Source organism: Oryx dammah, unplaced genomic scaffold, assembly GCF_014754425.2.
Source record: "Oryx dammah isolate SB20612 unplaced genomic scaffold, SCBI_Odam_1.1 HiC_scaffold_13, whole genome shotgun sequence".
Classification (NCBI taxonomy): domain Eukaryota; kingdom Metazoa; phylum Chordata; class Mammalia; order Artiodactyla; family Bovidae; genus Oryx; species Oryx dammah.
Window position 1 is genome coordinate 41,534,680 of NW_024070197.1, and position 72,089 is coordinate 41,606,768.

Below are 72,089 nucleotides of genomic sequence, written 5' to 3' on the forward strand. Positions count from 1 at the left end.
TTTGTTTGACTGGTAAGATGGAAGGTAAGGGACTATTTAAAGACATCTTTGAGAATAGTATAAGTACACAAGGGGACCAGGAATAATAGGTTAACATCACAGAAAATGTAGGTTGGGTATAAACTTCCCGGCAGTTTGCATGATTCAATTATGAAGTAGTATCCCATAGGAAGGGCTTTGATCATCTGTACGGGAGATGTTTGCAATTTCGCTGGATTTTTAAAAAATCTCTCAGAGTCATTTTTGCAAAAGCAAGAGGCAAGGCACTGAATTTGGACTCTTTCTCTGCATTAATTTTTCCTCTTTTCTCCCCCCTCCGCTCGCTAATTTCTGTGAATAATCATTACAGTGAAGTGTCACAAAGGATCCATGTAGAAGTTCAGAATAGCAGTGTTATATGTGTACTTGGTAGGGGACGATATATAAGCCTAATCTGATATTGGCTTCTATGTAAAGTGAAAATATTTTAACTTATTACTCAGGACTGGTAAGTGTATGTAATTTGCTTATCACTACTTGAGCTTTCTTGAAGACCAGAATACTCCATTTTTCTTTCTTCTTCCTTTATTTTTGGTTAACTGTTTTAAAGTAAAACAAGACACACAGAAGAAAAAGAAAACACCAAAAATGAGCAATTTAAGGAGTTCTTATAAGAGAAACATCCTTGCAGTTGCTACCCAGGTCAAGAAAGAGGACTTTGCAGACACCCTGGAAGACTTTTTATGTGCTGCATTGCAATCACGACATCTTTCCTCCCCACAGCCCTGACTTTTGTGTCACTTCCTTGCATTTCTTTATAGTTTTATTAGTTAATGGACCTCCCTTGACACTCGTTTTAAAAGACAAAACATATTTTATATTTGAAAAGTTTCTCTCAGTCTATAGGTTTTCTCTCCATCTTTTTCTAGTCTTTAACTGTTTGTGTTGAAAGAACTCAGGACATTTGACCTGAGAGTTTCACCCACCCTGGATTTTGCTGATTGCAATTCAGGGTGCCATTTAGCATGCTGCTCTATCTGTCTTTCTTGTAAGAGGACCCAGAGGCTGGTCTGGACTCAGATTTGATCTGTTCTGAAAGAATGTAGTTGGTAATGTGTTCTTTCACATGAGTGTGAAAAAAAATGCTTTTTTTTTTTTGATGTTAGAAGACATCGACATGCAATGCTTAGATCCTTTCATTCATTAAGTTTGTAAAGTGATAATACTTTGTCTGCCATTTTTCCCATGTAATAGAGGTATGAATGTTAAGAGATGATTACTCTCATCTGTATTTGATTGCCTGGTATTGTTCAGTCACTAAGTCATGTCCGACTCTCTGTGACTCCATGGACAGCAGCACGCCAGGCTTCCCTGTCCTTCACTATCTCCTGGAGTTTGTTCAAACTCATGTCCATTGAGTCAGTGATGCCACCCAACCATTTCATCTTCTGTCATCCCCTTCTCCTCCTGCCTTAAATATTTCCCAGCATCAGGGTCTGATTACCCGGTAGCACAGTTTATATATGAAAGATTGGTTAAAGGCTTAATTTTCCCCTTATATTTATGAATTTTCAAGATAATGAATTGGCTCCCTACATTCCAAAGATGACCAACCAGTGTCTTTAAAAACATCATTGTGAATTGTCATCAAAAAAGAGAGGAACAAATTAAGCACCAGAAGGAAATACAGAAGGGAGGGAGGGAGGAAGGGAAAATGGAAAGAAAGAAAGAAGGGAAGAAGGAAAAGGAAGGGGAGGGGAAATCAAATGAAAGAAAAAAGAAATACTTAGGTATAAATCTAACAAAACGTGAAGGATCCATATGCAGAATACTGTAAAACACTAATGAAGGCAATCAGACAAGGTCTAAATAAATGGAGAGAGAGTTCATGTTAGTGGCCTTTAGTTTGAAATAACATGTTTGTATCAGTTTATTCATTGTAACAAATGTGTTATACTAACAAATGTATTATACTAATGTAAGCTGTTAGTTAGGAGAAAGTGGGTGTGAGGAATATGGAAACTCTCCAGAATACCTCTACAATTTTTTGTGAACAAAAACTATCCTAAAATAATTATTTGTAAAATGTCATTATGATCTTAAGAGTTTAAATTTATTGGAAGAGATTCAGACAGTTGCATTTGTTTCTTTCTGAAGCTTAAGTTGTTCTGTTGTTGGCCTCTTCAAATGTGGCTCTTGAGTGCTTTTCACATAACCCAAGTCCTTGAAAGTTTTTGGGTAGCTCGTATGACAAGGTATTCCTGGCTTACCTTTTATACTCCTGCTCCAGCCACATAATCAGCCATTTCTCCAAGAAGCTATGGTTTCTTCTATTTGTATGTTTCAAGATCACAACCTTCATGCTTGGGATAGGCATCTTTAGAACTCATCAATAGCGTTCACGAGTTTATACTAATGATTCCACTCCAAATTCAAGACCCCAGTTATTGTTTCTTTTTTTTTTTTTTAAATAACTTACCCTCTTCTAGAATATATCAGTAGCTCCTTTTTCTCCACACTGAGAACCTTGGTTCTCAGGGACACATGGAGTGATAAGAACCAGAGCATCTCATGTTATTTACTTACCCCAAATTACACAACAGTTTCAGGACAATACTGTACCACCAATATAATTATTGAGAAAAGTCTAAAGTTTTTTCCATATGGTCTTCTCATTAATCCTATTTTATAGTTGAGCTATAGATAGCCACAATGCCCGGGCATAATAGCCCTTCTAAATTATACTCTTTTCCTTGGAACCCTCATTTAGTGTTAATTCCACAAGTAACTATATGTTAAAGCTTATAAACAGTCCTTGTGTTGATGCCTCTCAAGATGGTTGTCTAAAGCTTGTGTTCCAGAAGTTTCCGTGGGAAGGGTACTTTGAAGCACTATTATTTGGGTTGGTAACATTTGTCTGTGTCCTTTGAACTTTAAAGGTACTATTATTAAATATAAAATTTTGACTCATATTTTCATTCCTTGAATTTCTTAAATATTTCACTCTATTTTCTTCTGTCATAAAGTTGTTGACATAAAGTATTGAACTCACGTCTAATTTTCTTTGCCCTATAAATCACTTGTTCTTTTTCCTAATTGTCTAATGGATTTTTTCCCTTCCTTCCTTCCTTTTTTCTTTCTACGATTAATTATTTTACTAGAGTATGTCTTAATGTTGATAGCTTTGGGTCAAGAGTCTCAGATATATGTACAGTTCAATATATAGTTTTAAATCTTTATTTTCTAAAGTTTTCCTGAATTATAATGTTTAGCATTTGTTCTCTTTCCTTGTTTTGCTTTTCATTTTTGAAGGCATTCCTCTTATTCCTGTGTTGGATGTCTTTGCCTGTTTTAAATATTTTTTACTTTATTTAAAACTCTTTTAGTTCTTACTTAATTTCTTTTATATTTTTAATGTTTTGTTTATCTTAAGGCATAATCTGTCCTGTTTATTCATACTGCGTTCCTTCTAGTTTAATTTTCGTTTCTGAAAATTATTTAAAATTTCTTCTCTTCTTATATCTGTGGTGTCATCTCCAAGTTTTTCAAAGTCTAATCAATACTATTCTTTCGTGTCCTGCTGATTTTCTTACTGTGTCTTAGCTCTTTTAAAAATAGAAATGTATAGTTTTGATCAGTTTTGTGAGCATATTTTTCTGGCATGATTTCATTGTCTGCAAGATTGTTGTTCTGCTCCTTTATTCTTTGTAAAATAATTTTGTATGGGATTTATCTTTGGTACATGTCTGTTGCTCACTTTTATATCAGATTGTTTTTCTGAACTTTTGGAAAGAAGTATAGTTTAAGATAGCTTTTGTAACTTAAGAGAATTGCCTTTCCTGATGTTTTTGTATAGTATTAAGAACTTTTCTTGACTCTGTTTCCCTTCTTGACATGTATCTGGACTTTCTCCTCCCATTGTGTGTGTTGACTCCTACTTAATTCTGAATCTGTTGCTGTTTCTACTAGTTGTTCCTTGATGTGGAGTCCTCTCCTGAAAGGGAGTCCTGGCGTACTGGTTTCGGATGCTGAAGGAAACTAGATTGTTACAGAGTCTTCATTTCTTACTGTGGACTCTTCCTACACACCCACAATTAGATTGGGCAGATCTTGACAGGATTCCCTGGTGGCACAGATGGTAAAGAGTCTGTCTGCCATGCAGGTGACCTGGGTTCAATCCGTGGGTTGGGAAGATCCCCTGGAAGAGGAAATAGCAACCCACTTCAGTATTCTTGCCTGGAAAATCCCATGGATGGGGGATCCTGGCAGGCTACATACCTGTTGGACACAACTGAGCAACTTCAATTTCATTTGTGAGGTGTCTTGATATTCATAAATAGTCCCTCTCAGCCACCCCTAACTTTCTACTGATATAGAAAGCACTACAGCTGATTGCCAAGGGAACGAACCATGTAATTGGAGGGTTGGAACTTTTAGTCCAACCCATCTGACCTCCAGGGAGGTGAGGAGGTCAACGATTTTATTAATGGTGCCTATAGAATAAAGCCTCCATAACAGCCCAAAGGGATGGTGTTCAGAGAGCTTTGGGTTGGTGAATGTACGGAGATCTTGGAAGAGTGCCATGCTTAGAGGGAGCATGGACGCTCTGCCGCCCTTCCCACGTGCCTGTACTGTGCATCTTTTCCGTCTGGTTGTTCCCAAGTTATATCCTTTTATAATAAACTGGAAATATAGCAAGCAAAATATTTCACTGAGTTCTGTGAGCCACTCCAGCAAATTAATCAAACCCACGAAGGGAATGGTAAAGAAGATGTAGTATATATATACAAGGGGATATTACTCAACCATAAAAAGGAATGAAATTGGGTCATTTGTAGTGATATGGCTGGACCTAGCTTCTGGCGCAGGGAGTGAAGTAAGTCAGAAAGAGAAAAACAAGTGTTGCAAATTCACACACACACACATATATAGAATGTAGAAAAATAGTACAAATGAACTTATTTGCAGGACAGGAATAGAGACACAGACGTGAACAGACACGTGAAGACATCCGTGGAAGGGCAGGGTGGGGCACACTGAGGGATCAGCATCAACGTGGGTGCACTACCGTGCACAAACTAGATAGCTAGTGGGGCGCTGCCGTGCAGCACAGGGAGCAAGCTCAGCGCTCGGAGATGACCTAGAGGAGAGGATGGGGCTGCGGCAGGAGGGAGGCTCACGAGGGAGGGGGTTTAAGTATACATATAGCTGCTTCACAGTGTTGTACAGCAGAGACTAACACAATATGGCAGAGCAGTTATACTCAAAAAAATAAACAAGAAGGGGCCACTGAAACCTCCAGTCTGTAGCTGGTTGGTCCAAAGCACAGGTGACAGTCTGGACTTCCGACTGACTTCTGAAGTTGGGGGTGGTGGAAGTATCAGTCTTGTACAGCTGAGCCCTACATATCTACCTGTGGGATCTAACAGGTATCTCCAGGTAGGCAGTGTCAGAACTGAGCTGAACTGAGGACACCCAGCACGTGTTGCAGAATTGCTTGCTGGTGTGGGAAAAGCACGCACATTAGAGCTGGTGTCAGAATGTTAGTGTTTTATCCCCACCTGTTAGTTTTGGGGGCTTCTTGGGAATACTAGATGCATAGTGCAATTACAAATATAGTTTATAGGTCTTTGATTTTTTCATCTAGTTGCTCTAGTTTTGTATTGGGAATTGGGGAGATTTAAAAACTATGCCACAGCTGCTCTCTCTTTTTCAGAATTTCCCCATTTTTTTCTGACCCATTACTACACTGATTTCCTCTTTTGATACCAAAGCAGTAAGTTTTAATACATGCAGAATATGAAACAGAGGACATTTTTCTAGTTATATTTTATTCAGAAATATTCACATATAAGAATTCTTAACTTGCTTTGTTGTTCATTCACTAAGTCATGTCCAACTCTTTGTGACCCCATGGACTGCAGCATGCCAGGCTCCTCTGTCTTCCACTTTCCCCCAAAGCTTGCTCAAATTCATGTCCATTAAGTTGGTGATGTTATCTGACCATTTCATCCTCTGCCACCCACCTTCTCCTTTTGCCCGAACTTGCATAATCTGGCATTTTGGGGAAATTTTTTTCGGAAAAAATAAGTCAACAAAAGGAAAATAGACTCACAAGATTTTTACTAACCATACATTTGAAAAGCAGTTCATCTTAAATAATTTGAAGAGACTTTAAGAAAATTGGAAAAGCTGGTAAAATAAGAATGCTGGCAGGACTTCCCTAGCAGTCCAGTGTTTAACACTTCACCTTCCAATGCAGAGGATGTGGATTTGATCCCTCATCAGGGAGCTAAGCTCCTACAGCCTTGTGGTCAAAAAAACAAAGCATAGAACAGAAGCAGTATTGTAACAAATTCAATAAAGACTTTAAAAATGATCCACATTTAAAAAAAAATGACTTCCTTAACTCACAAATGTGGTAATTGAATAGTCTCTGAAGATCTAATTCCAGATACTTCTTCACTGAGAGCTGTGGTGGTCACGGATAGTCCGCCCAGGTTGCAGTCTGAAGCCTTGTTTCTTCATTTTTTTCTCTCCATATGCTCCCTTAGCCTGATTATTGCCACTAGCACCATCATGGATATGCGTGCTCAGTTGTGTCCAACTCTTTGCGACCCCGTGGACTGTAGCCCTTCAGGCTCCTCCGTCCTTGGGATTTTTCAGGCTCCTCTGTCCTTGGGATTTTTCAGGCTCCTCTGTCCTTGGGATTTTTCAGGCAAGAATACTGGAAGGGGTTGCTTCCGTCTCCTCTAGGGGATCTTCCCAACCCAGGGATCAAACCGTCGTCTCCTGCCTTGGCAGGTGGATTTTTTACCACTGAGCCACCAGCGAGGCCCAGCATCATAACTGTAATGAATATTCATTTAGACTGCACCTGTTTCCAAAGTGCTTCTCATTCATCCAATTCTCCTGAAGCCTTATGACTGTAAAGATGTGTATCAGTTAGGAATACGCTCAGTTGCAAGTGACGGGAAGCCCAACTAAGACTGACTTCAACACGTAGGAATTTATTTTCCTATAAACCAAAACCCAAAGATAGGTGATCCCGGGTTGAAAAAGCTGCTTTGCCTGACCATCATGGACCCCATTCTTTCTACTTCTACCCTTTCCCATTCTTAATGTGTAGCTTTTGTCCTCATGGCTACAAAACAGTTGCTACCTTTCTAAGTATTATATGAACCATTGTCAGGATTGGGCCTTTGATGCTAAATGATGATAAAAGGCAGTACACATAACAATACACATAATTCAAGTAAATATGGAAATCACGTAGTCACTAGTCTTTAAATACTTGAATCCTAAGTAGAATGTTCTCGTTTGTCAAGATACTCTCATGGTGTTCTTCTGATAGTTTCATAGAAATATTCTGGGAATTTGCACACTGAGTTCTGGGAACATCTTATTCTACCGTTTATCTTCTTGCTTTTGTCCTGGGAATTGGCCAGGGGCTGCATATACTCCTGGGGCTGTTACAGTGGAACCCAAATTTCACTTTTCTGTTCTCCCCATGCATAAAAACCACGTAGGCTGGTGACATGCCTGAGTCCTATTGCTATGCAGAATTTTTCTCCTCTTCGCTTGGTGACCAGTTGGGTGCTTAATCTTTGCTCCATGGACAAATAATTGTTGGAGTTTCATCCTCTGCTTCATTTATTCAATAGGCATGGATATTTGTTGGCATAACATTTTGCCAGTGGTAGCTGTTCTATACATAAGGCCTGGTGCCTATCATCAATACCATTGCTGCTAAGTCGTTTCAGTCGTGTCCGACTCTGTGCGACCCCATAGACGGCAGCCAACCAGGCTCCCCCGTCCCTGGGATTCTCCAGGCAAGAACACTGGAGTGGGTTGCCATTTCCTTCTCCAATCAATACCATTAGAAATAGTAAAAGTACCCACATCCTATAGATGGGAGTTTATATGAAGAGAACCACCAATTCTCTTGTTCAGTTGCCATGTCATGTCTGACTGTTTGTGACTAACCCCATGGACTTCAGCACGCCAGGCTTTCCTGTCCTTCACTATCTCAACTCATGTCCATTGAGTCAGTGATGCCATCTCTAAATAAGACCAAATTCTGCCCCATAGAGCTGGTTAGTGGCACAAAAAGGTGATTAGTGTGGGTCATCCATTCTGATCTTTAGAATCGCCTCTCTTTGGGGCCATCAGCTGATCATGTCACTACCACCACCACACTGGCACCCCAGGGCTACCCCTCCCCCTCCCTAAGGCCTGGACTATGTATGAACAGCTCTCTCTGACCCTGATTCTTCATCTGTAAATGGAAATGACATTCTTTAGCTCAAAAGGTTCTACGACTTAAAAGAGAAAACCTCTATAAACCCAGCTGTTCTCCTGTATCCACAGGTTCTGCATCTTCAGGGTCCTCATTCATGGATTCAACAAACTCTGGATCAAAACTATTTTTTAAAAATTTCCAGACGTTCAAGAAAGCAAAATTTGAGTTTGTCATGCATCAGCATTTATTTACATAGCATTTATATTGTATTAGGTATCATAAGTCATCGAGAGATAGCAAAGTAGATGGGAGGATGTGCATAAAGTGAAGTCGCTCAATCGTGTCCGACTCTTTGTGGCCCCATGGACTGTAGCCTACCAGGCTCCTCTGTCCATGGGATTTTTCCAGGCAATAGTACTGGAGTAGATTGCCATTTCCTTCTCCAGTGCATAGGTTGTATGCAAATACTATGCCATCTTATGGGCTTCCCAGGTGGCTCAGTGGTAAAGAATCTGCCTGCCGATGCAGGAGACACCAGAGATGTTGGTTCAGTTCCTGAGTCAGGAAGATCCCCTAGAGAAGGGAATGGCTACCCACTCCAGTATTCTTGCTGAGAAAATCCCATGGACAGAGGAGCCTGGTGAGCTACAGTCCGTGGTGTCGCAGAGTCAGACATGACTGAGCACACGTGCCATTTTATATAAGGAACTTGAGCATCCCTGAACTTGGGTATTCACGTAGGGTCCTGGAACCGGTCCCCTGTGGATGCTGAGGGACAACAGCAGTGACACCTCTATAAATAATGCAGAAACTGTTTAAGGCTCCAAACATGATATCTAGCTCAAAAGAAGTACGTACTCAAAGTTAAGTTTTATTTTGCTCTTCTGTATTATACATGAGTATTTGACCCAGGTAGTTTAAAAAGACTGGTCCAAGGACATTTGGTCATAATTAGCAGGGCAGGAATTTGAACTGAAGGTTTACTTGGCTCTCATCTTTAGTGTGAACAGGGATGCTGAGGAAGAAGGACAAACTTCTGAAAGGACAGGGGACTATACCCCACCCACTTCATCACCAGCATCTCAGGGCTCAGGTATGAGAGTACAGGTTATTTGCAAAATATTTTGTGGGCTGTGCTTGTAAGATACTCAAACACCTGGTCAGTTTAGACACCTGTGGAGGGGGGTGATGGTGGAGAATGTTTAAATTAACTTTATGACTGCTCTGGTATAGACAGCATAATCCGATAATTGGCAGATCCGCTGGGAGGGATTGGGGGTAGGTGTAGAAGGGGACGACTGAGGATGAGATGGCTGGATGGCATCACTGACTCAATGGACGTGAGACTGAGTGAACTCCGGGAGATGGTGATGGACAGGGAGGCCTGGCCTGCTGCGATTCATGGGGTCGCAAAGAGTCGGACCCGACTGAGCGACTGAACTGAACTGAACCCCTATCTTGCTCCAATTTTTTTCTCTGTTTATCCTACTTGTTTTTTCCTAATGATGAACTCCAGCAGTTTTAAAAAAAATGACCCTCCTTCCTGAGCGTTTTCTTCGTAAATGGTAAATCAATGAGTATAGATTAAGATATGAATATTATGGATATGAATGGAAAGTAGAAAATCAAATGCAGCATTTTGACGTTCTGTTGAGCAAAACCTTGGACTATTTTACTTCCCTGGTACTCCTTCAGTTGGGTGTTACATGAGCTCAGAGGTCTTCCTTTTTTCTAGTCACTTCAGTTCTTTCCCTTTGACTAATGATGTTGATGTACAATGCAGGAGAGACTCAGAGACAGAGAGACAGATAGCAGGAAAGAGAGACGGTGAGAGAGAGAGAGAGAGAGAGAACACCCCTGTGTGTCCATGGCTTGTACATATAGAACACTTAAAGTGTATATTTTTCCCTGTGACTTTTGTGACTTCAGGGTTGGGAGTGGGGAGAGGTTGGATAGGGTGATAGGGAAGTGTTCATCCAGTCCCATTTTTGCCTGTCTCGTCCTCTCTGATTGCTCTGATTCTAAAAGTGGTTCCCTGATGCATGGAACTTTGCCTTATCCATTCCCTGCCCATGCTTCACTTAGAAATTCTCTGAGGAACTCTGCTGGTCATGGATGACAGTCCCCCTCGGTGTCTCATTGTTCCAGTCGCTACAGGAACTTGGCAGTCACAATGAAGGATGACTCCGGTGCCTGGTGGCCACACCAAGCAAGTCTCCTATCAGTTTCCTTGCTCTTGGCTCAGTTATGGGCATCTCTGTTGGAAGCAGGAACTGGAACAGTGCTGGTTCTCAGGCCGGGCACAGCTTTTGTGTCTCTCTTTGGCTCTTGATAACCTTTGCTTCGGCTCTGTCTGTTTATCTTCCTCCGGAGGAGTTCTTTGATTCCCCATGTGCCTGATAACAATACCAACAACAGTGATGACTCCTGCTGCCGTGTCCTGGGCACCCAACCATGTGGCACGTACTCCCCTGGTCCTTTTCTGTACCCTGTGCCCAAGCTTAGGGCAACCTTTTAAAACCAGATTGTGTTATCTTCATTTTGCTGATGAGACAACCGGTGCTGATGAGACAACCGTGACTTTCCTAAGATTACTTATCCATTCTGTGACCATTTGGGGTTTCAGTCTGGTCTCATGTACTCTGTAGCAAGGTCCTTTCCAGCATATATCCCTCCTCCAGATGTTGGACATGAAGAGCAGGGAACAGACTCAACTTTCAGGCCTCTGAGTGCACTAGGTAACCTTGAATCCATGGTGACTAAGCTACTTCCTTTCATATTCTCCTTCAATACCACTGGTTACATGAAGCAGGAACTCTGTCTGCTGATGGTGAGGCTCTGACACCTGTCTGACATTTGTTAATCTCCCCTTTTAATAAAGAGACAGCGGCCTCCAGCACTGAGCTTTGGGCAAGCAATTATGTCCAACTAGAATTTAATAGTACTGTTGTTTTTATGCTTGTATTTGTTTTGTATGGCAACTTTCTTTTAATTCCAAGTGATATTAATTTCCCATTTATAGTAGTGATGAAAAGTTTTCTTTCAAGATACATCAATCTAGGTTTTAACAAGTGAACCCATTTGAAGAAAAATGTGAAACAAATAATGGTATGGATCATAGGAGGATAGAGAAATTATGGAAAATTGATACTCAGATGATTGAAATAGTAGAAGCAGCACTCTCCTCAACATTTCACTTGTTTGTGACCCACAGGAAGCCAAGCCCCCGTGAGCCACAGACGGACACAACACGTTGGTGCTTATACTTCTGATGCACGGGCACTATTCAGTGATATTGTAGCTCTTTGACAGAAGTGAGTCGTATAGCATGTTTGATGAACATATTCCCAAGTCTCCATCTTTTGTGGAAGGGAGAGGAGGTGGGTGCACAGTAGAACCATCAGAGAAGGTGGAGTATGAGAAAGACTGGAAATGGGACACGGACACAGTGTGGTAGAGTCTCCAGGTATGTGGGGTCACTTTGGGAAGTAGGAATTAGGAAGGCTTCCTTGTGGCTCAGCTGGTAAAGAATCCACCCGAACTGCGGGAGACCTGGGTTTGATCCCTGGGTTGGGAAGATCCCCTGGAGAAGGGAGAAGCTACCCACTCCAGTATTCTGGCCTGGAGAATTCCATGGACAGTCCATGGAGTTGCAAAGAGTTGGACACAACTGAGCGACTTTCACTTTCCCTTGAGGAAGAGGCATTTGAGTGAGGAATAAGTAGCCATTGATTATGTGGATATGCTGTGGGAGATGGGAGCAGAGACACAGAGTAGAGAAGTGTAATCTGAGTTGGGGAAACAGCTAGTATCCAGTTTGCTTCGAGCACTGGGAAATGGGACTGGAAATATAGATTGGAGCAAAATCATTTAGAACCTAAAAGATAGGCCAAGGAGATGGGGCTTATTTTACAGTGGAATCCACTGAAGACACCTCAGTGGGGACTGGAAATGAATAGGATCAGTTACTCAGAACACTCCGGTGCCCTAGGAACCTGTGTTTCCCCAACTTTGTAGGTGAGCTGCTTCTGAGACCTCATTTCCGTTGGAGAGTCCTGTCCAAAATGCCCTTCATGCTGCTTAATATTCTGTCAATATAAATTCATCCCTCTAGGACCGACCAGTAGGTTGAAAACTGTAGAAGGGGCAACATTTTCAGTTCTTGAGTGCTGCACTTGCAAGTGGGCAGTAACCCAGGATTGGAGAGTTTGGAGATTTGGGCTTCATAGTCATCTTTCCATCCACAAAAATGTGAGAGTTTCTCCTTTTCTCTGTTTCTAACCTGACTCCTTGTGTGCAGATTGTGCAAGGTCCTCCACCAAAAATCACATTCATGGGGAAAGCAAAACAGTCAGCAGGGTCTGTATAGCCAAGTGGTACAGAGATTGTCTCTTTTGAGGCCGTTGGCCTGTTTCTCCCTTACTGCTAGAGGAGAAACTTAGAGGCCCAACTTCTTGGGTACCCAGGGGGCTGATTTTCTTTTCCCATGTTTCGTAATTTTTCATTGTGACCTCATCATTAGTGGAGGGAGCCTTGTGGGAGTTGGTTTAGGAGTATATATTCTTCTATTGTGCTTGTTTATATCTGCCAGCTGACCCTGGAAAGATTTCCAAGCCAAAACTACTGAAGTTGCAGATTCCAGGGAACCCCAAACCAGAGGTAAGAAATGTCATTGTGAATTCTACTGGGAGGTGGGGCTTCCCAGGTGGCTCAGTGAGAAAGAATCAGCCTGTAATACAAAAGACATGGGTTCGATCCATGGGTTGGGAAGATCCCCCGGGGAAGGAAATGGCAGCCCACTCCGGTATTTTTGCCTGGGGTATCCCATGGACAGAGGAGCCTGGTGGCTACAACTGATGAGGTCACAAAGAGTCAAACACAACTTAGTGGCTGAGCACACACGTACTCATGGGAGATACTGAATGTCTTTTCCCACCCAGGGCCAAGTGTAGACGATCACACTGCTTTATTTCTTTTTGCTGAAGAGATGACCTAGTCCATCCTGTAGCTGAGGATGCAGCTTTTTGAGTGTCCTGGCTTGATGTCTACATAAAGCCTTGACGCCCATCCCTCTATGGTGTAAAAGACCAAGCTCCTATTTTGCCTAGACTGGTGACCATGAAGCCTGCCTGGGGGCAGCTACAGGATCATTTCACGAATAACCCTCAAGACTTCTAGTCCATTTTCATTTTAAGCCTTTTGGAATTCCCCTGGTATTTTTTTTCTTTCTGCAAGTTCAGTTTTGCTGCACTTAAAAGGATGTTCAGTATATGTCAGCCAGTAGTTCTAGAGGCTTTGTAATCATAGACTCTTCAGGTTATCTAGTCCAGAATATTCCTAGAGATAGAGATCTGCCAAGGAAATTGAAAGCCCCCTCTTCATAGCTATACCTACCCTGCATGGGCCATGGCTGAGGTTTCACAGAAAATAAACATTTTAAGGAGATTTTGCAAGAGTTACGAAGAGAGATGAGCAAATATGATAATCTCTTTTTTAAGTGAAGACATAAGTGAGAGATGTTGCAGGCAACTGCACTCTCTGAAGGAACATTGGCATCCTTGGCAGGACATCTCATGATGTGATGTGATGTGATGTGATGTGATGTGATGTGATGTGATGTGATGTGATGGTTTCTTTTTCTTAAATCATGGAAGGATAATGCAATCGAGAGGAGGATATTTCATTTTAATCTTTTACATCTGTTCACCAAGTATAAAAGGATAAAATAAGATAAAGCAATGCTCTCTTGAGAAGTCCATATTTTCAAAGGCTTTTGGCATTAATGTGCTTATTAATTGTCATGGATAGTCACTGTCATCAGAAGAATATTATATAATATATAGTGGCCTTTATAGGACTAAGAGGGAAAGAATTTCAAGTTTCTCTCTTAACCTGAGCCACTTAAAATGAAAAACAAAGACCATTAAATCCTGTTCAGTTGAAGGGGATCCTAAATATAGTTTATTGGGGCTCTTAATTCACCCTGAAAACTGCTGTAATTATTAAAAGTGTCCAAGCTGTTAACTCGAAAACAACATATGCCACATTTACATAATGATTTGCATATAATTTCCATGTAATTCTTTTAATGTCAAAATGTACAATTATGCTTCCAGCCCCTCTACCTTTTGCCCCATGCCCCTTCCTGGCCCCACTGTGTTAAATCAGAATCTCTTCCTTGTTGAAAGCTATTTATGAATGGGTTTAGAAGAGATGGCTAGATGGAGGTCGTCTGTTGTTTTAGTTCAAAAAGATCTTGGCCAAACATACTCCTTCTCTCAGACTGGATTGGTTGTACTCTCTATTGTGAGTACATTATGGGGACCAGTTACTCAGTTCTGCTTGAGACATGGGCTCATTTTACAGATGAAGAAACTGAGGCTCAGAGAGGTTCTCTCTGATGCGCTATGGTGTTCACTTGCTTTCTCTGTCCCAGCAATCCAAAGTCCCTCACCTGCCATACAGGAGGCTTTTTTGTGTATCTTTTACAAGAGACAAATATAATTCATTTTAAAAAAGTCATTTGCCATAGCTCATGTGATTATTTGCTCTTGGGTTTGCCATCAAGGACAGGAAAGAATTCTTCCATCAGATTCCAGAAACATATTTATCCATTGTGGGTGAGCTCTCTTTCTGTCTAAACTAACTGCAGCCCCACAAGCATGTCATGCTTTTTCTGGCTCCTACCTGTGTTTTCAGTGTGGGCCCCTCTCCCTACATCTCTGTTTGCACCCAACATCCGGTCTCTCATTTACACATCACCAGGATGCTTTCTTCCATGTCCTGTGACTAGGTTCGATGCCCTTTAAGTGAGCTCATAAACCACTCTGTTTAACTTGAGCTCCCTGAAAGCAACCCTTGAGACAGACTTGAGTGTAGGGACTTTCCTGGGGGTCCAGTGACTAATACACTCCCCACTCACAGTGCAGGCAGCCTGAGTTCAATCCCTGCTCAGGGAACTAGATTCCACATGCTGCAACTAAGAGTTTGCATGCCGCTACAAAGATCCATGATCCTGTGTGCCACAACTAAGACCCAGTGCAGCCAGATGAATGAACATTTTAGAAAGAGACTTGGGTATAGGTACTGCATTTGGGAAGTGACCCCCGGGTGCAGGGATGAGGGAGCTGGGAGAGTGAAGCCAGGAAGGAAAAAGTTAGGGGGCATCACTGAGGATGCTGCTATCAGCACTGGGAGCTCAATTCCTCTGGGTCCTCCTGGGAAGCGTCTGGAATGATTCCAGTATAACTGCCTGGAGGAGGGGAACTGGGGGCATTTATTCACTGACTTAGTCAGCATTGGCTGAGGGTTGCCCCAAGAGTTGCCAGTTTCCGTGCCCTTCCTAGCTGTGCAACTGCACAGGCTGACCAAGCTCTCCAGGGCTTCTGCCGTGTCTGGGTCATCCAGAGAATGAAGCTGTGTGTTGCTCAGGCTGGTAGCAACATGCCAGGCTCAGTCTTGGCTGAGATCGGAAGTAAGGCAAGCAAGTGTGTCCCCACACGTGTCTAGTACTGCACTCACCGCTCTGTTTTGCATTTGTATTCTCAACTAGACCATAAGCACTCTGAGGACAGGGGTTGGGTGACCACTGGGTCCCCAGCTAGACACTGTTTGATAATAATCTGTCACACGAATACATCAGGTCCCAAATTCAGTTCAGCTTCAGCAAAGCTAGCTATCACTAAGCTTAGCAAAGTCAGAAGAGCTGCTTTCTTTAATTAGTCTTTTTTCCTCCCTAATTCTGTCCATCCTAAAAAGTTGGAAGAAAGTAAATGAATCAAGGGGAATATTTCGCATATACATTATGAAATTGCCAGAAGCAAAAAGAAAATCAGATCCATCACAATTCTTCACTTGAAGATACCAGCAAATTCTGAGGCAAAATCATAGCTGATGTTTGGTTTCATTCAAAGGAATAGCATCAAGTAAACTAAAGTTAAATGGATAACAGCAAAAGCCATGGTTCGAGACACTTAGGGCCTTTTCTCCTGGAAGTAGCTCCATCTTTTCTTTTTATCACTTCGCTTTGTCATTTCTACTCACCTCTTTGCTACGTTGTCTCAGTGGGTTTCCATTCTTCTCCTTTCTTTCTTATCCCTCATGTTCTTCCTCAGGTCTAGGACTCCAGCTGCCACATGGTGCCAAGCATGGTGACAGAAACACAGAGGGCAATGAGGCCCGTTTCATTTTCGACTGCACAGTTTATCAAGACAGAAAGCTGGGTGCCCAGGTGCTGTGCTTAGTCGCTCAGTCGTGTCTGACTCTTTGCAACCACATGGACTGCAGCCCGCTAGGCTCCTCTGCCGATGGGGATTCTCCAGGCAAGATTCCTGGAGTGGCTTGCCATGCCCTCCTCCAGGAGATCTTGCCAACCCAGGGATTGAACCCAGGTCTCCTGCACTGCAGGTGGATTCTTTACCAGCTGAGCCACCAGGGAAGCCCAAGAATACTGGAGTGGGGAGCCCATCCCTTCTCCAGGGGAACTTCCCAACCTAGGGATCAAATCAGGGTCTCCTGCGTTGCAGGCGGATTCTTTACCAGCTGAGCTACCCGGGTGCCTGTGGTTCCTCCTCGGATAAACATGATGATCTGCCAGCCAGGGAGTTGAGAGGAGGCTGTGCGAGAAGCCTCCTTATCTAGTAGGAATCTGTCAGACAATGTCGGGTCAACAGAGACGGACCTCGCAGTTACCACTGGGGACGGGGAAGGGGGAGGGACACGAGAGGAGTAGGGGACTAAGAGGTGCAAACTATTGGATATAAAATAACTAAGCTGTAAGGATATATTGTACAAATAAACAAAATAGTAATGATAGATACATTAAAGCATTTTTAAATAAAATCCCTGGAAAAACTGGAAAAAAAAGAAAATGTCAAGGAGTCGATGGGCCCTCAGAAGTGGTATGGCAACCCCCATGGCCGCCCCCATGTTTCCGGGGACCTCTGGGCCATGAAAACCTTGCCCTCCAGCGATCCCTAGGAACTGCCCACACGCCAAGGGGGTAGGCAGCTGCCAGACTGGACAGGAGAGGATCTGAGAGAGGAGGGGACATCTGGTCAGGAGGCAGAGCGGCAGCCTCTCTTCCCGCCTCCTTCCTCCTTCTGTAGCTTTCAGATGCTCCGAGGGAATCCCTGTTGGTCCAAACACCTGTGCCTGATGCATCCCTTTCTGGAAGCGCCACCTACATATTCTTGTGATTGACACTGAACTCTGTGTGTGTGTGAGAGAGAAAGACACAGACAGGGACACACAGACAAAAGAGATTGAGAGAGATAGAAATATTATATTATAAATAATAGTTGTTCATAATAATGATGGGGCTTCCCTGGTGGCTCAGACGATCAAGAATTTGCCTGCGGTATGGGAGACCCAGGTTCAATCCCTGGGTTGGGACGATCCCCTGGAGAAGAAAATGGCAACCCACTCCAAGACTCTTGCCTGGAGAGTCCCATAGACAGTCTGTCCATGGGGGTCGCAAAGAGTCGGACACCACAGAGCGGTCAAGTAACACTGTAATAAAGATGATAGCTGAATTTATCAAGATGTTTACCAAGTTCAGGCACCATGCTGAGCTCTTCCCAGGTATCCTGTCACGAGTTCCGTGAATATTCCCACTGCACAGTTGGAGGACTGAGTCTCAGAAAGGTTAAGTGACTTTCCCAGGGTCAAGCTGAGTAAGTGGAGTATGCGGGCCTCGCACACAGGCTTGTCAAACTGCAGAAATAGAGTTGGTCATCATCATGGTAGGAGATTAGAGACACTCAGGATGTGTTCTGGGCAGTGCATAAGTGTGTGTGTGGAGTGTATGTCTGTGTATGAGTGTGTCCTCTTGTGTGCACCTGTATAGAGAAAGTGGTGGTTGAGAATACAGAACAGACCCAGATGGCACGGGTTTGCAGCCCAGCCGTTCTCTCTCGTGGGTGTTGTCTCGGGCAGGTCACTTAACGCCTTTCTGCGCCTCAGTTGCATCCTCTGTGCGTTAGGCACAATAGTACCGCACTCACTGGCTTGTGAGTGCTTTGAAAGGTGATGTGTGTGAGTTCTTATGTAAATGCTGAATATTTGTGTTACTAGTAGTAGTCATTACGTATCAGTGTTCAAGTGCATGAAGTGTTAGTCACTTAGTCGTACCTGACTCTTTGTGACCCCATGAATTGTAGCCCTCCAGGTTCCTTTGTCCATGGAATTCTCCAGGCAAGAATACTGCAGTGGATAGCCATTCCCTTCTCCAGGGGGTCTTCCCAACCCAGGGATCAAACTTGAATTTCCTGCATTGGCAGGCAGATTCTTTACCATCAAGCCACCTGGGAAGCCAGTGGTGAGTAACATTAAATGTTTACTGATAAGAATAATAATAAGAATGTTTACTGGGTGCCCACTTTGACATAGTGCTCGGAATACATTCCCTGATCTAGAACTCCCAGCACTACCATGAGGTCAGTATCATTAGTTCCACTTATACAGGAGCAGTCGAGTCTCAGGAATATTAAACAATAGTCCAGAGACATGGAGAAGGCAATGGCACCCCACTCCAGTATTCTTGCCTGGAAAATCCCATGGACGGAGGAGCCTGGTGGGCTGCAGTCCATGGGGTTCCTAAGAGTCTGATACAACTGAGCGACTTCACTTTCCCTTTTTACTTTCATGCATTGGAGAAGGAAATGGCAACCCACCCCAGTGTTCTTGCCTGGAGAATCCCAGGGACGGGGGAGCCTGGTGGGCTGCCATCTATGGGGTCGCACAGAGTTGGACACGACTGAAGCGACTTAGCAGCAGCAGCAGGAGCAGTCCAGAGACAAATATCTAAGAGAGGTCAGAATCGAGATGCAAACCTTGATCCCTGTGCTCTCCTGTCTTAAATACTTTTTGTGGGCTCATGTGTTCATCTGAACAAATACCTTTCATTCAGACTTAGATTTTTTTTTTCCACATTAGGAACTGTGCCCATCTGCCTGCATGAGAAAAGTTTGCACAGAGCTGCTTTTAAATGGTGACCCCTTGCAGCTTTTTAATTGCCACTATCTCTTTGAACATTTGGAATTTGTAATGAAATCACTTTCCACCCCGATTCATCCCAAATTCAATATTCTGTTTCCTTTCAGCTTTTGTGTGTGTGTGTTTCCCGAGCAATGAAAAGATTGGTAACTTTATAAAACATCTAAAAGCGCGGTGGAAGTTTCCTGGGGCTTCAAGTGTTGTGTTATGTTATCTTTGGAATAACTTTGAAGTCCCACCGGTGTAATAGAAGCCGTTATTATGTCATGGAGCTGATTAGCATGCCTGTGGGAAACATTAATTCATGCTGACATCATAGCTGGGTTTGCAATCAATCAGTGTGTTTTGCTTCTCTTCGCTCCCCGCCTACCCCACAAGCCACCCCCCAGTGCTCTTCATGTAAAGGTGATGGCTGACTTTCTGAGGATAATGGGGGCGTGTAAGGATGCCCCCAGATGAGGCCGAACTGAACCACAGAAGCCACCACCACCTCCTGACGGCCCGGGGAGGAAATGGCGAAACAAAGCTTTTGGCAGAAGCAGGGAGAAGGCTGTCGGCCTTTTGATTTGCCTCGAAAGGTTTTGATTTAGTTGGCATTCAGACTCTTGATATATAAAACTTTTTAACTCAGTAGTCAGCATGGCTGCCTGAATCCATTTGGTTCCGGTCAGTTATGATTAAGCTGATTGCTGGTGGCTGTGGTGTGGCGGGCAGTGGGGGGCAGGGCTGGCCTTCACTGGATAAGACCAGCACATTCCAGACTCTCTCTTCCTCCAACACAGAGTACATTTCATTGACAAAGAAAGCCGTAAAGAAGAGACATGTAGATTCCTATTATCTCCAATTGTTAATATTTAACATGCATTAAAGAGCTATCTTACTGTTCGCCACGTGCAATTAATTTAATCACCAATGCGCTGTTAAGTATCTATCAGAAATGTGAATTTTTTCACGATGTATTAATCTGGTAATGATGTCTTTCCTTTTTACCTTTAGATTTAGTATTATTGTTTTACGTTAACGTGGCGTATCCTCTGGGGAACTGGGGAGAAACTATAGGAAGTGTTGGGAAGAGCCTAATGATGGCTGATGTGGGGTGGGGAAAGTTCAGGGCGTTTCTATTTTGAACACAACTCGGGGCTCCCTTCCTCCCTCGAGGGCATGTGTGGCCTGCTCGGCTTCCTCTCTTCTCTGACCCTCTCCACCTACAACCTACGTAGCTTGGAAAGCTGGGATGATCATATCCCTGAGTCAGGTTTTGGCCTGGAAGATGAAAACCCCGTTGTCTATGGTGAATCAAGGAAGGAGGAAATTGGGGAAGGGAGGTGTTATTTTAGAAGTATATGTAAATAGCTGGGGCTATTCATAGCTGGGGCCGATTTTGCCACAGTTATAAGTGCCCCCCTGCCACAAGCTCCCTGTGTTCCCCTTATGAAAAGCTCTTCACATTCACAACTGCCCACTCAGAATCTATTTTCCCTCATTAGATTCAGGCTGTCTGAAGGCAAGAATGTGCCTGCCTTGTTCACCAAAGTGAGAACCTACCACATGTTAGATACTGTTCTAGACCTCAGAATTGTAGAGGTGAGTAAGGTATGGTTCCTGCCCTACAGATGTCTTATCTTATTAACAAAACATTCATTTTGTTGTTGTTCAGCTGCTAAGTCATGTCCGATTCTGTGACCCCATGGACTGCAGCATGCCAGGCTTCTCTGTACTTCACTGTCTCTTGGAGTTTGCTCAAATTCATGTCCAATCTTTCTCAGCATCAGGGTCTTTTCCAGTGACTTGGCTCTTCACATCAGGTGGCCAAAATATTGGAGCTTCAGCTTCAGCATCAGTCCTTCCAATGACTATTCAGTCCTTTGGGATTGACTGGTTGGATCTCCTTGCAGTCCAAGGGACTCTCAAGAGTCTTCTCCAACACCACAGTTCAAAAGCATCAATTCTTCAATGTTCAGCCTTCTTTATGGTCCACCTCTCACAGCCATACATGACTACAGGAAAAACCATAGCTTTGACTAGATGGACCTTTGCTGACAAAGTAATGTCTCTGCTTTTTAATATGCTATCTAGGTTGGTCATAACTTTTCTTCCAAGGAGCAAGTGTCTTTTAATTTCATGGCTGAAGTCACCATCTGCAGTGATTTTGGAGCCCCCGAAATTAAAGTCTGTCACTGTTTCCATTGTTTCCCCATCTATTTGCCATGAAGTGATAGGACAGGATGCCATGATCTTAGTTTTCTGAATGTTGAGTTTTAAGCCAATTTTTTCACTCTCCTCTTTCACTTTCATCAAGAGGCTTTTTAGTGCTTCTTCAGGTTGGCACTAATTCAAAAGGTAACTTGGGACTTCTCTGAGCAAATGAGGGATGGTGAGCACTTCAGTTGGAAATATACATAGAAAATCATGGAAATGTCAGGGGGCGCATTTTTGTTACCTGCAAAAAATCCAGAATGGTTCCATTACAGGGGTTACCTGGGGGAGAGTAACGGTAAGGAACGGATACAGAGTGCTGAAGTTTGAAAGGGCAACATGACTTACCCATGGTCACATATAAAGCCAAGTTCACTCTAAACCCAGTGCTCTTTTGGCTGAATTACAGTTCACACGTGCTGCCCATGGTGAAAAAATACAGCCCTGGTATCAGGAGTCTCCCCAACTGGTCCTGTTTGGCTGCAGTGAACTTTCAGTTAATGTATAACTTTTTTAATTTATTTTTTTTTATTGAAGGATAATTGCTTTACAGAATTTTGTTGTTTTCTGTCAAGCCTCAACATGAATCAACCACAGGTATACATATATCCCCTCCCTTTGAAACTCCCTCTTAAGCCCCAAATTCTAAGTGTCCAACCTATGAGACAGACAGAGGGTTAAACAAAGTTCGTAAGTTATCATGTTGGGGAATGGGACTTTTGCTGAAAAAGAAATGCATGATATAGTTAGAAACTGATATAGAAATCCCCCTTCCCAGTTGAGCTGCTGGTCCACAATGATCTATTGGCCTTATTTTACTTTTTCCCTTCAGTTTATGCCAGGTGTTCCTTTATTTTATTTTATTTTTTATATCCTGTTCTATATTCCCTTCTGCATCCTAGCCTTACTTCAAATCTCTGACTTCCCCTACATGCATCCTTGCTGGTGAGTTTCACTGAGGCTCTTCTACTCTGTGCCTCTGCACATTGATATGTGCATCTTCTAGAAATCATTCTGTATAGTTCTGTGTGCTAACATTAGGTGGTGTTGGACGCCAAATTTCATTTTGCAAGCCCTAGGTACCACTCTTTAATCAAACACATTAATTTGATTTCTGTATCTAAATGTATGAACATTCACACTAAGTGGAATGTGAAGAGGCCTATCCTCCTGCCCGTTCAGGTCAATTTCTGCTTCCAAAGAAGTTTGTGCCAAAGTTATGAAAAAATTCATATTTTCAGAGGTTTTTGTACTTAAGAATTGCAGATAAAGGACTGGGGACCGTTTTACTCCTCCATTCTGCCTCTGATGGACCCCTCTGCATTTCCAGTTCTGCCAGTTCAATCAATGCCTGGCATGTACCCTGAGAAAACTATAATTCAAAAAGCACATGTACCCAATGTTCATTAACAGCAGCTGGGACATGGAAGCAAGCTAAATGTCCATCGAATGAATGAATAAAGAAGATGTAAATATATACAATGGAATATTACTCAGCCATTAAAAAAATAATGAAATTGAGTCATTCGTGGTGATGTGGATGGTCATAGAGTTTGTCATACAGAGTGAAGGAAGTCAGAAAGAGAAAAACAACTATTGTATATTAATGCATATATGTGGAATCTAGAAAGCTAGTACAGATGACCCTCTTTGCAGGGCAGGAATCGAGAGGCAGGTGTAGAGGACGGGCGTGTGGATGCTGGGTGGGAAGGGAAGAGTGGGGCGGGTTGGGAGAGTGACACAGCCAAGTATACACTGCCTCGTGTGTGACAGCTAGTGGGGAGCAGCTGTATCACACAGGGAGCTCAGCTCAGTGCTCCGTGATGACAAAGAGGGGCAGAAGGAGGGCTGGGGTGGGAGGAGGCTCAAGAGAAAAGGGTATCTGTAGACATATAGCTGACTCACTTCACTGTACACCAGAAACTAACACAATATAGTAAAGTGATTACATTAGAATTTTTTTAAAAAGCAGGCCTTATCCGTGTCTTCCTGTGAACCTTTGGGAGAATGTCTCTGGGGTACTCACCCAGAAGAGGGTGTCCTAAGATCTTAGGATCTGTGCGTTTTTACTCCCACTAACTACTGCCAGATTCCTCTGCAAAATACCTGTAGCAGTAAACCCCCCACCAGCAGGACATGAGGGTGAGTTCCTATTTCCTAACACCCTCAGCATCACTTAATATTATTACCTGATTGTCTAATTTTTTTTTTACATTGGAGGATAACTGCTTTACCATGCTGTGTTGGTTTCTGCCATACAACAACTCAAATCAGTCAGAATCATACATATGTCTCCTCCCTCTGGAGCCTCCCCCGCCTCTCGCATCCCACTCCTCTAGGTCGTCACTGAACGCCAGGCTGGGTTATATAGCAACTTCCCACTAGCTATCTGTTTTACACATGATAGTGTATATAAGTCCGATTGTCTATTTTTTTCCCCAATTTGATACGTAAAAAGTGCCATCGCAAGCTTGTTCTAATTTGCCTTTCACTATCAGTGAACATGAGCTTTGTATATATGTTAACTGTCCCTGTTTCCCCTTTTGGGAAACGCCTACTCATATCTTTTTAGTTTTCTGTCTTTTCCCCTTCACTATATAATTTGTTCTTTTGGATTTTGACTACACAGTGATAATCCACTCCAAGGTCACAAATACATTTCTCTTATTTACTTACTATGTTTCTTAAGTTTGACTCCTCATATCTCAGTCTTTAATTCACCCAGTTCGTCTCTTGCTTATGTTCTTGTATATGCTGTGAGGTTCCAATTCAATTTTTTCTCTGCTCTTTGAGGCAGTTTTTACCAAATAATCTGTACTTTCTCTATCCATTGGTGATGCTGCCTCTCTTAGATACAAATGAAATATAAAGTCCTGCAAGGATATTGATTGAAATTACAGTTGAACGTTGAACAACACAGAGATTAGGGGTACCAACCCTCCCCATAATCAAAAATTCACATATAACATTACAATTGGCCCTCCAATACAGATATCATGGTTCTGCCTCCATGGATTCAGCCAACCATGGATCATATGGTACTGTAATATGTATTTAGTGAAAAAAAAAAAAACTGTGTAAGTGAACCTACACAGTTCAAACGCATATTTTTCAAGGGTCAACTGTATCTATTTGGGGAGACTCAACATGTTTTATAGCTCATTTAGTCCTCACAAGAAACACAGTGAGTTAGATCTTATGTCCCCGATTTACAAAAAAGGAAAGAGAAGTTCCAGGAAGCTAAATAAGCCAGTTATTAAGTAATAGAGCAAGGATTCAAACCTAGATCTGTCTGACTTTCCGAGGGTTTTTATTATTATTATTGCACCCTTCCGTCCTTGTGAATGCATATCCTTGCTTATTTATTTATGACCAACTAACCCTCATAACCTGCTTTCCTTTAGCTATAAAAATAACCCAACCCGAGGCTATCAAGCCTATAAATGTTTTTTCTTTCTACCTTAATCCCAGGGGAATCTCTTGGCTGGCTGCCACAGGAACCAAGAGCAATACCTCTGAGATTCTGTCTGACCTCAAGTAGGATCAGGGTCTTGGAGTAGTGACCTGTTTTACAAGTAAAACAAAAATGAATAGACTGTAGGTAATTCCCATTTTCCATTTTTATATCTCTGATGAATGAAAGAATATCTGATGATTGAATGTAAAGAAATTTGAAGTTTGTAAAGAATCTCTTTTAACCAAATTAGGTCAAAAAATCATAAAAGGTTTATGACGTATAGATAAGTATGAAGTGATAAGAACAATAGTAAATCAATAGTCATCGTTCTTTGTAGTTTTCAAAACATACTAATGGTGTTCATTTGTTTTGGTTCTTTCAATGATCTTTTAAAGCAGGTAAACTGAGCTTGAATGTTACAGACAAAGAAATTGAGGCATGGAGTTTTACCCAAGTTCAAGTGATTGCACGAAGTCCCCCAACTTGTCACCTCTAACTGTATTCATTCTGCTAACAGGATGTTAGCAGGCGTGCCTGAAGCAGAGGCTTGAAAGTGCCTGCATGCTTCTGATTGATCTCTCGCTCTTCAGACGTTACCATAAGGACAGTCCAGGCTGGCCAACTGTTCCAAAGAGGAAGGTAAGAGACACCTGGAGCAAAGTTCCCCAGAGCAGATGCCACGGCCAAGCTCAACCCGGAGCAGAGCGTCCTTTGACCTGCAGATTCCTGTGTGCTGTGCTCAGTCACTCGGTTATATCTAACTGCAATCCCATGGACTGCAGCCCACCAGGCTCCTCTGTCCACGGGGCTGCCATTTACTCCTCCATAGGACCTTCCCAACCCAGGGATCAAACCCCTGTCTCCTGCTTTGGCAGGTGGATTCTTTACCAGTGAGACACTCGAAAGCAAATTCATGAGCTTTCATTAAATATAGTTGTTGACTTAAGCCATAGAGTTTGGATGATAGTTTGTTACATAGCAATAGCTAGCTGATACAACAAGATAAACCAGTTAGTAATTGTAAAGCTGGACTTGGAATCTAGATCTTCAAACGTATAGTTCTACACACTTTCGACTCTGCTAAGTTCCTTTTCATGCAGACAGACATTTGTTTAGATTAAAAAACAAAAACAAAAAAACCTCAAGCTGGAGCCTTTTCTGCTTTGTGTCTCAGGGGCCATGTCTTCTCTGACTCCTCACAGCCCAGTCCCATATCTTGCACATTGTAGGTAGTATGTTCATTAAATAAAGAAGCTATAAAAATACGAAGGTCATACCTCTATCCCCGTCATCTTATTTTTACAAATAAAATTTTTAATAAAAACAAAGTTAAACTGGAGGGTATATTGATCAGTGAGAATCAGCTTCTAAAAACTGGTCCCAGCAACTGCACAAAGAGAACACAGTCATCATTTTCTTTCTCAGACATCTGTCCATATGCAGCGTATTTCCTCTCTGAAGAAAGATCAAACCCCATAAAATGTATCATTTATATGCCACTCCCCATTATGAAACAGCATGGAGACCATTAATGAGAAGCAAAGGCTAAAAGAAGAGCCTACGAGTCGGGTTCAGGCAGACTGTGGCGAAAAGGCACCATCCTTTGGGAATTGCACACAGGAAAAAAGAAGAAACATCGTGCCTGATTCCCTGCCCACCGCCCCCCCCTCCCAACCCCCATCCTCACCTTCATCCCCACTTCCCCCGTTGCTTCAACAGCTTGAGGTGGAGAATTTGCAAAACCCACACGGAGAGCTTTTTCCTCTGATTTTTTAATCTCAGAAGTCCGACAGTGGCGATGAAGGTAGCTGTGACATTTGCAATTTTCCATGCACCAGCCCATTCCATTTTCTTTCCTGGTGCTGCTGCCATGGTACAGTAAACCTCCAGCTCTGACAATAATTATAGCCGGAATAAAATGAAGGGAGTAATAGGAACAAAGCGTCGCTGTAATTGCCTTTTCATTATTTGCTAACAGTTAGTTATTCAGTCACAGGGAAAAATTACACAGTAATTGGTTGACAATGGGGAAGCAATCGCTGAATCCCACAACTATGATATTTTTGCTTGTTGGGCTTTAGACCTTTTATTCATATTTTGATTAAACAGCTGGAGCATTAAACTGACATGGAATGTATCCTTGGTCAAATTCCGATGTGATTGTTTCTACCCCATTCAAAATGTTGAATTTAAACTAACACCTACAGTAGAGCTGTAAATAGTCTATTGACTTTCAAATAAATCCCTCCTCTTTACTCCAGTTCATAAAGAAGGCACAGTAAGTGTAATAGCACAATTTTTTAACACATCAGTTTTCAGTTGGGTGTTTTCAAATGTAAAAAAAGTATATGGAATCACATGGTGCCTTCTTCCGGCCTTCAGATTTTTCTTGAATTTAACTTTCTAAACTCAAGATCTTTACGTGTGTGCTGTCGCTCAGTCATGTCTGACTCCTTGCAACCCCATGGACTGTAGCCCACCAGGCTCCTCTGTCCATGGCATTTTCTAGGCAAGCATACTGGAGTTGGTTGCCATTTCCTACTCCAGGGGAATCTTCCCTGACCCATGGATCAAACTGGTGTCTCCTGCATTGGCAAGTGGATTCTTTCCTACTGCGCCACCTGGGAAGCCCCAAGATCTTTATGGAGTCCTGAAAAACATTCACTGTTACTTGCTCCTACAGGTAGAAAAACTGAGGTCTGGAAAGGGGACTGAGCTGTTCAGGTTCATCCAGCTCTCTACTCATTTTAGGACTGGAAACCCAAATGATGACTCTTGGTCCTTCATTTAAACTGTCTTCTGGCTCCACATGTGCATGCAGAAGGAGAACTAGAACAGCACAACAGGTAAGATCTATGCCTGCATACGCATACATCTCCATATGCGTTTGTGTGTGCACGTGCATGCATGCGTACACACACACGCACACACACTACATGGTGTCTTTCTCATATTGACAGTCTTTGTGGGTAAGCTTCACGTGTACCACTGTTCCTTGGCCTCCTAAGCAGCTAGACTAGGGCCATGTGTGCCTTGATGTCTTGGGAAATGTCCATTGGTGATAATAGAATGAGAAGATCTAATTCTTATGGTCCAAGCTTAGGAACCTCTTTACTCTAGGTGATACAAATGTTATGTCGGTTAAACACAAGAGTGTTGAGTTGGCGTCCATGTTGCGATTGCAAAAGGAACTGAGAAAGCTGCCTTGTAAAGAATGCATCCATGTTTGTATGTATGTGTATGCATGTATCTATATCAGAGCTGGTGATGAAAGATGCTGCCACAAAGTCTTCTTTGAAAAATGGAGATTTTCTGTGTAAGGGGTGGAATGCCCGGGATCATATGCATGTGGCCTTGAATCCACTTCAGTAATTTTAAGAGAACCTTAAAACCATGACTCCGAGAAAGTGGTTATGGGAGGAAAGAGGTGAAGAATGGGATATTTGAGGACAGAATGTGTCTAAAGCTGTAACTAACACAGAAAGCCAGGACATAAGCTTGGTGATTCACACACATGATAATGCTCATAGCAGCTCTAAGTGGCAAAGTTTCTCATCTTCATTTCATAGAGACTAAGTCTTAGACAGATGAATGGATTTGCTCAAGATCACCAAGCCAGTGGGAGAGCCAGTGAATAAAACCCAGAAACTGGGCTTTGACCTTGAAGTCATTGGTGACCTTTAGCTACATGCAAGTAATTGCAACTTATCTAATTTTCCAAGTAAATCCACAATCAACCTTATTTGATGTCTACTGCCTAAGTGCCCATGGGCTTCCCTACTGGCTCAGCTGGTAAAGAATTCACCTGCAATGCAGGAGACCCAGGGATTGAACCCGGGAAGATCCCCTGGAGAAGGAAATAGCAACTCCAGTACTCTTGCCTGGAGAATTCCACGGACAGAGGAGCCAAAGAGGCTACAGTCCATGGGATTGCAAAGAGATGGACTGTGTGACTAACTTTCACCTTCTTTTTACTTCCTCTAAGGGCACAATGGGGATTCAAAGGCCAATGAAAAGTTTCTCTCCTTGAGATGTTTAACCTCTCCCAGTGGAAACCATGAGCCAAATCCAGCATGAAGGCCACTCCTATGTCTATGGTGACCCAGTTTGAGTTGCCCCAGAAACAGACCCTGAGACAAAGATTCAAGTGAAACTAGTTGATTTGGAAGGTGATGCCAAGAAACATGGTTACAGGGTAAAGAGTGACACAAAAATGGGCAGGACGCTAACACAGTGCATTAAAGATTACTGCTGGGGACTTCTGGACCCCATTTTCCCAGGGGAATTGTAGGACTCATTGGAGAGCATATGCATTGGAGAACATACTTCATTGTTATCCTGATCTGAGGGTGCAGGAATTGGGATATTTATCCTCAGTGTCCTGTCCATCACTGGTTAAGGGCTACTTCTGAGGGTATTTAACTCTTTGCATTTCCAGGTGACTTTGTGCACCAGCCCAGGGTACACCAGCAACCAGAAAGAGCCTTTGGTAAAGATTTGCAGGTGTTCTCACTGAGCATCCTTCTATATTTACAAATGAGTGCCAAGGTGATGTGGGGGGGCAGCTGACAGTGTCTGTCACCATGGTGACAGGCAAAGTGTGTCCCAGAGTGGGTAGTTATTAATGATCAAACTTTGAAGGTGAAGGACAAGGCATTCTAGAGCATGGTCCCCATCAAGGGGCATAACTTAACATCACCCATCTCTAAAAGACCTGCCAGGCTTTGTACCAGAGGCAGAAATTGGCTGAGATGCCAGATTCAACTCCAGTGAAATCATCTCCTTCTCATAACAGAAAGCCTGTATTCTTGTCCTGGCATCCAAGGCTATTCACAGTCCAGCTTCAGTTCACCTCTTGACAAGTTCCGAGCCATCTACCCGGGCTTTGATTCCTGCCTGTTTTTATTAGTAAGTACCAGTGTTGCCGCCTGAGTCCTGCCTTTGAGACCTGCCAGTCCTTGAGAGTCTCCACTCCAAATCTGCCACTTACACTGTCTTTCCCAACCAACCTAGGTGGAAGAGACCTTCCTCTGCCCCCCTACTTCCTGGCCCAACACACTTATGCAGTCTCCATCACTTCCAGTGATAAAAGCCACAATCTCTTTTTTGCATTGCTCAAATCCTCAAAGCCCTAGAAACTCAAAGTTTTATTTTTGTTATCATTTGTTTGCTTTGCTCTTTAAAAAATCTTATAAGGTAGCAGAATCTGACCTGAACTGACATGAAGCTATTTCTAGTTCTTATTTGATCTAAATATTCACATATTTCACCACATAAATATTCATATATTTGGTTAGAGAATAAAACCTCAGATCCTACTGTGCTTTTCTATGTACACCATGTTTCTTCTCTAAAATCTTTATATCTGCACCATATTTCTTTTGTACAATTTGTATATGTGCATTCATATTTCTTTTCTAAAATCTGAAAATTCTGAATTATAAAATATATCTCCAGCTCATGTGATTCAGATAAGGGCTTGAGGCCTGTAATATCAATAAGAAGAGTAAGGACTTTCCCTGGTAGTCCAGTGGCTAAGATTCCAAGCTCCCATTGATAGGGGCCCAGGTTTGTTCCCTTGTCAGGTAACTAGATCCTGCATGCCACAGCTAAGACCTGGTGCAGCCAAATAAATAATAAAAATAATGTTAATAGGTAGTACTGAAGTCCATTCGAAGTGCTTTACATATTTAACGATTTTAATTCTCATAAGCACCTGAGAAGGTAAGTTCTAATAATAACCCTATTTTCCTAACTTCCCTTAGGAAACTGAGGTTCAGAGCTGTTATAATAACTTGCTGAAGGTCACACAACTTGCAAATGCCAGAAGCCAGGGTTTGAACTTAAGGCAGTCTAGCAGAGTCAAAGCTTTTACTTGTTACACCGTGCTTCTTCTAAGTCTAAATGCCCAGCCTTGAATTGTACATAACTCCTAGCTCAGACTTACCATCTGTCTTGTTCATGAATGTTCTCTGAGGGACCCTCTCTCCTTCTGAGTCTGAATTTTCAGTGTCCAAGCTTTAAACCACCAGCACTGAGTTGCTGTGGATAGTATTTATCTCCCTGGTATGAGTCTCCAGAACTTGCAGACTTCAGTGGTCCTCATGTCCATGCTCAGTCCCTAAGGCATGTCCAGCTCTTTGAAACCCTGTGGACTGTAGCCCGCCAGGCTCTTCTGTCCATGAGATCTCCCAGGCAAGAACATAAGAGTGGGTTGCCATAACCTCCTCCAGGGGATCTTCCTGATCGAGGGATCCAGCCCACATCTCCTGCGTTGGCAGGTGGATTCTTTACCACTGAGCTAGCTACCTGGGAAGCCCTCCTCTCAAACTGCAGCCTCAGGAGGAGCAACATGCCTGTTGCAGCCCAGCCCCAGAAAGGGCTCTGTGTATACCCTGGATCCGTAGCCCCTCCTCGCGCATCTCCTCTCTGCCCCCAGGGCCTCACCCCCACCTCTCCTGTGTCTTGGAACCCTTCTAAGATTAGAGACCATGGAAATCTGTGTCCCGAGAATTATCCCAGGACCTTGCCTAGCACAGGGCCTTAGTGATGTATGGAGGCAAGAATATATAGCTGAGCCAGGAGATCCAGATTTACGTTTCTTTGCTAGCATAGACATGTCTTGGTTTTGAAATTGCTCTCACACTTGACTCTCCCCACCAGCCTGATCTGTAGCAGATTCATAGTGCCAGCAGTTGAAACTGCCCACCACCAAACTGGATCCAGAGTTCATTCTTCTAACTGTGATGACAAACTATGCTTAAGTGCTTCTGCGTCATTCACCCCTATGAGCTACTTAAATGCCTTGTCTCTGTTGGTCCTCACAACAGCCCTATGAAGAGGTGCCTTTGTTGCATCCTTTTACTATATGAAGAAGGGCTTCCCAGGTGGCACTGGTGGTAAAGAACCCACCTGCCAGTGCAGGAGACATGAAGGATGCAGGTTCGATCCCGTGGACAGAAGAGCCTGGCAGGCTACAGTCCATGGGGTCGTGAAGAGTTGGACGTGACTGAAGTGACTTAGCATCCATGTACTCACTATATAAAGAAACTAAGGTGGAGAAGAAGGAACTTCCCTGAGGCCTCATACCTACAATACCCATCAAGTGTTGTCACAATAACTTTGTAACAAACCCCTCCTAAACTCAGTGGCTTAAGATAGTCCTCATCTACTCTTCGTGCTTACCTATCTGTTAGCTTTCTTGGTCTCATCTGGGCTCCTGCAGGCTTAACTCCAAGCGGCTGTTGAGTTCAGGTCTGCTCTTGTGCCTTTTATCCTCGCTGGACCAGAGGCTAGTTTGGGCATGTTTTTCTTGTAGTGATGGGAGACACAGTGGGCAAACCCGATCTCTCAAACACAGTTTAAACCTCCAGCTGTGTCAAAACCACTAATGTTTCATTAACCAGTGCAGGTCACATGGTCAGACCCAACATCAGCGTGGAAGGGAAATATGCTCCTTCCAAGGACATAGGAACATAGGCACTCAGAGAGACTTCATCAAACAGTAACCTAGGACTTCCCTGCTGGTCTCGTCCTCAATCTGCCTGCCAGTGCAGGGGACACGGGGTCAATCCCTGGTCTGGGAAGATGCCGCACGCCACAGGGCAGCTAAGCCCCTGTGCCACAGTTACTGAGCCTGGGTGCTGCAACTACTGAAGCCCGCATTCCCAGAGCCTGTGCTCTGCAGCAAGAGAAGCTACTACCACAAGCAGAAGCCTCCCGCCTGCAGCACCTCAACTCGAGAGAGTACCCTCTGCTTATCGCAACTAGAGAAAAGTCTATGCGCAGCAACAATCACCTAGCGCACCCAAAATAAATAGATAAATAAAATTTTAAAACCCAGTAATCTAATCCACCATACTCACTAAAAAGTAGTCAGAAGTCCCTCCAGGGCTTCCAACTCTGAAGCCACTTTTCTTAGCACTCTCTTGAGTAACACCAAATACCCAGGGCACAGCTTTCGGACATATAGAAAAAAAAAAAAAAAAAAAGCCTGTTTAATCAGTCTATTGGGATTTTGGCTTCTGATTTGGAAGGCGTAAGGCTGCTCCTAAAGCTATGTGAGAGATGGTGGGAGAGCCTAAGCAGTGGGGTGGGGAGGGGCAGGTGAGTGCCTGCTCTGCCAAGCTGACATCCCCCTGCCCCCACCTACACACATGACCCTGTGATGAGGCTTCCCTCTGGGCCTTAGACCTATCATTAGAGGATTAACTTTCTCATCACTCTCCTTACACATGTCTCCATGCAGCCTTGGAATGCATCATCAAAGTCCAAAGCAAGGGCATTTGAATTCTTTGCCTGGCAGACCTGTTTTCTGGTGTTTAAAGAGATTGCTAGAAATTCCTAAATTTTGGAGCTGTTTCCCGCCCCGACCCCCACCTCCCCCGCCCCAGGAGAGAGAAAGGAATAGGAGAAGCTCCCAGTGGATTGATTTATTTGTATTTTATTCTAGCTCCTGACATTTGGAGAAGGCTTGAAGAGCTTCCTGATGTTTGCTGGTTTTGATTTGCTTTGCAGGATGCTAGATTAAACCTTAGAATCCTGGAAAATAGACTTGCTATTTTCCTTCGCAGAGGTGCAAGGTCTGAAACTATCCTCTCAAATGCCAGGGTGGCCAGCCCCAGCTCCAGAGCTGTGGCTTGTCTCTACCCTCACTGTTTCACACACTGCCAATAATGACCCCAAATCCTCCCAACACAGCCCTCCAGGCAGCCAATACTACTTGATCCAAGTTAATGCAAATGAGTTCCCATCCTTGCTCTAAAGCTTTTCCATTTTTAACATGCTGGGCTTCCCTGGTGGCTCAGTCAGTAAAAAATCTGCCTGTAATCCAGGAGACCTGAGTTCAACCCCTGGGTCAGGAAGATCCCTTGGAGAAGGGAATGGCAGCCCACACCAGTATTCTTCCCTGGAGAATTCCATGGACAGAGAAGCCTGGTGGGTTACAGTCTGTGGGGTTTCAAAGAGTCAGACATGACTGGGTGACTAACACTTAAAATAATTTTATCCAACTCTCCTGTAGAGTTCTGATAAAGGTACTGCCTTTTCCTGTTCTACTTCTCATTATGCTACTATTCAACCTGAAAATCCTCAGTCTCCAAACTCCTTGTCTTGCCGTCAAGGTCCTCCATCACGTGACACTTTCACTCCCCACAACTTATCTAATGCCCCTCGAATCCCTTTATCACCCCTTGTGGTAGGAAATATTCTACTTTGGCTGCCAACATTCCTATACCTGCCTCCACCCCTGGTATATGTGCTTGACATAATTTTCTCCTTTTAAGTATGGGAGAAACTGGAGAATGTGTTAGGTTACTAGTCAGCTGACTCGGAATTTGTCAAAGGAGAGTTATCCTAGGTTCCATGGGGCCGTGCTCTGTGGCTAAGTCGTGTATGACTCTTTGCGACCCCATGGACTAGCCCACCAGGCTCCTCTGTCCATGGGATTCTCCAGGCAAGAATACTGAAGCGGGTTGCCATGCCCTCCTCCAGGGGGTCTTCCTGACCCAGGGATTGAACCCCAGCCTCCTGTGTCGGCAGGTGGGTTCTTTACCACTGAGCCACCACGGAAGCCCTATGCCAGGTGGGCATGACCTAATTAGGTGAGTCTTTAAAAAGAAGGACAGATCCTTCTGGAAGTCAGAAAAATTTTGCTGGCCTTGAAGAAGCAAGCTGCTGCTGTTGTGAGAGGGTCTTTGGAGGCAGCCATGAGGAAAGGATTTGAGGGTGGCCTCTAGAAGCTAGGAAGTGTCCTTACCCAGTAAGTAAGAAGAAAAACAACAGAATGGGAAAGACTAGAGATCTCTTCAAGAAAATTGGAGACACCAAAAGAACATTTCATGCAAAGATGGGCTCAATAAAGGACAGAAATTATATGGACCTAACAGAAGCAGAAGATATTAAGAAGAGGTGGCAAGAATACACAGAAGAACTGTACAAAAAAGATCTTCATGACCTGGATAATCATGATGGTGTGATCACTCATCTAGGGCCAGACATCCTGGAATGTGAAGTCAAGTGGGCCTTAGAAAGCATTACTATGAATAAAGCTAGTGGAGGTGATGGAATTCCAGTTGAGCTATTTCAAATCCTGAAAGATAATGCTGTGAAAGTGCTGCACTCAAGATGCTAGCAAATTTGGAAAACTCAGCAGTGGCCACAGGACTGGAAAAGGTCAGTTTTCATTCCAATCCCAAAGAAAGGCAATGCCAAAGAATGCTCAAACTACCGCACAATTGCACTCATCTCACACGCTAGTAAAGTAATGCTCAAAATTCTCCAAGCCAGGCTTCAGCAATATGTGAACCGTGAACTTGCAGATGTTCAAGCTGGTTTTAGAAAAGGCAGAGGAACCAGAGATCAAATTGCCAACATCCCCTGGATCATGGAAAAAGCAAGAGAGTTCCAGAAAAACATCTATTTCTGCTTTATTGACTATGCCAAAGCCTTTGACTGTGTGGATCACAATAAACTGTGGAAAATTCTGAAAGAGATGGGAATACCAGGCCACCTGACCTGCCTCTTGAGAAACCTATATGCAGGTCAGGAAGCAACAGTTAGAACTGGACATGGACCAATAGACTGGTTCCAAATAGGAAAAGGAGTACGTCAAGGCTGTATATTGTCACCCTGGTTATTGAACTTCTATGCAGGGTACATCATAAGAAATGCTGGGCTGGAAGAAGCACAAGCTGGAATCAAGATTGCCGGGAGAAATATCAATAACCTCAGCTATGCAGATGACACCACCCTTATGGCAGAAAGTGAAGAGGAACTAAAAAGCCTCTTGATGAAAGTGAAAGTGGAGAGTGAAAAAGTTGGCTTAAAGCTCAACATTCAGAAAACAAAGATCATGGCATCTGGTCCCATCACTTCATGGGAAGTAGATGGGGAAACAGTGGAAACAGTGTCAGACTTTATTTTTTTGGACTCCAAAATCACTGGAGATATTGACTGCAGCCATGAAATTAAAAGATGCTTACTCCTTGGAAGAAAAGTTATGCCCAACCTAGACAGTATATTCAAAAGCAGAGACATTACTTTTCCAACAAAGGTCTGTCTAGTCAAGGCTATGGTTTTTCCAGTGGTCATGTGTGGATGTGAGAGTTGGACTGTGAAGAAAGCTGAGTGCTGAAGAATTGATGCTTTTGAACTGTGGTGTTGGAGAAGACTCTTGAGAGTCCCTTGGACTGCAAGGAGATCCAACCAGTCCATTCTGAAGGAGATCAGCCCTGGGATTTCTTTGGAAGGAATGATGCTAAAGCTGAAACTCCAATACTTTGGCCACCTCATGGGAAGAGTTGCCTCATTGGAAAAGACTCTGATGCTGGGAGGGATTGGGGTCAGGAGGAGAAGGGGACGACAGAGGATGAGATGGCTGGATGGCATCACTACCTCGATGGACGCGAGTCTGAGTGAAGTCCGGGAGTTGGTGATGGACAGGGAGGCCTGGCGTGCTGCGATTCATGGGGTTGCAAAGAGTCAGACACGACTGAGCAACTGAACTGAACTGAGCTGAACTGAACTGTGTATCTTCAGTGTCTTTAGCAGTTGCCTAAGTATTCTGTTATAATGGATTTATCAGAAAGCAGTTAATAAAGATTAATTGCAATTCAATTATTTATTTTACTTATTCTTTCTTTGTTTTCTCTTCCAATGTTATAATGAACATCCTTATACATTATTTGTGAGTGCTAATGCAAGTCTGTCTGGCTTCCCAGGTGGGATTATTGGTAAAGAATCCATCTGCTAATGCAGGAGACGTAAGAGACGCAGGTTCAATCCCTGGGTTGGGAAGATCCCCTGGAGGAGGACATGGCAACCAACTCCAGTATTCTTGCCTGGACAATCCCATGGACAGCGGAGCCTGACGGGCTACAGTCCATGGGATTACAAAGAGTCGGAAATGACTGATGCAACTTAGCATGCACACACACAAATCTGTCTACAAGATAAAAATCTCAGAAGGTACGCAGCTAGGTCAAAAGGATATAGATATTTTAGCTTTAATAGTTATTGGCAAGTTGCTGTCTGAAAAAGTACCAATATGCGTTTCCATCAACAGTGTATGAATGTCTATTTGTTTTAAAACCATTTATAAATTAAGAAGAATTTCAATATCCTGATATAGAAATACATTTAAGAATGAGGGGAGTAGTCACCACATTATGTATATAACTCTGACTTTGGTTCCTTTGGAATTAACCTTTAATATGCTATATTTATCTAATGTGAATCTCAACTGATTCAGAAAAGTATTTTGTAATATACATTTTAAAGTCTGAATTGGGCTATAAGCAGTACCGCATGGCTCATATGAAATCAGATCAATATACTAGCTTACTCTACCTTTAAACATGACAGCCACAAAAAAGGTATATTAAATGTATCTATCGTGATAAATGAAATGTTTTCTATTAAGAAGTGTCTACTACACTTGGTTCCATTGCAATGCAAATTTTACGTTATGGCTCTTAGTAACAGTTTTTCTTTCAGCTAGATCTTTATTAAAGTCAGTCAAAGGCTGTGCTTCTCATGTTATGAATAGTCATCATAATTATCTAATGCAGCTACTCCAAAAATCAGATTAGTAATTAGCTGGCCCAACTGATTGGTATGACTTCCTGGATGCAGCTCTTTAATGTTGAACATTTACTTTGTGCTTGAAGGATTTGTTTGTGTGTTTCCTATGTGTGATGAGAGCTTTTCGATAATTAGCTCCTAAGGGATGTCGTATTCCAATAGCTAAAGAATAATTACGGCCTTATGAAAAGTGAAATGACTTCGGCTTCCTTTTGTTGTGGTTTAATTGTAGGCAACAAGTCCAAGAGGCTTCTCGTTTCAAATTGTGATAGTGAAGATGTTGCTTTCATTTAAAAAAAAAAAAAAAAAAAAGGATGTGAATTTGGTAAAATGGCAAATTGGTATAATTTTGAAAACAAACAAGCAAACCACCCTATTTAAACAAGACTTGTGTTATTTCATTAGTTCATAATTTTGATTACAAATTAAACTGTGGCAGAGTGAGGAGTTGGAAGGTTTTCACAACAAAGGGGATGGAACTTGAAAAAAGTTCACATCAAAAGGCATCAGCTGGGGGGACGCCATTGTAATGGACTGTTAATTAGTGCCAACCACTAAAACAAAGAATAGAATGACAGGTCCATTCTCACAGAGTGTATAGTTTGGGGTTGAAGTGAGAATAGAACACACTAAAAAGAATATATCTTTCTTGAGTGCACTTCTTGTTAACTTTTGAAAAATTGACTTTTGGGGGAAAATGTTTCAAATCCAACTATACCAAGGTTATTTTTCATTCTAAACAAGCACGAGGAGTTAAAGGATGTTTGTTTATCCAAGAAAGTAATACGTTAGCCAGTTATTGCTGCAATAAATGCTGTATAACCAACCACCCCCAAAATCAGTCTCTTAAAATAAGAAGTGTTTATTTGTCACCCGTGGGTTTGTGCATTGGTTGCCATTTTTTACATATTTTTGCACAAATGTTTTATTGATGCCTTTCTTTTTTTATAGACATTATCTCTGTTTGAATTTTCATTTTATATTGGACTGTAGTTGATTTATAATGTCGTAGTAGTTTCAGGTGTACAGCAAAGGATTCAATTATAAATATGCTTATCTATTCTTTTTCAAATTCTTTTCTCATATAGCTTATTACAGAATATTAAGCAGAGTTCCTTGTGCTATAGAGTAGGTTCTTGTTAGTTATGTATTTTAAATATAGTAGTGTTTTTATGTCAATCCCAAACTTCTAATTTATCCCTCCCTGCCACCTTTCCCCTTTGGTAATCATAAGTTTGTTTTCTAAGTCTGTGAATCTGTTTCTATTTTGTAAATTAGTTCATTTGAATTGTTTGTTTTAGATTCTGCTTATAAGTGATGGCATGGTACTTGTCTTTCTCTGTCTGATTTACTTCACTTACTATGATAGTCTTCAGGCCCATCCATGTTGCTGCAGATGGCATTATCTCATTTCTTCTCCACCGGGTGCAACTTAATTGGACTAGGTTGGACTTCAGGCTCATGACTCCAAGATCCGAGGTGACACTTAGGGGTTCTTCCATATATCCTCTTTGGACCAAAGGCCACCCACAATGTAATCTTCTTATAGAGAACAACAGAAGCCAAGAGCCAGGCCAAGAGGCACAAGACATAAGGTTTCTGCCGGTGTCGTGTCCAGACTTACGCTTGCCGAAGGGAGTGACATGCGCCAGCCCGAGATCAACGCGATGGGGAAGTGTGCTTTGCCTAGAATGCAGCAAAGAAGTGCAAGTCGCTCAGTTGTGTCTGACTCTCTGTGACCCCATGGAGTATACAGTCCATGGAATTCTCCTGGCCAGAGTACTGGAGTGGGTAGCCATTCCCTTCTCCAGGGGATCTTTCCAACCCAGGAATCAAACACAGGTCTCCTGCATTGCAGGTGGCTTCTTTACCAACGGAGCCACCAGGGAAGCCCTGTGCTAAACAATCCTTCAGGTTATCAGAGTAACACGTGTTGATCATCATAGTTGAGATTATTTCCTCCATCAGTAAGAATTGAGATCTTCCAACGTTTTGATCCATATACATTGATTGCATCAGGCCACATCTAAATTGGAAAGTATTAAAGAAAAGAAAATATGATAAGACCACTTTCCTTGCAGCATGGATATGACAGAACATAGTATAAAAAGCCATCCTTCTTGTGCAGTGAGGTTTGGACCACTGGAAACATGAAGTCAACAAGTCAAAGGAATATTTTCCATCTGTCCCTCTTGAAAAAACCCTCTAGTCTGAATGATGTTAAGTGGAAAGTAGACTTGTTTTGAATGTACTAGAACTTTACCTAAACTTGCATTTCTTGTTAAGTCACTAGGTCGTGTCTGACTCTTTGTGACCCCATGGACTGCAGCATACCAGGCTTCCCTGTCCTTCACTATCTCCTGGAGTTTACTCAAATTCATGACAATTGAGTTGGTGGCGCTATCTAACCGTCTCATTCTTTGCCGCCCCCTCCTCCTTTTGCCTTCAATCTTTCCTAGCATCAGGGTCTTTTTCAATGAGTCAGCTCTACACATCAGGTGGCCAGAGTATTGGAGCTTTAGCATCAGTCCTTCCGACGAATATTCAGGGTTGATTTCCTTTAGGATTGACTGGTTTGATCTCCTTGCAGTCCAAGGGAAAACCTGCCTTGTTTCAAAGCACCCTATGAGACTGCTTATTTCAGCATCCATGGAAAAATCTACATAGTCGCCACAGCCTTGTTGAAGCTATGTGTCTTGGAAAGGGTTGAGCTACAGTATGGTTTAGAAGGAAGAATAAAACTGTAAAACTGCTTTGCTCTGACAACATCACCCATTCCAGAATCACGGATCCACTTTCCACTATTTCAAAGCAGATCCTGGAGGGATCTGTGTCCCTCCAGTCACTCTATGTCCCTTCATCAAACAACTGGAGGAGATTAACGATGTCCTCTGTACAGCCTTGTTTTGGTCCATTATGTAGAGAACAATGTCAACAAGGGAAACACATTGCTGGTGAACCTTTTAGAAATTGCAGCAGCCTCTTGGAAATGGTAAAAATGTTGTCTGGAAGGAAGCTCAAAGTATCTGTGTGTAGCAGACTCTGTCAGAGTCCTGCCGGTATCTCCTTGCCACTCACCATCTCCTTAATTCCGATGGCTTCTTGCTATAAACACCTGCCACTCTCAACCTAAAAATATTTTCAGAATGCTGGAATAGGCTCAGCGCATGCACCAAGCAGGACCAAACTGCTGGAAAAGTTAATATTTCCGGGGAAGCAGCCCCCAACCAGTGATGAATGGGGGTTGATGCTGAAACATCTCTCAGTTGGGATAATTCTGAAGCATGTTCTTCACTCTCTCCCAGGAGGTGCCAGCAAGACTGCACCCGAGTGGCGCACACACCCTTTAAAATCTTCTTCCCACTTCCTGACTCACTTCCTTACTGCCCTACAACAGCTGCTTCCTGGAATCACCTCCAAAATAAACTACTTACTGTTATATTCCCGTGTCATGTCAAGGACTGTTTTGGGGAAAATCCAAGCTAAAACACTGTACACCTGCAAAGCTGACATCTCATCTGGTTTTGCTACTTGAGTGAATAAAGAAGTTCTGTACATTACCCTAACTTGCTGCCTTTTTTTTCCCCAGAGGATTCCACTAGTGTTAAAACAGTCTGCCAAATATGCTGACAGGCAGCTGGCAACTACAGGGTAGGGTCTCCATGATATTAGAACTAGGTTCTGTTCACCATCTTTCCATGGGGCTTGTCAGAAAATGGAAACAGACTGAAGGCTTGCTCCAAAATCCTGAAGTTCCCTGGTTTTCAGGGGATAATGCACTTGATTGACCACTGGGCAGAAGATAATGTCTATTCTCAAAACAATTTGGTAACATTTAAAGCTTGGCATTCTTGGCAGATTTTTTTAAAAATCAAATGAACAGGATAAATGTCTTAATTCAAGGTCTTGCCATCCTTGTTATGGAAGCTGTTGCAAAAAAAAAAAAAGCTCAGAACCCTTTAGCCTTCATACTTTTACGGTGGGTGAGACTGGTGGTGGAGAATTTACCTCTTTCTTCAATTTTAAGAGGAAATCTACTATAAAATATACAATTACTTTACTAACAGTTCAAGTGGACACGGGGATACTGCCACATCCAATGTGCTCATCAACTTTAAGAAGGACGATTTTAACGTGTACATCTGAGAACAGAGGAATTATGAGGGAACACCTGGTTATTGCTAGTGGAATGACCTCACAAGTACAGTTGACGGTGGCAAATCCCTGTCAGTTTGAGGGCAGGTGCACATTGATGGACACCTGGACGGCTATAGGGACTTTTAGAAATTTTCTGATGCTCAGGGAGAGAGACTTAACGTTGAAATACATACCCTGCTGCTGCTGTAGATATTGTCAACATAGCAGGCCCTGGCACACATGCCCTGTCCAACCTGAGAAAAAGGGATTGATGTAAAACACATTCCCCTGGATGTCTTGGGGAACCCTGGGCTGCTCTGGCCACAGGAGCAACAGGAATTCTGTTAGTGCCTGGGCACCTGTGTTGTCAGTCCCTCACAGAATGGACTAGAAATGAAATGGGTCAGATGTCAGCGATGGCCTTGCCAAAGACTTATCCACAGACTGACTCTTCCAGTCAATCCAAACCAAAGACCCTTCCAGTGGAAATTTACTTTCATGCAGAATTATAGTTGCCTTTCTGTTCTATTTGTGTAATCTGTAACCGTTTCCTTCTGAAGGAGGGGGAAGTAGCTGTTCATTTTTGTCTGGAAAGAAGTGAAAGAGACAACATTTTGACAAAAAGTGATCTTACTGATGACTATATGAAAGGAATCTATGTCCAGTGAAAAAGAGTGATATGCACAATTTTGCATATATGTGGATTTTTTGGAGGTTCATGGATTCCCTTAGACTTTTGAATGACTTTACAATCTCCAAAAAAAATTTTTTTAATTACTTTGGAAACTGAGGACTGAAAGAATGTAAGTGATTTACTCCACCATAATTATATAGTAAGATATTTTTGAAGTTATTTTTTCTTGCAGTTGAACAAGTCCTTCTTGCAGTGTTGACCTAACTATTAATTATTTTAATAAGCCTCACCACTCTTCTTATACAGTGGAAAAACACAAAAGATCACTGTTTGGTCTAATCACAGATGCTCACTTAGTAATGGATAAATTAAGCTAAATAAGGTTTTGTAGTCCCTGTCTTATTAAACTTGCATAAATCTCAATTTCAATCTATATCTTTGTAAACAGTGGCTAATCTTGTAGCACATTTCTCTCTCTTGCTTAGGCATGATTTATCTCTTCCATCCACAGTGTCTCTCCTCACCTCCACCCCCCAACTCCAAAAGCCTTAACATATTTCCTTTCATTCAGAACCTATATAAATAGATGTTTCTTTGTGATGCTAAAGACTAATCTTTGTTTTTTCAAGCTTTTAGGAGGGATACTTACCTTAATCCTCTTAGGTCCCTGTGCCTTGAAGTGATAGCACTTGACAAGTTTCAGGTTTCAAGGAGCAGACTCTCCTAGGACTCCAGTTGAAGTGACCTTCCCTGAGATTCCATCCCTATCACCCTTTGGGGGAACACTTTAAAAAGATTTGTGGCTCCCATTATTGCTCAGTGCTTGGATATCTACCAATGGTGCATTGAACAAAGAGGAAACAGAAAAAAGAGAAAAGACGCAAGGGGAGGGGAGAGGAGGAAAGAGGGGAGGGAGGAGGATTCAAATTGTTTGCTTTCTTTTCCTTTTCTTCTCTCTTTTTAAATTTTAGAATACACTTATTTCATTAAAATACTATATTCCCATTATAAGACTCATACTTTTGGTAATAAGTTACAGTGTTTCTGATGGCATTCAAAGCTGTCTGTAAATCCCATATGTCTTTCTGTTACTGGCAGGCAAACCAGCCCTCAGTAAGTTGCCTTGATGAAGATGCCCATTTCCCAGAGCCTTTTGTGAGCAGCTGGCACCTGGCGCTCGCTGCCCAGGAGGTCGTGAGAGGTGAGGTAACAGAGAGAGATTCACAGAGAGCAAGTGTCAAGATTTATTTTCTTTGTTTTAAAAGACTCCCTCTGGCTATTATTTTGGATTTAGTGAAATTCACTTAATACTTAATAACTGGTCTACCTTCCTAGGACCTAAACCATGTCTCTTGAAATACAGTTCACAGGTCTTGACCTACATTACATTTAGGGGAGCAGTTAAAAATGTGAATTCTCATGCTTCAGATCTGCTGAATTTCTGGGCATGGAGTATAGGAATCTGCCTTTCTAACAAAACACCCCTGTTGTTTCTGTAATAACTGAAGTTTGAAAACTACATCTCTCAGCTTCCCACCCCTGACTGTTTTAGCTCCTGCGTACCCTCTCTAGTCCTTGTTATGTCTCAGAGACGAAGTGTCTAAGAGATGGGAGATGCCTGTGAGCACGTGTTGATTTTTGCTTGTTTGGCGCAGATTTCCCACCGCTTCCGGTAACAACGCTCAGATTTTCCTCCAGAGGAAGCGCCCATCTCCTCCTCTTCATTCATATGACCAGACAGGATCCTAAGTCGTCACACATCGTGGGCATGTGACCCAGATCTGGCCAATCAGCACACTCCATCCCTATGGCTCCTTTGTGATTGGTTCAGTGGTGGACACACGACTGTTAGGCCTATGAGACCCAAACTGAGGCTGCTGTTGGAAAAGTTTAGCAACTCTTTTTTTTGCAGGGGTTATTGGCAACCAGAACGATGTAAGGATGGAAGGGTTGGGGGTGGAGCTCCGTGTGGACGGTTTCCACTTAAGAGCCGCACCAAAGAGCTTACAAAGGAAAAGGGAAGGACTGAAGTCCTGTGGTTTCTGTTTGAGTGCCAGGATTCATACATATCTCCAGACAGATTTGCCCCAGGAGTTTTCAGGTCGCTAAGACAGTATATCTCTTTTCCGTTTCTGCTAGTTTGACTCGAGTTTCTAACACTTTACACAGAAAGAGCTTCATTAAGGAAACACAATGAAAATAAGTGATCTCTTCCACGTTCAGAATTGATTTTGTTTAGATCAGACATGGGGTGTTTGGTGTGGGGCAGGCCTTAGACTAATGGTATTCAGTAAAGTATGCTTGGAAGTCGAGGGGTATGGATAACTTTTAAAATTGTTTATTTTATTATTATTATTATTTGGGGGGTGAGGTGGGATGCTGTGCTAGGTCTTTGTTGCTACATGCAGACTTTCTCAAGTCTCGGCAAGCAGGGGCTTCTAACTGCAGTGGCTTCTCTTGTTATGGAGCATGGTCTCTAGGGCACACAGCCTTCAGTAACTGCAACGCAGGGGTTTAGTTGCCCCAGGCATGTGGAATCCTCCCAGACCAGGGATGGAACTCAGGTCCCCTTCATTGGCATGTGGATTCTTAACCACAAGTGGATTCTTACCCAGGAAAGTCATGGATAATTCTTGAGTTGACTCCAAGAGTCTCAGACTAAGTCAAGGCCCTGGACATTCTGTAAAATAATTCTGAACATACATTTTGTCAAGAATGAAGGTCATTATAGGGACAAAGGACCAGACTATTTGAATCGAGTCTCTTGAAAAATTCCAGACCATTGTCATTATACCCTTAGCCCTGATAACAGACTCTCTCCAGACTCCATGGCTTAGATGTGACCGGTAGCTAATTCAGACCCTCCAAATCATGATCATGGTAGATTTCTCAAGTTATGATTGTCGCTACTTGAATTCTTGGAAAAGAAGCAACCTCTAGAGTCATCAATATTGGGAGGATGTTCAGCATGTCCAGCATACAGTTAAGAATAAGAATTTTGAGTCAGACAGAACTGACTCCAAATCTTGACTCTCTCAATTGCTAGCTACCTAAATTGGGCAAGTAGCTTAGAGATTTTGTCTATAAAAGGGGATAATGGCATCCTTGTGCAAGAAATAAATGAGATGATATATGTAAAGTGCTTGTCACAATGCCTGACCCAATTAATTCGAATTACCCAATTATCCTAGGGCTTCCCAGGTGGCACTAGTGGTAAAGAACTTGCCTGAAATGCAGGAGATATAAGAGATGCAAGTTCAGTTCCTGGGTTGGGAAGATCCCCTGGAGGAGAGCATGGCAGCTTCCTTCAACATTCTTGCCTGGAGAATCCTATGGACAGAGGAGCCTGGCGGTCTACAGTTCATAGGATCACAGAGTTGTACATCACTAAAGCTACTTAGCACACACACGTACAATTAACCTTAGTTTCTCTTATTATTGACCTCAGTATGCACCTTCAACATTTTTATCCCACTTTCACCATATGTTGATATGTTTCATGAATGTTTTCCCAACTACCCACCCATCAGCTCAAACTTTTAAGCTCTTTGCAGTAGGCGCTTCTGTTAACCTCCTGTGGTTGGCTTTAGGTCTTTGGATCTCAATTTACTTATCCAAAAATGGAGGGAGGAAGGGCAGTAGGGGCATTGTTAGACTAGATGTTTACTAATTTTTTCCTACTTTTAATACTTCTTCTGTGGTTCTGAGAACTCTATGCACTTGGTAACCAAAAAACTAAAAATTCCTAGGAAAACATCTCAGTGTTGTGTTGCTTAATCACCGATTTTGTCAAAGTACTTTAAAATATGCATTTTATTTTTTGTGTGAGGAGCTATAGGTGTGGTTCTATAGGTAAAAATTTGGTCAAGAATCAGAATGACTTCTACTCTATACTTGTAGTTTTACTGCAAATGCTATCAATTGGTAAGTTTATTCTTTTGAAGCTTCCAATCCACAAGATAAACTGCATTTTTAAAATGCTTGAAGATTCCCCCCATTTTTTCATTTCTTTGATGCATATAATTATTTTGACTTCAGCCCAATTCTCATCTTTTGGCAGATGACCAACTCGCAGATTCCAAGCAATATTCAGAATGTATTCAGCTAAAACAAATCAAGTCAGACAGTTGTCACAGAAGCATTTAACCAAAATTACTTCAACATTTTAACAATGCTTGACGTTTGCAGAGATGTCTTTGAAGTACAGATATCCCCAAATATTTAGTGTTAATAGTTTTAGACAGGTGTTTTGCCAAAGACATGTAAAGATGTGTTGAGTGAAAACTATTATTTTGCAGTGAGCTTAGCCTCTGGAAAAATATTTATGTCTTAATTGGATGGAATTCCACCTGTCATTTTATCAAACACTTTGCTTATGGTCCATTTTGCTTAGAGTCCAAGAAAAATGAAAGTATTTTAGTTGTGAGCATTAACGCAACACATGTTTGGGCTTTGTGGAATCACTGCGTTTGTTTGGTGATAATTATAAGAGAGTGCTTCAGGAACTTGAACTGGAGTTTGCAATTAGAACATACAGAACTGGGCCTGAAAAGAAAGCTTAAGAAAGAAGAAGTGTGACAAAAAATGTTGCCAGGGTCCTTTTATAGCTCAACAAAGTTATCGAACAGAAAAAAAAAAAAATCAATGAAAACTCCAGTGGAAAAAGGCAATCAACACATTTTCTAGGAGCATCTCTTTATTCTAGGGATTTCTTGTCTTACTACCTGGTACGTAAAAGAGAGAGAGATTCCTGCCTTTCTCTGCCTTGCTGTTCCCTTCTTTCACTTTGTCATACTTCCCTCTACAAGGTTTTTGGTCATTTACAGCATGATTTCAACAAGGGATACTGAAAATAGGAAACAGAACTCAGCCGATTTTGAATCCATCTTGAGATCAGAGCTAAGAAACATCCCTCCTATTCCTTAAAAAACTGGAACTAGAACTGCCATATGACCCAGAAATCCTACTGCTGGGCATACACACCGAGGAAACCAGAATTGAAAGAGACACGTGTACCCCAATGTTCATCGCAATACTGTTTATAATAGCCAGGACATAGAAGCAACCTAGATGTCCATCACAGATGAATGGATAAGAAAGCTGTGGTACATATACACAATGGAGTATTACTCAGCCATTAGAAAGAATACATTTGAATCAGTTCTAATGAGGTGGATGAAACTGGAGCCTACTATACAGAGTGAAGCAAGCCAGAAAGAAAAACACCAATATAGTATACTAACGCATATATATGGTATTTAGAAAGATGGTAATGATAACCCTGTATGCGAGACAGCAAAAGAGACAAAGATGTATAGAACAGTCTTTTGGACTCTGGGAGAGGGCGAGGGTGGGATAATTTGAGAGAATAGCATTGAAACATGTATATTATCATATGTGAAGTAGATCGCTGGTCCAGGTTTGATGCATGAGACAAGGTACTCAGGGCTGATGCACTGGGATGACCCTGAGGGATGAGATGGGGAGGGAGGTGGGAGGGGGGTTCAGGATGGGGAACACATGTACATCCATGGCTGATTCATGGCAATGTATGGCAAAACCCACTACAATATTGTAAAGTAATTAGGCTCCAATTAAAATAAATAAATTAAAAAAAAAAAGAAATCTCCCTCCTTTGCTCAGAGAAGTTCTTCATGAGAATGTAGCTGATGAAGTGTTGGCATATTGACTCCATTATTGGGATGAGTAAATCTGGGTCTCACGATGGGCCAAGAGAGACTGTGAATGCACCTGAAATATTCTATTTAAGCCCCAATAACGTATTGGATGAATGTTAGCTCTGGGCAGGTCTTGGTGAGCTGCATTATCACCTTAGAGATGAGATCCTGAAGGGAGAAGTGGGTCATAGATGAGGTGTTCGGTGGTGAGGACAAGAGATTGTTGGGAGGTACTTTCTGAACCTCTCATTTTGGGTTGTTGTTGTTCAGTCACTAAGTCATGTCTGACTCTTTGCAACCCCATGGACTGCAGCATGCCAGGCTCCCCTGTCCTTCACTATCTCCTGGAGTTTGCTCAAACTCATGTCCATTGAGTCAGTGGTACCCTCCAACCATCTCATCCTCTGTCATCCCCTTCTCCTCCTGCCATCAATCTTTCCCAGCATCAGGGTCTTTTCCAATGAGTCGGCTCTTTGAATCAGGTGGCCAAAGTATTGGAGCCTCAGCTTTAGCATCAGTCCTTCCAGTGAATATTCAAGATTGATTTACTTTAGGAAACCCATTTTGGGTTGTAGTGTGCCAAAACCCAAGCAATAAAGGTCCAACTTTAATCAAAAAGCAAAAACCTCACTCCTGTATGGTGGGATCTAAAGAAACAGAGTGAAGGACAGATTCCACTAGCGGGATGGGTTCGGAGATTCATAAAGCCTTGTAACGGCACACGCACCCCACCCCTACTTTGTTCTCTGTAGACAGTCATTCTCAGATGGTCCCCAGATAAACAAATGGAGAAGTTGTCATTCACGAGATCTCCTCTCTACTTTTCTTGTATCAAAGACACTTAAAGTACTTGGGCTAGAAATTGAGGCTGAGTAGGTTGTCATGGAGAAGTTGTCATTCACGAGATCTCATCTCTCCTGTGCCCCTTTTCACCAAGGAGTGAGCCTCTAGATCACAACCAACTGTGGAAAATTTTGAAAGAAATGGGAATACCAGACCACCTGACCTGCCTCTTGAGAAATCTGTATGCAGGTCAGGAAGCAACAGTTAGAACTGGACATGGAATGACAGACTGGTTCCAAATTGGAAAAGGAGTATGTCAAGGTTGTATATTGTCACCCTGCTTATTTAACTTATATGCAGAGTACATTATGAGAAATGCTGGGCTGGAAGAAGCACAAGCTGGAATCAAGATTGCCGGAGAAATATCAATAACCTCAGATATGCAGATGACACCACACTTACGGCAGAAATTGAAGAGGAACTAAAGAGCCTCTTGATGAAAGTGAAAGAGGAGAATGAAAAAGTTGGCTTAAAGCTCAACATTCAGAAAACGAAGATCATGGCTTCTGGTCCCATCGCTTCATGGCAAATAGATGGGGAAACAATGGAAATAGTGACAGACTTTGTTTTCTTGGCCTCCAAAATCACTGTAGATAGTGACTTCAGCCATGACATAAGAAGATGGTTGCTCCTTGGAAGAAAAGTTATGACCAACATAGACAGCATATTAAAAGCAGAAACATTACTTTGCCAACAAAGGTCTGTCTAGTCAAAGCTATCTATGGTTTTTCCAGTAATCAGGTATGGATGTGAGAGTTGGACTATAAAGAAAGCTGAGTGCTGAAGAATTGATGCTTTTGAACTGTGGTGTTGGAGAAGACTCTTGCAAGTCCCTTGGACTGCAAGGAGATCCAACCAGTCCATCCTAAAGGAAATCAGTCCTGAATATTCAGTCCTGGAAGGACTGATGCTGAAGCTGAAACTCCAATACTTTGGCCACCTGATGAGAAGAACTGACCCATTTGAAAAGACCCTCATGCTGGGAAAGATTGAATGCAGGAGGAGAAGGGGACGACAGAAGATGAGATGGTTGGATAGCATCACCGGCTCAATGGACATGAGTTTGAATAAATTCCAGGAGTTGGTGATAGATGGGGAGGCCTGACATGCTTCAGTCCATGGGGTTGCAAAGAGTCGAACACAATTGAGCGACTGAACTGAACTGAACTGAGCCTCTAGCTTCTCCTTGATGTGGGTAATGTCCTTCTCAATGCCCTTTCTCATTCCCTGGCCTCTCATGCTATGATTTATTTTACTGTCCAATTTCTTTTGGCTGCTCTATGCATAATCTTAGTTCTCCAACCAGGATTAGGATGGATCCTAATCCTATATTGCTGTTGTTTAAACCACTCAGTCTGTGGTGCTTTGTTCTGGCAAGCTTAGTGAACTGACACACTCCCCTTGGTAAACTGACCATCAAACAGGTAGATGGTCTACAAATAAAGACACATGACTGTGCAGATAGCTGATGTTTGGGGGGGGGGGGAAAAAGATACAGTCAGGAAAGGAATTCCAGCAGCATTAAGAGCTCCAGCAAAGATCTGGAGGTAAGGAAGGAGGAAATTATATTTGATACTGGAATGTGGAAAGGAGTAAAGAGCAACAGAGCTGGTAAGGTGAGTTGGTCTCATAGGATCAAGGTCAGTGTATTCTAGGTGGAGAAGTCTGGTCTCCCCAGCCCTCCTCTGGACCCTCAATAGGCCAAGAGAACCAGGTAATAGATGTTGGGTGAAAATTCAGGGCATGTGGAAAAGTCCAGCCTTTTTTTTTTTTCCCTTGCCTCCTCTTTTCCCATACAAGCTATTACTTTACAAGTTGAAAGAGATTCTAAAAAATGCCTATAAAATGAAGAGAGAAATCGAAAGAAGGTTTCTTTGCTTCAGGGGCTTTGGGTGGAAATTTTTGTTGGCTTAAAACTTTTATGGACACAAAGGCATTTCATGCCCATTGACTTGAGTGAATCTGGGGGCATTCTCCCACATGGGATACATTGGCTGGGAAGGGATGAAGCTTCTGACTGGGTCCCTGCAGTGCAAGCAATGAAATGACTTCAAGTCTTTTTGCACAGTGAAGAAAATTGGGATGGGTCACTTTCCACTTGCAGTGGTGGGGGAGGGGTGCTGCCCATGGCTCTCGGGGAGGGGGGGCTTCTCACGGGGCCCCCTACACGGCAGGCTTTTGTGTGCTCAGAGGAGAGAGCTTGGAGCATAGGCACAAGGTGTGGCTGATGCGACCTGATAAACCCCACACAAAAAGCCAACTGTAGTGCTGAAAGGGTCTCCAATGTAGCTCTTTAATTTCCTCGCTTAGAAATGTCTCTCCTCTTTTCATCCCCAGCCCTTATCTTAACTTCTAATCGGAGCAAAGCGGCAGCCTTTCAAATTGAACAAATAGGTTCTTCTGGCCGTGACAAGATGTACCTCATTTTCTCAGCCAGCCTTCAGCAAGGTCACACCTTTTTAATTTATTTTCTGTAAGAAAAATCTACTTGCTGGATAGAACAAGGGCCAGATCTCGCTAGAGGTCATTGCTCGAGCTAGTCATAAAGTAGAATGGGATTAGAACCGTTTAATATCCTCGCCCTCACCTTGCTGCCCACCGCCAGCATGGAGGGAGCCGGTGGGAGCTGGCCGGGCGACAGGGACATTCCGCGTGGATTGTTCTGTTGTCCTCTTGTGCTGGGGGTCTTTCCCCTTGTAAATTATTTGTTTTTCCCACATGACTTTTACTCTCCAAAATGTACTTATTTTAAAATGTTAATGAAAGATCACTGGTTTAACATCTTCTAATATGAAAAAAGAAGAGATGGGAGATAGTTTGCATTTAATTTATTTCAGCTAATTTGTTCATTAATGGACCTTGTCCACCACCCCAACTTTAAACACTGTTCCCCAGACACTTTTTTTTCCTGTTGATTTAAAAATGGAAGTGAATGATTTTACTGTGAAGTCAAGGCAATCTTCAGTCTTTAAGTTTTAGTGATTGGATAATTTACTAAAATATCCATCTGTTTTGTTTTGTTTTGTTTAAGTAACTTCGTTTTTCTGATTGTAACATTAGTTGCCATGTACATTCATATATGTAAATAGAAAAATATCTGGAAGGATATATGCCAACCTTTAGTAGTAATTCCTCCTGGGGAGGCACATAGGGATGGTAGGGGAAAGAAGACTCCATATATAAAGGCATTACTTGAATAGTTTACAATGATAATGCACTTATGTTAAAAAAAATTGAAATAAATGAAAATAAATTTTTAGAAAACTAAGACCATGTTACAATTTATAGCAAGTGAATTTGTTGTTGTTGTTCAGTCACTAAGTTGTGTCTGACTCTTTTTGACCCCATGGACTGTTGCCCACCAGGCTCCTCTGTGCATGGGGTTTTTCAAGGCAAGAACATGGAATGGGTTGCCATTTCCTTCTCCTGGGGATCTTCCCAGATTAGGGATCGAACCCGTGTTTCCTGCATTGGCAGGCAGGTTCTTTACCACTGAGCCACCAGGGATGTAAATTCAAGTCACCTATAATCTTACCTTTCAGGAAAAATAGTTGATGACATTTTGTTGTAGTCTTTCCTACGGTTTAATCCTGTATATTTTTCTAGCTCTATTTCTCCATTTCATTAAATGTTTAAAATAGTGTATTCAGTGCCTGCAGAGTATTCCATCATATATGCATACCTAATGTGTTTAGACATTTTAAAACCTGCTTGCTGTTTTCGATTTGTGGCTACTATTAAAAGAATCACTGTAATAAACAGCCTATCGAGACACATTTGGGTATATCTCAGATCATTTTCTTAAGCTGGAGAAAATTCCTAGAAGTGGAGTTACAAGTTCAAAGCAGAGAACATGTTCAAGAATATTGATTCATTTTGCCAAATTAAACTCCAGGAACATTATATTCATTTAAATTGCTACCGGCAGCATTTCAAAGTGTCTATTATCATTTTTCCTTTTTCCAAATTCAAACTCTTTGAATTTGATAAGAGAAGAAGTACTCATTGTTTTAATTTATATTTTTTGATTATTAGTGATATAAGCACTTTCAATAGTTTATCAGTTATTGATATTTCTTGTGACTCAGCTATGTGGATTCTTTAACCATTTGTTTACAAAGTTTTCATGTTTGCTTACTGATTTGTAAACACTTTTTAAAGTTTAAAGATATTCAGTTCAGTTCAGTCGCTCAGTCGTGTCCAACTCTTTGTGACCCCATGAATCTCAGCACGCCAGGCCTCCCTGTCCATCACCAACTCCTGGACTTCACTCAGACTCGTGTCCATCGGAGTCAGTGATGCCATCCAGCCATCTCACCCTCAGTCGTTCCCTTCTCCTCCTGCCCTCAATCCCTCCCAGCATCAAAGTCTTTTCCAATGAGTCAACTCTTCGCATGAAGTGGCCAAAATACTGGAGTTTCAGCTTCAGCATCATTCCTTCCAAAGAAATCCCAGGGTTGATCTCCTTCAGAATGGACTGGTTGGATCTCCTTGCAGTCCAAAGGACTCTCAAGAGTCTTCTCCAACACCACAGTTCAAAAGCATCAGTTCTTCAGCACTCAGCCTTCTTCACAGTCCAACTCTCACATCCATACATGACTACTGGAAAAACCATAGCCTTGACTAGATGGACCTTAGTCGGCAAAGTAATGTCTCTGCTTTTGAATATGCTACCTAGGTTGGTCATAACTTTTCTTCCAAGGAGTAAGCATCTTTTAATTTCATGGCTGCAGTCACCATCTGCAGTGATTTTGGAGCCCCCCAAAATAAAGTCTGACACTGTTTCCACTGTTTCTCCATCTATTTCTCATGGAGTGATGGGACCAGATGCCATGATCTTCGTTTTCTGAATGTTGAGCTTTAAGCCAACTTTTTCACTCTCCTCTTTTACTTTCATAGATATTAACCCTTGGTATATATTTTGTGTTCTAATGTAATTTGATACCTACATTTTGACTTTTTAAAAAAATTTGTTTTTTTCCATTTTTGTCCTAGGTGGTATTTTCATTTACATTTATGCTTAGAAATGTGTTTTCTATTCTAAAAACATACCTATTTCATATTCCACTCAGATACTTATCCTTTCATGTTTTTACATAACCCGGTATTGGTTCAGAATTTATTTTTATATAGTATAAAATAGGAAGCAAACTTTATTTCTCTAACAGAAAACTAATTTTTCTAAAACTGCCAAGTGCATTAATTTTTCTCAAGAATTTAGAATTCTTAAAATCTATGTTGATTTCTTTTTCTGTTGTTACACTGACAACATGCTGGTTTAATAATTGTATTTTTATTCTATATTTTCACATTTGTCAGTTTATTAGTCATTTTCTTCTTTTTCACAGCTTCTTCCATAGTCTTGCCTATTTACTTTGCAGATCAATTTAAAAATTTTCCTGTCATTTGGTGCTTACCAATAAACAGTACTTAACCAATAAAACATTTTTTATTTTGCAAATGAATAATTAACTTCATTTGAACTGAATTAAACCTCTAATTGGGCTTCCTTGGTGACTCAGTGGTAAAGAATCCTCCTGCCAGTGCAGGAGACCCAAGTTTGGTCCCTGGGTTGGGAACATCCACTGGAGAAGGAAATGGCAATCCACTCCAGTGGTCTTGCCTGGGAAATCCCATGGACAGAGGAGCCTGGTGGGGTTGCAAAAGAGTGAGTCATGACTTAGCGACTAAACGACAACAACAAACCTCTAACTGGAAAGTACTGACATCTATGCAATATTAGCTTTCCCATCTGTGGACCTAACTTGTTTAAAAAATTGTGCTCCTCAATGAATTTTTTTTTTAATGTAGGCCTCAAATATTTGTGATGGTTAGGAAGGGAATAAAAAGATTTGAAAGATAGATAAGATTCACAACTCACAGGCTTTGCTGGTAGATCAGTCATGGGAGGTTAGGGAGAAGGTTCTTGGCTTGGATCACAGGAGAATGGATGGTGTCATTCACTAAGATAAGGACCATCAGAGGAGAATCAGATTTGGGAGAGAAAGATCCAATTTGGTTTCGGACATGTGAATTCTGAGATGATCCTGTGACATCCAAGTAGAAGCATGCAGGTTAGCAGATTGCAGGTTTGGAGCTCTGTGGAAAGCGCTGAGCAAAAAATCCACATTTATGAGTCTCCTGCAAATGGGTGATAATTAAAGCCAGACATTACCCAGAGAGCAAGCATGGCGTGATAAGGGAAATATGTATAGTACTGAGCCTTTATGGCTAGGAAGATGTTGAGCCTGCAAAGGGGATAGGGGGAAACCAAAGTGAGTGTGAAGTCAAGCTAAAGCAAGATAATCTCAATTATTGGGTTGGCCCAAAAGCTTGGGTTTTTCTGTACCATCTTATGGAAAACCCAAGCAAACTTTTTCGGCCAACCCAATACACCTACAGCTAACTAATTTTTGACAAGGGAGCCAAGAGTGTTCAATGGGGAAAGAGTAGTCTTTTTAACAACTGAGGCTGAGACAACTGGATATTTACCTACCAAAGAATGAAGTTGAACTCTTCATTCCATACAGGAAAATTAACTCCAAATGGATCTTTTGTAAAACATCACATCTTTGTTTTACAAGAGAAGGAAGAGAAAGGGGGAGGCAGAAGGACCCCTACCAATTGAGTCAGCAAAATTTTAAGATGTCTCAGAAACTCTTCCTAACAATGTTCACTTACTTTTTTGTTTCTAGAACTTAGTCATGAGACAGATCCTGTCTGCAAGAGAGGCAGGGAAATGGAGCTTTTGATTGGCTACTATGTTGTCTTTTCCCTCAGATTTTCTATGGAGAAGGAGAGAGAGGATACTGAGTTGGTATCCAGCAGTTTATCTTACCAACTTTGCTTTCTTTGACATTCTCTGACATTCAGTTTCCACATTTACATTAATGATTCCCCCACAGCTGCATGCTGCTCTGTTCCCTGCATTGAGAATTATCCATTTTTGTGATATCCTTTGTTTATTCATCTAACTAATACCTATTAAGAACCAACTGTGTGGCTGCACTTGGAGATATGGCACTGAACAAACTTTTTTAAAAAAATCTCTGCTTTCACAGAGTTTCATTTTTAGTGAGAGAAAAGATGATAAATACCAAGAATACGTAAAATAAATACTCTGCTCGGTGGTCACAAGTGCTAAGGCAAAGAAAAGACATCAGGGCAGTGGGATGGGAACGAAACATTGGAGTAGTGATTGTTGAGATTTTAGATAAGAAAGCCCAAGAAGATCTCACTGATTTTTGGAACGCAGGCAGAAGGAGGTAAGGTAGCTACAGGAAGAGCATTCCAATCAGAGGAGACTGCATGTGCAAAGGCCCTGTGGTGGGAGTATCTGTAGCATGTCTGAAGAAAAGATAGGAGGTCAGTGTGCTTAAAGCAGAGTGCAGGGAAAGTTGTTGTTTTTTAGTTGCTCAGTCATGTCCTACTCTCTGTGACCCCATGGGCCATACCCCACTAGGCTCCTCTGTCTATGGGATTTCTCAGGCAGGAATACTGGAGTGGGTTGCCATTTCCTTCTCCAGGGGTTCTTCCTGGATCAAGAATCAAACCCATGTCTCCTCTGTTGGCAGGTGGATTCTTTACCACTGAAAAGTGGGAGACAGCAGAGGGAGAGCAGGAAGCTGATCACTCGGGCATCAGAGACCCTCTGAGGGACATCAGTTCATTATTTTGCCTTGTATCCCTACTTGGAATTTCTATAAACTGATAAAGTTTTAGCTTTAGTTTAATTTTCTTATTTTTTAAAATTTAGTTTATTTTAGTTGATTTACAATAATTCATTAGTTTCAAATGTTCAGTTCAGTTCAGTTCAGTCTCTCAGTCATGTCCGACTCTTTGCAACCCCATGAATTGCAGCACACTAGCCCTCCCTGTCCATCACCAACTCCCGGAGTTCACCCAAACTCATGTGCATTGAGTCAGTGATGCCATCCAGCCATCTCATCCTCTATTGTCCCCTTCTCCTCCTGCCCCCAATCCCTCCCAGCATCAGGGTCTTTTCCAGTGAGTCAACTCTTCGCATGAGGTGGCCAAAGTATTGGAGTTTCAGCTTCAGCATCAGTCCTTCCAATGAACACCCAGGACTGATCTCCTTTAGGATGGACTGGTTGGATCTCCTTGCAGTCCAAGGGACTCTCAAGAGTCTTCTCCAACACCACAGTTCAAAAGCATCAATTCTTCAGTGCTCAGCTTTCTTCACAGTCCAACTCTCACATCCATACATGACCACTGGAAAAACCATAGCCTTGACTAGACAGACCTTTGTTGACAAAGTAATATCTCTGCTTTTGAATATGCTATGTAGGTTGGTCATAACTTTCCTTACAAGGAGCAAGCATCTTTTAATTTCATGGCTGCAATCACCATCTGTAGTGACTTTGGAGCCAAAAAAAAAAATGTCTGACACTGTTTCCACTGTTTCCCCATCTATTTGCCATGAAGTGATGGGACCGGATGCCATGATCTTTGTTTTCTGAATGTTGAGCTTTAAGCCAACTTTTTCACTCTCCACTTTCACTTTCATCAAGAAGCCTTTTAGTTCCTCTTCATTTTCTGCCATAAGGGTGGTGTCATCTGCATATCTGAGGTTATTGATATTTCTCCCGGCAATCTTGATTCCAGCTTGTGTTTCTTCCAGTCCAGCATTTCTCATATAAGTTAAATAAGCAGGGTGACAATATGCAGCCTTGACGTACTCCTTTTCCTATTTGGAACCAGTCTGTTGTTCCATGTCCAGTTCTAACTGTTGCTTCCTGACCTGCATATAAGTTTCAAGTGTACAACATAGTGATTCAGTATTTTTATAGATTATATTCCATTTAAATATTTCACTATTTGTTTAATGATGCATCAGGCTTATGGACTGATTACCAAATATTCACCAAATGGGTGAATATTTCTGCTTCCATCTCATCAATTTTAATGACATTAGACTCATGCATTTAAGTGTTCTCCCACACACGTGTACACACACATTTGCAAATACTTTTTATATTGACGTTTTGTTTTGTTTTTCACCAGCTTGCTATACTGGTGCACATTTTTATATTCTCAGTTCTTGTAGAAATTGAGCAATATGGCCGATGTGGTTGACATGAGTGGGTGAGAGGATGATGATATGTGAGAAACATATTCAATATGAAGGTGATCCTTGTATAAGGGATTTTTGACCAGCGGATTTAAAGATGGGAACCAACCCAGCGGCAGATGGAGTTACTTAAAAGTAGTTAGAGAAGGAATTCAAAGTGCAAGCTGAAACACAAACCTGAATTAAACCTCCCAAATACGAAGGAACTTTAATGATGAAGTTTGTTTTCATTTTTTTTCCCCTCTCTCTCTCTCCAAATCCCAGGCCCAAACTGCGTGTCTCAGATGAATAGGGAGCAAGTGTAATTAACTGAATAGAACAGTAAAAGGAGAATTATGGGATATGGAAAGCATTTAAATATGATTCATGGGTTTGGAGAGATTGCAAACATGTGATAGATGCTCGGAAGAGGCCATCGGAGAGATTGCACTGAGAGTTCAGTTGGGAAATGACTAAAGCCTGCCCCCGAATCTTGGCAGTTCATATAATTAAAAGACTAAATATTTTATAAAGATGAAGCAAGTCAGATTTCACCAGCACCACACTGTGCCAGAAGTGATTAAACACAAACCAAAAATGCATGCTTCTTTTCTCCCTGGGTAACAGGATGTGCTTCTTCTTGCTGGAAGCTAGGACTGGAGGGGCACCCCGCTTACCTGATTGCTAAGTGGATTGCTAGTGGCAGGAATCCAAAAGTAGGTGGAAACCAAGTCCTTAGCTCCATGCTGAATGGAACCAGGATGTGAGCTGGCATTCCCCAAGGAAAAAAAAAAATTCAAAGCTGTCATGTCACTTACTCTCTCACCACCCCCAGGATATTAGCACAAGTCATGCCCACAGTGTGAAAGTTGAAACCATTTAGGCTTCTTAAAACAAAGGAGACTAACTTCATCGTCTTGGGGTTGGCCAAGATTTGTTAGATAGGATGCAAGAAGAACTAATCGTAAAACAGTAGATTTGATAAATTGAACTTGAGTCAAAATGAAAGTGTCTTCTCATTGAAAGAAACTGTTGTGAAAATTAAAAAGCTAACCATAGAGTGGGAGAAAATATTCATAAAATATCTATTCATACCCATAATATATAAAGAACTCCTATGAATCAATAACCAAAAGCTGCAAACAGTTCAATTTTTAAATTGGCAAAACAAAACAAAAAGTGGCCAAAAAGCTTGAGCTGGAACTTCATAAAAGAAGACATACAAATAAGCAGTAAAGAAAGGCGCTCAGTATTATTACTCATCAGGAAAACACAGATTAATATGACAATTGAATATCAGTGACACTTAGCTCAACTAAAGAAGCTTGGAAAGCTATCACTATGGTCATTCTCATCTACCTCCAGCTAGTGATTTTCCCTCTTCGTGTCACCACTGACTGATTCAGAGCCTTAGCTTCTGCCTAAGACAGTCTCTCCCCAACTCTCCCTTCCACTCTTGGGACAGTTTCCTTACTCCTCACCCTGCTCATCTTCCATTCGACTTCACTTTGTTGCAGATATGATCATATCCTTTCCTGTCCCATATTCTTGGTGAGTTCTCCAAGCCTACGGGTAGAACATACCCTCCTCTAAGCATCTTTGCCCCTCCAAAACCTCCACCTCTGGCTTTATCTCAGGAACCTGCTCTGTTCCAGACATATGAGAAATTACCTCTCCAGATTCCCAAGCACACTGTCTCTGTACCCATTCGTTGTTGTTGTTTCCTGGAGGTTCTCCCAGACTATCCCCATCACCTTTAGGATAGGATAGACACCAAACTCCAAGAACCTGCATGGCCCACCTCCTCAGATAGTTACCCACTTGGTCATTCTCTTTATTCCAGCCAGGGTTGGGGGTGGCTTATGCTCTGTCCTGCCCCCATGCAAAGGGACTTTGCATGTGCTAGTCCCTTTGCCTGAAACACTCTATTCCGTTCTATATATATCAAATTAATTCCTACTCAGGCTTCTGCTCTCAGCTTGGTTTTTCCCTGCCCTTACCTGGACTGATTCAGATCCCCTTTACTATCCTTAGAGCACCATGGACCTCTCCTTGCAGTGGGTGTCATAGTTACAGTTTTAAACACACAGTCTCTATCACCACATAGTAGACAGGAACAGCATGTTTTCCCACTATTATACCCAGTGCTGACAGCAATTCCTAGCTCCAGCAGAAGCTCAGTAAGCATTTGTGGAGGTATACTCAGTCTTGATCCAAATCCTGGCAGAGCCACTTAGCAGCATGTGAGCAAGTTACTAAAACTCTTGCTTCCGGGCTAGGACTAGAGAGGGGAAAGGTGCCTGGGATATAAAATATAAAGAGGTACTCACTCCAGGACCTGCCCCCGTCCTGGTATTGACAAACCAAATTCAGGTCTGCTCACTTGTGTGCAGGAAAGCCAATCTCCAGGCACCAGGCTGTGGTGAAGGAGAGTGCAGCATTTATTGCAAGTACCAAGCAAGAAGTCAGGGTAGCGAACCCTCAAAATACCTGAACTCTCTGATGGGTTTCAGCAGAACATTTTTAAAGACCAGGGGAGAGAGTGGCGTTGCAGGGTACACACATGATCAGCTCCTGCATGATTCTCTGATTGGTTGATGGTGAGGTAACAGGTGTCGTGGGGGTTAACATTATCATTCCTTAGGCTCCAGGAGGTCAGGGGGCCTGGGGTCATCAAGTAATTAACATCCTCCTTTTGGTGGAAGCTTTAGCATCTGTAAAAACAACTCAGGAAATATGGACCACATCCTGTTATCTAGGTGCTTCTGAGAGGACCTGAAGCAGAGAATATGGCGGAGGGGTCAGTCCCAGGAATGCCCTATAAGGTTCTGCTCCATTTAACTGGTTGTCTCTCAGTGTCCTCATCTGGAATAATAGCTGTTTCTGCATCACACACTTACCAAGATGAGATGATTTCCCAGATGCAAAGCACCAGTACCAGTTCCTGGCCCAGCATCTTCATCTTTGTCAAGTGGCTCAAGGCTTAGTTCACCCCTGTTCTGCCACCACTTTCTGCTAACTCAGACCCACCTCTCCCTCCCTTGGACCCCCACTGTCACTTCTGAAAAATGGCCCTCGTGATAGTACCAAGGTATGTAATTCTCATGGCACTCAACACATCGTCACTCCCTCTACTAGACAAGAGCGCTTTGAGGACATCTAAATCTGAGTATCTCCTGCACTAGCCCAGGTCCCAACAAAGAGGATGTCCTGCCTGGAAACTGGTTGAATGAATATATATTTGCTACTCTTGTTCAAGGCTGGGTCTGAGTGACCCTCACACCCTGCAGTGCATGAAAAGCTGACTCCTGGTTGTTTTAAGTTTCAGGATTTGAAACTGGCAGTAGGGGGAGGGGGAAGAAGGTGCAGATTGAAGCAGGATCTGTACTGGTCTCAGGAAAGCCCAATTTGCTGGCAAAATGAGTCTGTAACCCACGAAAGAGCAGAAATGCTCAGAAAAGTAAACATCCCCGGAGATGAACTTTTTGGCAGTGGGGTTATTGTGCTACAGAGAAGTTTATACATCAGTCCATCTAGTAGCTACCCTTTCTGCTTGTTTGTGCCTTTAGTGGCTTGAACTATCTAGGAAACACTGCATACTTTTCAAGCAGTAAACAAGCCTCTTCTTTTCTCACGTTCCCTCTTGTCACTCCTGGCCTGTCTCCCGTGCCCTGCCGTCCACACCTGCCCATCAGCAACGCTGAAGGATCCCAGATTCCCATTCCCTCTGAAGAAGACGAGGATAGGGGCTTCTGTCTCTCTGTCTGCCAGTTACCCTCACACTGAAATTCTGTGTTGCGAAGCCCTGGCCAGACCTCTCACAGCCCGTGAGGTCCGTCACGAGGGGGCTGCGGTCAGGGGGAACGATATTTCCAGGCCTGGGGGGGCTCATGTCCAGACTCGTGCCCCACAAATGGCCCGTCATCTTTAGAACCGTAGAACAGTATGTGTCTTTGTTTGGTGGAGGATAAATCCATCAGGAGACCAAGTTCTGAGGCTGACGGTGTGGTGACTCACGTCCAAATGCTGTTTATTTCCAGCTTTGTGGGAAATGCCAAAACTGACATAGGTTTTCACGCAGTCAGACTCTGGTTTGTCTCCTCCATCTGCTCCTCCACCCCTTTAGACTAAGGACAAGAAGGATCCTAAGGTCATTCTCATTGAACTGAGAGAACTATTTGGAAGGGTTAGAATTTCATAGGCAAACCTGGGTCCACTGCAGCAGGTTGGGGTCCCCATTTCCTCCTCTGTAAGCCCTGATTATTCTTGCCTTCTTAGTCTGCATCATTCTATCTGGCATCTGCAAAGGGGGAAAGCCAAGCAATCCAGAATATTGTCAGTTACCCGGAGACAACAGAGAGTTAAGAACAATCTGGAATGACATGAAATGGTACATCATACACTGTGGAGTAGATCCACTTCCAGTTAAGTTACAAAGGCTTCTATTGCAATTATGACTTTATTCAAATCAATACTTAAATGAAGCTTGGAAATAGAGATGGAGAGGCCAGAAGGCAATGCACAGCATGCCATGCAAAGCACCTTTCCAATAAATATGCAAGAGTGTCTCTGCCACGGAATCTATTGCTCCCGTGAAGTCAGCATAAATATGTGAAGTACTTAACAACACTCGCTGCATGTATATTGGCAATTTGTCAGCGTGCTAGCAGCAGGAATCGAATGCCAAGTGCCTGGTGTTGGGCTGGTGTCGTTTTTCAGAATACCAGTACAGGAAATTGCTAACTCTAGTTAATTCTTTTGAATTAAAATTACCCACATGTTTTCCTGAATGAACCACCAACGATTCGGGGAAACCTCCTCCCTACCTTTCCCCAGCCCTACCATGCACCCCAGGGTTCCTCATATTCTCCACTTCCTCTCCAAAAGCTCGCCAGAGTTTGATGGATATCTTTTGTTTCTTTTTTTCATCTTGACAACCATTTTAGTTTTCCTCCAGGGTAACTGACCCTCCCATATCCACAGTCAATGGTAGTCTTGGTGATGTTGACTCCATCCTCAGCCCGTGTTTTGATGTGGTCAATCAGATAATAACACTCCTCTGGCCCCAGTGATTGGTTCAGAGGTAGGCATGTTACTTAATTTGGGTCAGTGTGAGTCAGACCTGGGAATTTTTTTTTTTTCAAGCTGCTTGGAGAAAAGAAACTCTCTTTCTGCAGGGCTTGACGCTACAAAGATTGAACTGCCTGTGACCAACTCATGGAAAAAATCTGCCTGAAAGTAAAGCCAACACAGAGGGAAGTGAAATCAACTGAATCCTAATGACAGTGTTTGAGCCCCTGGATCAAGCCATGCCTGAAGGCAGTAATCTTAATTTTTTTTAACTATACGAATATATTTTAAAATTATTATTTTCTGTTCAGTAGATTGAGTTGTACTTTCTATTACAATTGAAGAACTTCTAAATTATATGCCTTAAATCTTAGGAACTTACACACTATTCATGAGAAGACGTCAGTATCACAAAACAAGTTAAATGTCCTCTTTTCGCAGCATAGAGGAGCTAAAACTCACGTAAAAACTCTAATTTTTTGATCCTACTCTGTCCACATCAAGTATCTTCCATGGGAAGAAAGACTTGCTTTAACCAACACTTCCTCAAATTCCCTTTAGGAGAAGCACTACTCCTTGCCTTGTTCTATTGCAGTCTGTGAGTGTGTTTTTCTGCAGAGATGGTCACTGGGGTGAAGGAGAAACTCACTCTCATTTGCTCTGTGTCACTGAAATGGCTTAGTTCTCTCAGCCACAAAGCAGCTAAAAACTCCCACGCTGGATGCACCCATCTCTGGAGCAAAATGAGGGTCTGAGTCCCGTGTTAAGGTTATGATCATAATCATAGTGAATAACTGCTTTGCTATTTTGCTGTCTGTACCGCCCCGTGTTTCAGCTCTGAGCTATCAGGTTTCCTATTACCCCAATGCCATCTCACTAACACACTGGGTTCAAGATGGCACCACACAATGAGCCTTAAGGTCGGGTCTCCACTGTTGGGGCAGATGTAACTCTTGTCCAATAACATGCATGCCCCTTGAGCTTCTCCTGGTGACTTCAGCCTGAAAGGATGGGTTAAGGACCATCACTCTTTGCAGGGAGATATTTCATCTGCTAAATTGTTTTCAGTGAAACAATCAAAGCTGCTGTGCACAGTTCCAAAGCACGGGCAGGGGTGAAGTGGGGGACGTCCTTGGGTTGATACGCAAACTGGCTTGGGTTTTAGCTATGTGTAGGCAAAATGCAGCTCCAGAAATGACCGTGAGGTCCCTGATTTTGATGCAGAAATGGATAGAAGTTTGAGCAGCTGGCAGAGCCAGTCCACATTGAGCTCACCTCCGAAGGATGTTGGTCCTTTCAGTGTGTCCATATGCAGGACCCACCCTGACCCTTTTTATCAATTTCATTTTCCCAATTAAGATGTAAGTCCCAGGGACTTCCCTGGTGGCCCAATGGTTAAGAATCTGCCTTGCAATGCAGTTAAATCGCTTACTGTGGAAGTGAGATTCCACACAGTGTAGAGCAACTACACCTTAGTGCTCCACTACGCCTTAGTGCCGCAACGACTGAGTCTGCGAACTTCTCTCAACTAAGACCCGATGCAGCTAAATTAAAAAATAAAAGTAAGTCCCACAAAGGCAGAGAATTTCGGTCTTTTTGTTGTTGACTATTATTTCCACACTGTCTGGAGCAGTACCTAGCATGTAGTCAGTGCCCACAAATTTTTGTTGAATGAAAGACTAATTCAGTTGACAGACTCAAGTCACCTTTGAGTGCTTCTAATATCGAGAAGGAAAAATACAACGCAGAAGGACTAATTATTTGACATCGCGAGAGAAGGGTAGTATCTTTCTGCAATCACAGACTTGGTTTTACATGTAGATTTCAAGACTTGAAACACTGCCATCACTCAGAAGTGCCAAGTTCACAGTCATAAATAGCATGACAGTGCTTGTCTACTGACCACACTCTGTGTTCTGGTGACCTATGGGTTGGGTCCCTCACACATGTGTGAATCCAGCCTGTGTTGCATTTACAATATAATTAAACTAGTTGACAATGTTAAAAATCTGGGAGACTTTTAAATTTTTTTATTCATTTATTTTTTAAATCTGTGAGATTTTAGATCACAATATGAATTGCTGGGTTTCCCTCAATAATAGAAAGGCATTAATCTTCCTGCAGGGCAACACTTGGCTGGAGCTGAGATGTGGATGGTCCCAGGAGATGAGCCATCCTGTGACATCCATTTGCCTAAGGTGCCTGGGTCACCTCCCTTGCTCTCATAACCTACCTGCCCCTAAAGACTTTGGACTTTGCTGCAGGGAACCCTAGGGTGTTATGCAGAGAGAATTATGTCCCTGTAGAATCTTAGGTGTGAGACAGTCCAGAAAAAATGTATCCTGAAGTAGCTTGATTATTTGTGAAAAGGCAAACACATTGAAAATTAGGAAGACAAAGCAGCAGGATTTCAGGAAGAGATGCCACTGAATTCTTGAACTAATAAGAACAAGTTTGAAACTTCAGTATGGATCTATGACATAAAAATTGAGGGCAGGGCTTCCCTGGTGGTTCAGTAGTTGAGTCCACCTTGCAATGCAGGGGACACCCGTTCCATTCCTGGTCCGGGAAGATCCCACATGCAGCGGGGGCAGCTGGGCTTGTGCACCACAGCTGCTGAGTCTGTGACCCATAACTGCTGAGTCCATGAGCTGCAACTACTGAGGCCTGGTGTTGCAGAGCCCATGCTCTGCCCCTGCAGAGGAGAAGCCCACACACCACAACTGGAGAAAGCACGTGCAAAGCAACGAAGACCCAGTACAGACAAAAATACAAATATTAAAAAAAAAAAAACATCAAGGGCAGATCTTTCTCAGGGCACTTCGAGGTCACAGTCAATGTCTCCTTCCAGGCTAGTTTGTAATAGCAAAGAAGCTGGTATGTTTCATAAACAGACACCTTTTAAAACTTTGACTTGGATATGCGCTGTGAAACACATTAATGGATTTTATTATTTGGGGATGAGAAGTTAGTCTTGCTAGTTGTGGTTGTGCACAACTGTTATATATTTTTCTCCTCCCCCTAGAACTATAACCCCTGCCAGTAGGAGCTGACTGTGTGGGGTTCAAGGTCAGTTGCAGAGTTCAGAGTAAAAGTGCTACAGGAATTCAACAAAGGTTGGAGATTGGAGTGGACCACGGTTTTGGAGGAGGCTTCAAGGGGCTCAGGAAGCTGGATCCTGAATTGCCAGGATGACGACGACTACACTAGTTGGGAGGAACAACAGGAACTGGAGAAAGAAGATAGGATTTAGTACTGCATTGGTACGCTTTTAGAGGCAGTGCAGTGCAATAGTTAAGGGCCCAACTTCTGCAGTCAGACTGCATTCAAATCTCAGTGCACATATACACTATTGATAGTATGTATAAAATAGATAACTAATGAGAACATATTGTATAGCACAGGGAACTCTACTTAATGCATGGTGATGATATGAATGGGAAGGAAATCCAAAAGAAAGGGGATATATGTATATGTATCTCGTTCATTTTGCTCTACTGTAGAAACTATACAGCATTGTGAAGTAACTATACTCCAATAAAAATTAATTAATAAAAAAACAACCCTATATTCAGATTTTCTCCTGCTGTATTACTCCAGGCAAGTTACTTAACTTTGCTGAGCATTAGCTTCCTTCTGTGAAATATGGCTCCTATCCCAAAGGGCGTTGTAAGAATCCTGTGAGTCTAAGTGCACACACTGTACTGCAAAGAGTGCCTGGCATTCTAGAAATGCCCATTACCGTTGCCAAAATACGGTAGGCTTGGGGGCAGACTTGTCCTGGGGAGCAGCTGGAGAATGCAGCTTGAGCCAGTTGTCTAATACTCTGAGAGCTGGTCTTCCTCGTGTTGCATCTTCCCTTTGGGCTGCAGATAAGGCCTTGACACAGCTTTGCTGCACTAGGTCCTGGAAGCACCTAGTCTCAGGGTCTTTCATGTCTGTCACAAGGTAATTATTTAGTACCTGTGATTTACTCACCAAATAGTGGCTAGTTGATTTATTTCAAAGTCTCCAGTCCTGTCCTAGACCAATTAGATCAACATTTTCAAGAGGGTTCAAAAATCCTAATTCTTAGGTAAAGCTTTCAAAAGTTAACAGAAAACAACAAATGTGTTATATATCAACCAAAACATACCTGCCGGCTGCGTTGAGTTTGGAATTTCTAGGCCAGCTCCTTGGAATGGATGCTAGTGGTGCTTGCGGGGTCTTATTACTTCAGGGCCCTCGGGGATGCTCAACACCTGTGTCTTTTTGCCTGGGGTCTTTCTGAGGCCAAAACATTCACTCGGCTCACAGCTCAAACACAGATACTTCAGTGCCAGAGAGCCGACACTTTTCAGAAGCAGCTCACATTAATAACTAATGGGAGTGGTGGATAAATACCCCAGCTCCCTCACCCACAGGCAGGATAACTCTGAGACCCGTGTATGTTCTACGGTAGCACTGCATACTCTCCAGCAGGACTGAGCCCCAGTTCAACTGGCTTAAAAACACGCCAGTTATTGGCTGGCTGTCTTGATTCCCGAGTCTCACTCCTCCCTTCTACAGCCCTGTTTCCTGAGCCCACTTCCCTACAGCTTACACATGAATTCTTGTCTCAAGGTGTACTTCCCAGGGAACCCAAACTAAAATAACTCTCTTGGGCACCTGTCACTTAGGAAAACTGGATCTTCCTGCCTATCTAGTCAGTGTCATGGGCCAGGCACTGCAAAATGGAATGGCTTTGGAGCCCAGGGGCCTCTTGGGGGCCACAATAAGGTTTCACGGTCAGCCTAAGCTTCTAGAGAATTCCCTCCAAATTTTGGAGGGGGTGGGGAGGGAGATTCTTTTGATACCCATACAGTCATTTGCATTTAAATTTGAAGTTGAAATTAAGGCTTTTAGAAACTTTTAATTTCTATTTAATTATAAGAATTTCACTGCAGGGTATCTATCTGATTTAAAAGAATAATTAAAATTAAGTATAGCTGCAATGATTTGCCACAGTGTATGTCTATCCTTTAAAACGTTAAGCAACAGAAAATTATCTGTGGCCGGAGGTGCTCTATATGTAAATTCCCGTAAGAATAGAATTTGGTGATAGAGAAATTCAGATTATGAAAATCGCATTGCAAGTTTGAACATCAGTGCTTAATAAGTGCCTTAGTTGTTACCATTACTTCTCTTAATATCCTCAATTAAATGATTTAAAATAGAACAATAGATAAGCAAGATCAATTAATTTTATAAGATGATCAAAGGAATGTGGTTCAGCATTGTCAAAGCTGTAAACCTGATAATGGTTTTATCAGACAAGAAAAATAACTCAAAGTGGCTCGAACCTTATTCGTTTATGCTCAGAGGGATTTTATTTGTGATTCATCAAATCATCTTTTGTCATAGGGAGAGTTTTAGGATCTTGCCCATTAATTTGAGAAAAAAAAATTCAAACATTAAAATAGATGCTATTCTCTGATGCTTGTATGTCAACCGTAATAAGTGGTAACAACCATCAAAGTGACTTGATCCTGTAACCTGTTGGAAGGAGACTGCAGGAGGGGCCAGGGAACTGCCAGTGGCAATAACATTGATCCTCCTGAGGACTCAAAGACGGGCCCTAATTCAGCTTGTGTGTCTGAGGTCTAGGCTGGAGGCCAAATGCAAGGAACAGAATCAGCCAGTGATTCTCTGCTCAGATGAAGGATGTGCCATTGGGAATTTGAGAGCGGCAGGGTGAAGGGAGGGATCGTTTCTGAAAGGCTACGTTTATCTGCAGTGTGTATTGGGGTTAAGAGTGATTTCAATTATTTATACTCCTCTGCCTTTCAAAAAGGAAATAGGTAGCTTTCCTCTCCCTCAAAAGCACAGAAACAGTAAAAAGAACAGACAGAAAGCAAAGCTGAGTAATAAAGGGGTGGTGGGTTAGGATAACTGTGGCTCAATCTAAGTTAAGGGAAAATGTTTGCAACTAAAAAAATGTTTTGGTTTTTTTTTTTTTGGTTTGGAGCTTCCTGGCAATGAAAGCAAAAAGGGAAGCACTGTGAGTGATTTCCAATTACTATCTTATTTAAGGTAGAAAAGAGATGACTTTTAATTTCTAAGAGGATTTTTTTAAACAAGAGTAAGAAAATGAACACAAGCATTTTTGTAAAATAAACAAACCCCCCAAAAGGCAAGGAATAATGTTGGAAACCCATAAATAGTCCCTCTGTAAATTACCTTAGTTCATTTGGACCAGAAGTCTTCTGTCTGGATGAGACCACGTTAGTAGTGAGAAGGCTCACAGACGATGTGAGCTGGTGTGGCTGATGACCCGTCAATATGCACTTGGCCGCAATGAGGCTGAATGATCAGATATCAGTTTCATAACTTTGAGGGGCAGTTCAGTGGTTTCTAAAGACAGGGCAGGACCCAGGGTGGCAGGCAGGGGACGGCACTGGGACCAGTGAGTGGCTTTCTGGCAGTCCGTTTGCTGCAGGAGCCACGGCTGGCTTTCCCCACCACTGCGAGTCTAAAGCTCCCTCGTTAAGTGGCTCATGGGTTGCTGCCTGCCCTGCATTAGCACAGCTATTTGGGGCTTACTGGAAGGACTTTGGCACGCTTGCTGATTAAGCAGACCATGGTGTTCTCTTCCTTCTCCACTGAAACTCTCAGGGCTAATCTCCTATGGTTCTCAGGTCTAATGGCAAAAAGGTGCAGCACACTGCCATGGACCGGTTCCCACTGGAAAATCGGCAGAGAGAAAGCTCCTGGACTCAGCTGTTATTTGAGATTTCTGGAGGGTAGATATGCCAAGGAATTTTCCTGGCTGGTGGTGGTCCCTTTTCCAACCCTTGAGGTACTTCAAATACAATTCCTGCAGGAGTGTGTCATTTTCTGCCTTACATTACATTATTTCTGGGTTTGATACAAAAGGTTTGGGTTTGGGAGATCTGGGGCCAAATCCCATCCTGCTACATACTGGGTATGAGATCCCAGACAGATTATCTGACTTTGTGGAGTTTATTTTCTCATCTGAAAAACAAATCTCCACGAGTTATTAAATGTGAAGCATCAAGATTAGTCATTGTGCATAGACAGTCCTCCGGTCATAGTTCCATTTTTAAATATGCGATAGACTCTATGTTCTAGATGTTGAGAATACACAAAGAATAAAACACAGTCCCCTGAAAAATTCCAGGTCTGTAGGGGAAACACCAAGACACAGTGGCACGCGCCAGCAAGGAAGCCTGTGTTGACAGGGCTAGACAAGGGGGAAGTCTAGGTAGGTGGTTGACCCAAAGGCTGTGGCTGAACATGGTCTCCAGCTACCTAAGGTGTGAGCCGTGGCCAGAGGTATGCACTTATATTTTAGTTGCTTCATCAATTAAAAAAAAAAAAAAAAAAGCTCATCTGCAGGTCCCTTATGTTCCTTAGTAGCCATTTGGAGGCTGACCTTCAGGATACACTTTGAGAAAATTACAGAGCTCAGGCAGATTTGAATGTTGGAAAATTTACCCAGTCTCCACCCAAAGTTCAACCTGAAACTCTTCTATGGGAGCCAATGCTTTTCCATTAGCTAATCCCTGGTACCCCCAAAAAAATCCAAAGAGGGAAACAGAGCACATAACGCGTTGCTGTAAAGTAATTACTAACCTTGCATTACGACCATGTTTACAGGGTGACTGGGATGCCATTTATATGAAGGAGCCCTTCCAGCCTCGTGGCTGTGATTTAGTTCACAGAAGGTAAGCTGCAGAGGTGCCTTGTGCTGTCTTGAGGGCCAAGCGCACTGAGTCAGGTCACTCAGCCTGCCTGGTGTGTGCTTCAGCTTAAGCGCTGAACTTCATCAGCAGTGTAATTCCATTTATGCTATTATAAAATTAAATCGAGACTTGAGACTTGAATTGTGCTTTTTAAAAGATTATGTGACCATATGTACCCTGAACGAGGGCCAACTTTGAAAAAAGTGGTCTTTGCACAATTCCTTTCTATTAGGTTAGGGCTTCGTTTTTTTTCTGGTTTCCCTTCTTTCTCCCATAAATTTGACTCAAACCCAGTCAGTAGTTAATACATTGATATGATTACAGCTTAAACTATTTTTATTTAAAAATATGCTTTCAATATGGTTTAAAACAGAAATGAAATCTCGTGGAATCCAGATCGTGTATGGAGCATGGAGTATCAGCGTTCCCACACTGAGAACAACATGAGCTAATGTTTCAAATGGCTTTTTATCAAATCAGGTTTTAAACCAAAAGTTTTAGAGTCAATACTGAGTAATTTAATTAGCAAACGGTACACTTAATTCTTAAAGTAAGTCAAGTTAAGGAAAACAAAATCTTATTTTTAGCATAAAGCTACCATTTTTTGAGAAATTATATCATATTTAGGGGAACTGATCTTCTGTACTCAGTAATACTAAGGAACTCAATTCAGATGTATAAATTAAGCCAGCAGAGATTTTTTATATAGCAATTAATTTTATTGATAAACAAAAAAAATTACTAATAGATTTAAATGAAATCCAGCCAGTATTTTAAAGCCCAATCATATCTGGAAATATTAATAAGAAAAATAACTGTACTTGAAGTCTAAGGAGATTGTGGCCAGTTTTCATTTTTCTTAATCAGCGTAAACTATTCCTTATAAAATCTGGATTGGTCTATGCATATGCAACAGCTCTTATTAAGATGCATTAGAAAACCCAAGTGCCATTAGATAATGAAACTGACCAGAGGTATTTTCTAGTGCTTCAATTAATACCCTAGTGGTTAAACTATAATGACCAAACTCAACTGCCATCAGATTCAAATGTGAATTGTACTTGAGGACCTTAGAGTCACTTTTTAGTGGATTGGTTTTGAAACAGAAAAGCACTAAATTAAAATAACTGTTTTGTCTGTAAGTTTTTTTTTTTCCAGTGATCTCCAAAATGGGCGTTCCCTCAATCTCAGACATTAGCACAGAACATGGCAGGGTATTAGCATCTTCCATCCTTATTCCGTGCCTGGCACATACTTGGTACCCAATAAATACACCGAGTTCAGTATATAACTCAATATCAATAACCTCAAATATGCAGATGACACCACCCTTATGGAGAAAGTGAAAAAGAACTAAAGAGCCTCTTGATGAAAGTGAAAGAGGAGAATGAAAAAGTTGGCTTAAAGTTCAACATCCAGAAAACTAAGATTATGGCATCTGGTCCCATCACTTCATGGCAAATAGATGGAGAAACAGTGGAA